The sequence below is a fragment of the Microcaecilia unicolor genome, chromosome 4 (assembly GCF_901765095.1).
Source record: "Microcaecilia unicolor chromosome 4, aMicUni1.1, whole genome shotgun sequence".
In the NCBI taxonomy this organism is placed as follows: Eukaryota; Metazoa; Chordata; class Amphibia; order Gymnophiona; family Siphonopidae; genus Microcaecilia; species Microcaecilia unicolor.
The window spans coordinates 297,626,753-297,685,317 of NC_044034.1; the positions used below are offsets into that span (position 1 = coordinate 297,626,753).

The following is a 58,565-nucleotide window of genomic DNA, read 5'->3' on the forward strand; positions in this document are numbered from 1 at the left end:
TTAGTTTCTTTTAACATATCATCTGCATAAAACTTACAAAGTGTTTTGCAGAAAACAAGAATATTTGTAATGTAATGCATTCCAGTGAGCGAATGACATCACTGGAATTGAGGTATGTTACCGGTGATGTCAGAATCGGTCTGAAAAGGTGTATGAAATTAAGACTATACAACTAGAAAAAATAAGAACAATGAAAACGAATTTAAAAATATGAAGCAGCATGTGCCTCTTCATAGAAAATATGTCCCTATCAGTGTGTAAAAGTGTTGCAAGAACATAAACAAATGAGTACTTTAAAAAACATACTGTAATCATTTAATTTCTGGGTATGTATCCTTAAAAGATTCCTATAGTGGGACAAGAAGGCAGATATATGAATTGTGCATCAGAATTAAATTGCAACTATGTAAAATATGTACATGAAATGAGATATGCAAAAAAGGTTTGAGATCTAATCCTAGATTCAAACCATGTGGCTCAACTGTGACAAAATTAAAGATAAAAGGTTGTTCCTCTCTCAGTAACATCAAGTTGGTTACACCATCGCGTTGTCCCATGCATATTGTCTTAATGATAAAGAACTTCAGATCAGCTGTAGTATAGTTTAATTAGTTCCAATGTGCACCTCAGGGGGCAGAAGTGACATTTTTGGAAATACAACTTCAATGTTCAATAACCCTGGTCTTTATCATTCGTGTGGTTTTACCAGTGAAAAGCAAATCACACGGGCAAACAATTATATATAGTACTTGACTAGAATTGCAGGTGGTAGTATCCTGAAACTTGATCAATTTTTTGGTAATGGGTGTTAATTGTATGGATTTTTTAGCTCTAATTTTATTTATAGAGTTACGTGTGCAATATATAGTATTTTCATATATGTGTTTGTAACATTTTTAACATTAGTTTTATATTTAACATTTTTTTATGTGTGTCATGTTTGTTATTCTTTTGCTCTTTATGTTCTTATTATATTCATTTGTTCTCAGATGTAGCCGAAACACAGCCTGTGTCGAGTCCGCCAAGTGGATTGCATTTGTTTATGATACTGATGTGAGCAGATGCCAATAAAAGAACCGTTTCTTTGAAGATATCCTTGGTTGCATTCTGGTTGTTTTTGGTTATTTTCACTGTTTTCTTGCTGGACAACCATGCTTGGTCAGATGGGATGGAGGAGAGGGTTGAAAATAAGGAAAAACCAAGGGAGGAATGAAGACTTTAGGGCACCCAATCAAAGACTAGTTTCAACTGAGCTGGAAGCCCAAAAGAGTAGAATTAAACATACCTGCAAAAAATGTTCAGAACAGTGGTCTTGAAGAGCATCATCAGAAGGGTTAATAGCAATACATTACAATAACAAACAACAACAACAACAAAACAACAAACCTGATAAAAACACATTCATGCTAGTTTGCACCACTGGTGTGCTAGTGAAATAGAACACTGCTAGTTTTGGAAGATGCCACAGCTTTACAAAAATGTTTCTCAACCAATATGCAAAGTACTCACTCTGGGGAGGCAAAACCTGGCAAAATGTTTGCATCTTTTAGGCCATCAACAACTGAAACTAAGCACACTGTATAAGGAAACCAGTAGCATAATTATGAACAAATCATGAAGGAGTGTTCAATACCACAGTGTATAGTCATAATCTCCAGATACAGGAAAATTATAATAACTAAAAAATAAAAACAGCTCCCTTGGCAACAGGGGGATTGTGGTGTACAGTAGAAAGCTCAAAGGAAATTGAGAGTGTTTGAAAGGACTAGTTTCAATCATACATCAGAGATTTAAAAGGCAGAGCTACAGAACTTCTTATCCTGCTTGCTTTTCTCATGGTTTGTTCTCCTGTACAAACCAGCCTTTGTGGCCATTGTTTAGGTCTGGTTTTAGGCTGAATGCGCCCATTAACTTGGTTCTCTGGCTCACCATGTGCAAATCTTCTTCATGTATGTTTGTTGTGGATAGCCTGAATACCAAATCTGTTAGAGAACCACAAGGACCAGTGATATAAACTGCTTCTTGTATCATCATTAAAGGGCCGTGCTCTCGAGAAGTTTGAAATGCTAGAGTTTTAAATACTCCATACGCATGAATTGAAACAGCCGAATTGTTCTTGAACCAGTACGTTAAGCTCCCTAACATAGGCAGCCGAGACACCTCGGCCTAAAAGTTTTCATAGTACATCAATAATACAATAATAACATGACACACGGTATTTGAATATGGCATAACTCGGCCGCAGCTTTATTTATATACAACACATCTTAACCATGGGTATACCCAAGCCTATCCAGCCTCTGGCTCATTGTCTAACCCAGTCCGCCATCATAGCAAGACTGACCAATCGTACACAGAGCTCCCCGCTGCCCAGCAAGGGAGCTCAACCATAAGCGCAGCTGCCCCAGCTGCCTAGCTTACACCATCAGGCTTGGGTACCCTGCCAAAGCTGCGACAGGATATATACAGGTACAGTACACACAAAATTTGGGGAGGGAGGCTGGGTGCGCTTGGTGCCCGGACGCCAGAAAAGGTCGTCCGGGCTCCGCCCAGGGGTTTTTAAACCCCTTTCCTCACATCTCCCTTACCAGCGGGTGCCCTCGAGCGGCAGGAACCTACTTACCTCGCCTCGCCTACACCCCGCTGGTAACCCCGCGCATGCCCCCTCAGTGCACAGCGCCATGTTATCTGCGGCTCCGTGCACCTATGGGGCACTGCGCCTATCTTATCTTCAAATATTGTTTAAATGCCCACCTTTTTGATGCTGCTTTTAACTCCTAACCCCTATTCACTTGTTCAGTACCAATGTCTGCTTTATCACCTTAGTGATTCCCTTATCCCTTATTTGTCCTGATTAGATTGTAAGCTCTGTCAAGCAGGGACTGTCTCTTCATGTTCAAGTGTACAGTGCTGCGTATGTGTAGTAGCGCTATAGAAATGATAAGTAGTAGTATAGTAGTAGTACTGTTGATGAAATGTGTTTCTTCTGCCTGTTCAGTATAGCAACCATCACTCCCCTGAAGGAGGAAACATGTTGGATGGTAGCATCACCAATGTTTAGTGTTTCTTTTCTCCCTCTGTGGCTTATAATGGTCTCTTGGAGAATTAAAAACATGCACCTCACATTTAAGAAGCAAAATTTACACACTAAAGAACATAAGATATGCATTGCTGAGTTAGACCAAAGGTCTATCAAGCTCAGCACCCCATCTCTGATACTGAGCTGGTCAGGTCCAGAGTACCTGGCAGGATCCCAAGGGCTACATCTATTTGTTATTGCTCACACCCAGGGAAAATTGGTGGTTTGCTAAGCCAACATGGTTAATAAAGATTTATGGACTTTTCCACCAGGAACTTTTTTAAACTATTTATAAACCCAGCTATGCTCATTCTCGTGCAACAAATTTTACTACCTGTACTTCAGGAAGCAGGTTTATGTTTATAGTTGTTCATTTTACTATTGTTATGTTGTTAACAAAATTGTAAATTTTATGTTAAACTGGACCTACTGTACAGTGCCTTGGGTGAATCTGTTCCCAATAAATAAATAAACTAGATTATTCACTAAGTGAAAAAATATTTGCTCCAATTTATGTTAAATCTGTTAATTAATTTCATGGAGTATGCCCTACTCTTAGTACTATTTCGAAAGAGTAATAAGCATTGCCTAGTCACCTGCTCCAGGCCATGCATGATTTTATAGACCTTTAGAAAAAGACATTTATAGTCATGGAGGTGAGACGTTGGTAAAAGAGGTAAAAAGGTCAGACGCTGTCTCTCAACCCTTGCAAGTTTCTGTTATCCTTTCAGATAGTTGCAATTTTGTGGCCAGGCCCAGGGAGTTCTGAAGTAACATGAGCTATCTTGGATTAGGGCTTCGTTGATCAACATTATGACTAATAACGTATCAAGTGTGCAACACACTAAACAGAGTTCATGATGTAAATACCATCACTGTATCAACAGGTACCAGCATATACCTGGACTTCGCAGGTGAAACAAACACATTCTAGACTTTGAGGCTTATTTTCGAAACAGAAAAATGTCCAAACAATGGCATAACAGGAAGATATACGTATTTCTCGCAGAAAAACTTCTAAAGCATTTAATCAAACAGAAAAAAAAAAGGCCAAGTCCACTAGTTGCTGAAAAGAAGACATTCCCAGAGGGGGTGTTTCATGGGTATGACATGGGCTGTATTATGTGATAAACATTTATTGCCAATAAGGAATAGCAAACAACTTTTTTGGGGCAGAAAGAAAAACGTCCGGAATTAGACCTGCTTTAAGTGTCTAGGGTAAGGCTAAACCTGTCTTTAGACCCATGTGTGATTTTGCCGAGTTGAAGAGTGTAGAGGTGGAAGTGGTCGTTTGTGAGAAATAGTGGAGAATTTCTGAGTGCTTTGTTACTAGAGAATAACACGGGGACAGATATGAGGACAGAGCTCAGGGGGATGGGGACATGCGGTTAATCGCGGGGACAGAAATGAGGACATAGCTCACGGGGACAGAACCTGTAGGCTTTGTCCCCGTCCCCACTTCACCATGCCCCCTCTCTTAATTGGATCTCTCTCTTCCCTACCTGACCTCCCTGTCCAGCACCTCTCTCCCTCCTTGCCCCCACTACTGATGCAGCATCTCTCTCCCTCCTTGCCCCCCCCCCAAATGCAGCACCTCTCTCCCTCCTTGCTGCCTCCCCAAATGCAGCACCTTTCTCTCTTGTTGCCTGCTCCCCCCCCCTCCATGATTCAGCACCTCACTCCCTTTCTCCCGCAATCCGGTACCTCTTCTTTTATCTTCTTGCCATGATTAATCTATTGGTGTGGTGCCAGCACCCTCAGCAATAGTAGGCTTCTTCAGCCAATCCCGGGGGGGGGGGGGGCTTCCTTCAGCCATGCCCTATCCTGTATGTGACCCTTTCTATGTATGATGCTTGTACATGACTGGTGCTGTGATCCTGGGGGGAGGCAATGCTTCACACTCACCTTGCTAGGGGTGCCTATGATGGATCTCCATGCCCTCATGGAGACATTGTGGGGGGGGGCAGGTGCTGGTGCTGTTTAAACATTTCTCTCCTGTGCCCGAGGCACAGGAGCTCTGTATCTGGCACACTGAAATTTGGTTCCTTATACAGAGACATGACTATGTGCACTGATGAACATTCCTCCACGTGCAGAGGTATATATGCATGTTTTGCACATGGAGGGAATGTCCTGCCATTGCTGTGGATGTTTTCTCTTGATGCAGGGACCAGTACTGCTGTTGCACATTTTGCACAGTGTATTTTTGATTGGTGTCCCCTTTCTAAATTTTTTTTTTATTTTTTGTATTTTCAAATGTCAAAAAATGTTTAGTTCTTTCTTCTAATATGGACTTGCATTTTTAGACCTTTATTTCAGCATTTGAACATCATATCAAAAATGCCCTTCTTTATCTGTTTCCTGAATAAATGACTGCAATGCTTGTGGTTACTGTTTCTCAAGCTGGGACTCAGAAGCCTTATGTAGCACTTCTGGCCCCTCCATCTGACTTTCTTACAACAGAGAATTTTTAGAACAGACTCAAACGTTGTCTTTGAAGAGTTGGCAGGTAGCTATTAATTTCACACAAAGATGGGTCAAAATTCCCTTCTATTTTATTATTACTTCACAAGAATATTAATAAATAAATGGAGAAAAATCCAAGAAGATTAGAAATGGTGATTTCATACCGCAAAATTATAAAATCATGTCTAAGTAGTTTACAGAAGCTAATATCAAGGGGGTCAGTAGCATGAGAGGAGCAAAATGAGGAGGCCGTATAAGTTACAATGGGCTCCTTTTACAAAGCTGATAAAAGGGATGGGAAAATGATAAAGGGGATGGGCAACTACCCTATGAGGAGAGGTGAAGACGGCTAGGACTCTTTAGCCTGTAGAAAAGGCGGTTGAGGGGCGATATGATAGAGGTCTACAAAATAATGAGTGGGGTAGAGCGGACAGATGTGAAGCATTTGTTTACACTTTCTAACAATAATAGAACCAGGGGACACAAGATGAAATTAGAGTGTGGTAGGTTTAAAACAAATCGGAAAAAGTTTTTCTTTACTCAGCGCGTGGTTAGACTCTGGAACTCTTTGCCGGAGAAGGTAGTGACGGCAGCTGGCCTTGCTGAGTTTAAAGGGGGTCTGGACAGATTCCTGAAGGAAAAGTCCATTGATCATTATTAAATTTGGGGGTTTTGCCAGGTTCCTGGGGCCTGGATTGGCCGCTGTCGGAGACAGAGTGCTGGACTTGATGGACCTTTGGTCTTTTCCCAGCGTGGCAGTGCTTATGTACTTATGTAGCGATTCCCACTAGTGAAGCCCATTGAATGGACTTCATCGCATTTGCTGCTCTAGAATTGCTAGTGCAGCTTTGTAAAACTTTATATCCCATTCTCTAAGGAATTACTTGACATAACTCACATGATTAATCTAGGGATAAAACTTATGGAATCATGGGCTTCTAATTTCAAATAAAAAACTATGTTTCTAATTATAACTAACCCTCACCATCCTATGAATCTTAGTAACTTTACTATTAAGAACAAAACCTATTCCCTTGAGTCATCAATGAAAATCTTGGGAGTCACAATAGATCATTTCCTCACCCTTGAAAACCAAGTCTCTAAGTTGACCTCGAGTGTCTTTCACTCAATTTGGAAGCTAAAGAGATTGAGGCCATTTTTCTCTAAATCTGTCTTTTGGTTCAATCCCTTGTCCTCACCAAATTTGACTACTGCAATTCCATCTATGCTGGACTTAAAAGTGGTCTTCTCAAAAAAATTACAAACAGTTCAAAATACTTCTGTTCATCTTATATGTAGATTTCCTTGTTTCACCAAAGCCATTCCTCTTTTATATGAGCTAAAGTGGTTACCAATAAGAAATAGAATATCTTTCAAATTATGCATTTTCATTAACCAAATTCTGTTTGGTCAAGCCCCATCATATATAAATAATCTTATTGAATTACCCCCTTGTAAAGTCATTTCATCATCTAGAGAATATCTTTATTTATTTATTTATTTATTTATTTATTTATTTATTTATTTTATTTAGATTTTGCTCACACCTTTTTCAGTCGTAGCTCAAGGTGAGTTACATTTAGGTACACTGGTTATTTTTCTGTCCCAGAAGGGCTCATAATCTAAGTTTGTACCTGAGGCAATGGAGGGTTAAGTGACTTGCCCAAGATCACAAGGAGCAGCAGCAGGATTTGAGCCAGCACCTCTGGATTGCAAGACCGGTGCATCTTGTTTTTCATTACCCCATCTGTAAGAATGTAATATATAAAAAACAATTCACTCTGCTAATTTCTCCTATCAAGGCACCAAAATTTGGAATTCTCTTCTTAAATCAATCACGTTTACAGATGATTACCTAACTTTTAGAAGTCTTCTAAAAACACATTTCTTCAGTTTGGCTTTTCTGAATACAAAGAACTCTATTTGAATTTTACCCACACCCTTTTCTTAATCTCATTTCCCATTTCCCTAAGTGCAAAGGCATAAAATACAAAGTACTGCACAGATCGACCTTCGCATACATGAGCACACAATTCTGGAATACACTACCACGCAACTTGAAAACGATCTACGAACTGACCGACTTCCGCAAACTACTGAAGACTTATCTCTTTGAGAAAATCTAGGGCAAGGATCAAAACACATGAAGCCCATTACACTCTCTCCTGAAGTCTCCTCTCCTGCATTCTTACCACTCTTAAAATCCTACCCATAGATAAAATCGTTAGACCTATATGTTCTCTCGATACTGTTTTGCCCCCCTCTCTACTCACCACTGTTACATTCTGTTGTTCTATTCCAAAATGATATCCCGAATTTACTCTGTCTTTTATAACTCTTCATAATGTAACCCAGGGTTTTCCACACATTTATAGACAAACCAAACCTCATTAACTTTACTCCTCAGTCATACACAGGCAGTCTTGCAGGCTGATACTCCAACATAGTACACCTGTTCATACCCATTTCAACCAATCAGGATGACTTTTATTCTCTGCAATAATTGTGCTGCTTTAGTTTCAAGGCAAATCATCTGGAAACTTAAAGCTTGTCCTATCTGTCTTCAGCTATCTACTTTAAAACAAGAGCTCTATAAAGTAATGCAAGAATTAGATACAATTAAACCAACTTATAGGACTGTGCAGAATCATAACTTCTCACCACTGCCTCAGAGAATAAAACCACAAAGGAACAGATGGCTCACAGTAGGCTCAGGCAGAATTCGTCATGTGACACAGAAGCATCCACCCGCACAAGTGTTGCCACTACAAAATTCTTTTGCTCCACTACAGCACTGTGATGTTCCTGAAACTAAAATTGAAGCAGAAAAAAAAAAGAAAAAGCAAGGAAGAGGGAACAAAAAGAGGAGAAGGTACCCAAAGACAAAAGACACTCACAAATCACTAAACCCAAAACACATACTAGGAAATGTAGTTGGAAAGCAATGACCACAAATGCTCACAGTCTAAGCAATAAAATTCATGACCTTCAAGCCCTGATGTTGGAGACTGACTTGGACATAGTTGCAGTCACAGAGACATGGCTCCATGGTTCCCATGAATGGGATGTAAACATACCAGGCTATAATCTTTTTAGGAAGGATAGAGAGGGACGTAAAGGTGGAGGAGTAGCTCTGTATGTGAGAGATGATATCGCAGCAACTGAAATGACAGGGAAGTGGGGAAAGGAAGAAGCAATATGGATCACCTTAAAAAGAGAGGATAGAACCTTGGTCCACGTGGGTGTTGTCTATAGACCCCCGACACAATTGGAAGAACTAGATAAAGATCTGATCGCTGATATTCAAAAGTTGGGGAAGAAAAGAGAGGTGCTGCTGTTGGGAGATTTTAATCTGCCGGATGTAGATTGGAAGGTTCCGTCTGCAAAATCGGAAAGAAGTAGAGAGATTGTGGATGCTTTCCAAAGTGCTCTGCTCAGACAAATGGTGAACGAACCCACGAGGGAGGGAGCCACGTTGGATCTGGTGCTCACGAATGGGGATAGTGTGTCAAATGTCCGAGTGGCTGCACACCTGGGAAACAGTGACCATCAAATGGTTTGTTTTGATGTAACGGCTCATGTGGATGGCAGCCACTCTAAACTCAAAGTCCTGGATTTCAAGCGAGCTGACTTTAACAAAATGGAAGAATACCTGAGGAAGGAGCTGATGGGCTGGGAGGACATACGAGAAGTGGAAGGACAGTGGTCCAGGCTAAAAGAAGTAATAAACAGGGCCACAGACCTTTATGTAAGGAGGGTAAATAAAAGCAAGAGAAAAAGGAAACCGATATGGTTTTCAAAGCAAGTGGCTGAGAAAATAAAGGCTAAAGAGTTAGCGTTCCAGAAATACAAAAAATCTCAAGTAGAGGAACACGGGGAGGAATACCGGATGAAACTGAAAGAAGCCAAGAGAGAGGTACGTCTGGCGAAGGCGCAAGCGGAAGAACAAATGGCTAGAAATGCACGGAGGGGAGACAAAAACTTCTTCAGGTATATTAGTGAAAGGAGAAAGACTAAAAAGGGGATTGTGAGACTAAAAGATACAGCAAAACACTATGTAGAAAATGATGAAGAAAAAGCCAATTTGCTAAATAGATACTTTTGTTCTGTTTTTACTGAAGAAAATCCTGGGGAAGGACCGAGAGGGACTGGCAAAAGTACACCTGAAAACGAAGTGGATAGAGCACCGTTCACGGAAGAGAGTGTATATGAACAACTTGGAAAGCTAAAGGTGGACAAAGCCATGGGGCCGGACGGGATCCACCCCAGAATACTGAGGGAACTCAGAGAGGTTCTGGCAGGTCCTCTTAAAGATTTGTTTAATAAATCCTTGGAGACAGGAGAGGTTCCGAGGGATTGGAGAATGGCGGAGGTGGTCCCTCTTCACAAAAGTGGGGATAGGGAAGAAGCTGGAAACTATAGGCCGGTAAGCCTCACTTCGGTTATTGGAAAAGTAATGGAAGCCATGCTGAAGGAAAGGATAGTGAATTTCCTGGAAGCAAATAAGTTGCAAGATCCGAGACAACATGGTTTCACCAAAGGGAAGTCGTGCCAAACGAATCTCATTGAATTCTTTGACTGGGTGACGGGAGAATTAAATCAAGGACATGCTATGGACGTCATCTACTTAAATTTCAGCAAGGCTTTTGACACGGTTCCCCACAGGAGGCTCTTGAATAAACTAGAAGGGCTGAAGATAGGACCCGAAGTGGTGAACTGGATTAGGAACTGGTTGACGGGCAGACGCCAGAGGGTGGTAGTGAATGGAGTTTGCTCGGAGGAGGGAAAGGTGAGTAGTGGAGTGCCTCAGGGATCGGTGCTGGGGCCCATTCTGTTCAATATATTTGTGAGTGACATTGCCGAAGGGTTACGAGGTAAAGTTTGCCTTTTTGCGGATGACACCAAGATTTGCAACAGAGTGGACACCCCGGAGGGAGTGGAAAACATGAAAAAAGATCTGAAGAAGCTGGAAAAATGGTCTAACGTTTGGCAATTAAAATTCAATGCGAAGAAATGCAAAGTGATGCACTTAGGGAGTAGAAATCCAAGGGAGGCGTATGTGTTAGGTGGGGAGAGCCTGATAGACACGGATGGGGAGAGGGATCTTGGGGTGATAGTATCTGAGGACCTAAAAGCGATAAAACAGTGCGACAAGGCGGTGGCCGTAGCGAGAAGGTTGCTAGGCTGTATAGAGAGAGGTGTGACCAGCAGAAAAAAGGAGGTTTTAATGCCCCTGTATAAGATGTTGGTGAGGCCCCACCTGGAGTATTGTGTTCAGTTTTGGAGGCTGTACCTTGCGAAGGATGTTAAAAAAATGGAAGCGGTACAAAGAAAAGCTACGAGGATGGTATGGGAGTTGCGTTCCAAGACGTATGAAGAGAGACTTGCTGACCTGAACATGTATACTCTGGAGGAAAGGAGAAACAGGGGTGATATGATACAGACGTTCAAATATTTGAAAGGTATTAATCCGCAAACGAATCTTTTCCGGAGATGGGAAGGCGGTAGAACGAGAGGACATGAAATGAGATTGAAGGGGGGCAGACTCAGGAAAGATGTCAGGAAGTATTTCTTCACGGAGAGGGTGGTGAACGCTTGGAATGCCCTCCCGCGGGAGGTGGTGGAGATGAAAACAGTAACGGAATTCAAGCATGCGTGGGACAGGCATAAAGGAATCCTGTGCAGAAGGAATGGATCCACAGAAGCTTAGCTGAAATTGGGTGGCGGGGGGAAGAGGGGTTGGTGGTTGAGAGGCTGGGATGGGGGAGGGCAGACTTATACGGGGTCTGTGCCAGAGCCGGTGATGGGAGGCGGGACTGGTGGTTGGGAGGCGGGAAATACTGCTGCACAGACTTATACGGTCTGTGCCCTGAAAAAGACAGGTACAAATCAAGGTAAGGTATACACATATGAGTTTATCATGGGCAGACTAGATGGACCGTGCAGGTCTTTTTCTGCCGTCATCTACTATGTTACTATGTTACTATGTAAGCGTATTGCAACCAATTGTACCTCCATATATTCCGCAGTTCTATTCCTAAATGATATCCTGAATCTACTCTGTCTTCTATAACTCTTCATAATGTAACCCACAATCGGACTGCAACCAATTGTACTTCCATCATTCACAATGTATTGTAAGCCACACTGAGCCCGCAAATAGGTGGGAAAATGTGGGATACAAATGCAAATAAATAAATTAAATAAATCTAGTCCTGCCTAATTATGCTCTCACCTATCCACCCTTAATTATTTGTTTGTCCATGAGATAGTCTAAATCCCTGGTTACTTACTGCACATGTATTAATTTGCTTCTTGAACTTATTATAATTTGTGTTATATTCTGTACATTGTTTGTTTGTAAGCCACATTGAACTTGAGTCTATTTCAGGCTAATGTGGGGTATAAATGTCATGAATGAATGAATAAATAAATGAATGAGCCCAATATATGGATTAAAACAATTATAATTCAAAATAAAATAAACTCTAAGATTAATTACTGCTAAGGAACATAAGGAGGGCAGGAAGAATATGGGAAGCTGACTAAAACGATGGACAGAATGGGAAGATGGATTGCAACAGGAAGCAGTAAGTCAGAGAGGATGATGGCCTGATGTCTCTTCAAATGCATTGTTTTTTTTTTTTTCTTTCACTGAGGTATTTGATTTCCTCATAGATTCACTTAATACTAGCAATGAGAATGAGAACATGGTGAAATGTGTCTATGTCATACCACATGTGGTAGGTGTGAGCCCAGGAGCATAGCTTAGGTTCACGGAGAAACTATGGTGTTGCTTCCTATCAGTACTGTTAAAGGCAGAAAATGACACACCTTGGGAATGTACTGTTTGTCTCAGAATTATCTTAGATATATTTCATTACTTCTATATTATTAAGCCTCAAACCTTGCATAACTACTCTACAAAGGTCAGTTGCATAACACACCCTTGTCTAATTAATCAGATAATATTTTAAACACAAAACAAGACGTCACCTTTATACCAATTGTGACTAGGTGACAACAGTCCCTGGATCATTGTCCTCAGGCTTGCAGAAATTAAACCTAGTTTAATCCCTGGTGTGCTATATACCCATGGAGATGCAAATTGTCCTTACAGTAGCTTACAATTGAGAACAACTTCTGTACAGGGTTACAGAATCATTTCATGGAGGGCAAACTAAGCTAGAATCGGACTGCAGAATGTGAGGAGGGAACCAAGAAGATCGAAGACAGAGAGATGAGGGACAGCACCTATGCGTGGAGAACAGAAACATCACTAGATATTTAAATGAATCAAAGCTTCAAACAAAATCATGGCTTGAATTATAGATACTGTGGCCCTAAGCTGTAACATTTAACAGCCCCTCCCCCCCAAGATTAAATAGGAAGTAAATTAGGTTTAATAAATTAAAAAAATAAAACAACCAACAATAGTCGACAATAAGAACAATAATGGTTATTTTATATTATAATTTTCATTACTTACAAATGCATTTCATTTTTTTTAGTGAAGCATGAGATGCAACGCTGGAGCTGGAGTATCTTATATGTAAATCCGGCCCGGACCTGATTTGACCTTCACCCAAGATTTTGACTACTAACATGCTAGTCATGACTCTCCCCCAGGAATGATCCCATAAAAACCCAGAGTTGAACTTCATTCTCTTGAATATTAAACTTTATTTGGAATCACTTCAGTCACTGCAGCACAATTTCCCTTCACTGCCAAGCACATTATAAAGAAATGCAAAACTTTGAAGCGCTTGAACAATGCTAAACCTGCTATACCACAACAGCAATAATATGACTCAAAATCATACAAAACTTAATGCTATATTTTGTTTTGAACAAAATAGGGATTGTTTGAAGGCTGTTAGGACTTTGTTAGGGATCATTACAACAGCCATTTTGTGCAAGGGTTGTTTAGGGATTGCAAGAACTTTATTTGAGGTGGGGGGAGGTGGGGGCAGGCAAAGAAAGACTACAGAAGTCATTTTGAAAAGATTATTGGAAAGCTACTAGAATTATGTGGAGGAAAACAGTACCACTTATTTTGAATGAAAGCTGCTGGGACTTCTTGAGGGAAAGTGAAAATTCACCTCTCTTTTGAGAGATATTCACATTCAAACTTCTGAAAGAGACCCAAAAGAAGCAGAAAGGGATAGGGGGGACTATGTCTCTGAATCTTGATCCCACCAGAGCAAATCTCCTCTAAGCAGCTGGAAAGAATTGCAGCATTGCTTGCGTTTAGGGCTTAGAAGGGAGGTGATGTCTGTGAGCCTTTAGATAGCAGGGAAAGCTTTGTTTTGGTAAGGCTGCCAACTGGATCCAGATTGCAGGACAGGGCTTACCCCATTGCATGCAGGGGCTTGTAGTTCTGATTTCCCCATTGCATTCCCTAAGAAAAACAAGACTACAAGTCCCAGCATGCTCTCGGGTAAACCTGGGACTGGATCCAGTTGGCAGCCTTATGTTTTGGGAGGGAGGACACTCAAAAACAAGTTATTTTAACACGTTTCAGATGTGGGCTCTGATTATATTTAGTGTCACCTGGCAAAGAGAAAAAATGCCATTTCCTTTAATGGTACAGGGAACAGCCCACAGTGTGTCAAGTAAGCTGCACTGACTCTAACCACAGTGGGCTGGTGGAGGAATGCAGAAACCCAGAGGAAAAGGTCTATGTGGCGAAAATGTCAAAAAAGGCAGGAGGGCTTTTGGGGATTTGTCATGGGCAGTGCGCCATTAGAACATAAAACCATAAGAATAGCCAAACTGGGTCAGACCTGTTTCCAACAGTGGCCATTCCAGGTCATAAGTACCTGGCAGAAACCCAAATAGTAGCAACATTCCATGCTACCAATTCCAGGGCAAGCAGTGGCTTCCCCATGTCTGTCTCATAGACGTTTCCTCCAGGAACTTGTCCAAACCATTTTTAAACCCAGAAACCTAACCTCTGTTATCATATCCTCTGGCAATACTCAAGGTGAGGTTGCACCATGGAGTGATACAGAGGCAATATAGTATTCTTGGTCTTATTTGCTATCCCTTTCCTAATAATTCCTAGCATCCGCTATGCTTTTTTGACCACCGCGACACACTGGGTAGACGATTTCAGCCTACAATACCACCTATATCTTTTTCTTGCATGCTGACTCCTAAGATGGAGCATCAGGTAACTATTATTTGAATTATTCTTCCCAATGTGCATCGCTTTGCATTTGTCCACATTAAATTTCATCTGCCATTTGGATGCCTAGTTCCAATTTCCTAAAGTCTTCCTGCAATTTTTCATAGTCCACATGTGTTTTAACAACTTTGAAGAGTTTTGTGAAATCTGCAAATTTAATCACCTCACTTGTCGTTCCGATTTCCAGATAATTTATACATATGTTAAATAGCACTGGTCCCAGTACAGATCCCTTAGGCACTCCACTACTCACCCTCCTTCCAATGTGTATCAGTGATTCCAAACAACATGTTAATGTGCAGGGAACATAAGAAAAATATTGGAACTTACACCACTTATAAATCATGAATAAGTGCCACCGCAGCTTGTCTTGTGACTGCTTGCCTTGATGCTGACTGGAGCAGAGCTGATAAAAGACTGTGAGCCTGCCCGCCGTCTCTTTCCACCCAGGTCTGTCCATGTTTTACCCCTATTAGTTTCACCTCTGGAGTCCATCTTTCACCCCTCTGCAGTGCCTACCTCTTTGAATCCCTCCCCTGCAAACCATCCCTACCCACGTGTCAACCCCCTCAACTTCCATCCCTAACCCAGGCCCAAATGAGTGTCTCTCTCTCTGTCTGTGTCTGCCATGCCTGCCTCTCAGTCCTTAGCCCCATGTGTTGTCTGTGTATACGCCCTCCATGTGTGTAAGTGAAATGGTGTCTGTATGTGTCTGTACTGCTGCACTCGGTGTGATTCTGGGTATTAGTGTTGGTGAGCACTCTGTGTGTTGGTGGTGGGAGTTGTTGGCCTTCAGCTGCCAGAATGTGTGGGCTATGGAGGCCATGATGCATGAGGCATACCGGGAAGAGAGAAAGTCCAACAGGTCATATCCTTATCACAGGATATTTAGGCCTAGGACACAGTTCCTTAACTTCATTGAGGAGCCATGTATAGGGTGCTTCCACTTCAACAAGGCAAACATTCTGCATCTCTGCAAACAGTTTGAGCCCTTCCTCTGTTCCACCACTCACAATCCATGCCCATATACCTCAAAATCACATCTGTACTTGCCTCTCTGGCCTCTGGCAGTTTCCAGACTGTCCTTGTTGCTGCCACTGCAGGCCTCAGCCCAGGGGCGTAGCCAGATGGCCAATTTTGGATGGGCCTGAGCCCAAGGTGGGTGGGCATGGAATTCACACACACACCCCCCCCCATCCCCCTCCAGTTTGCTCCTCTCTCCACACCTCCCTGCCCACAACCCCCAAATATTAAATACTTGAGCAGGCGAGGATCCCCAAACCCTACCAGCTGAAGATTTCCTCCTCCTCCTCGAGGAGCCATCACTCTTCCAAACGGCAGCCAGCAGCACTTGCCTCAAACTGATGCTGCTGCCGGCAGGCCATGCATGCTCAGTGCTTTTGCATGTGCGAAAACTGAGCATGTGCAGAAGGGCCAGTCTCAGCCTCAGCTCAAGGCAAGTGCTGCTGGCTCACATTTGGAAGAGCGAGGGCTGCCCAAGGAGAGAAAGGTTTGGGAATCCCCACCAGCCACAGCAAGAGTGTCACAATTTTGGGTGGGCCTGAGTCCAAAGTGTCCACCCAGGCCCACCTGTGGCTACGTTACTGCCTCAGCCAGTTAGCCATCTACCAGTGCATCACAGTTCCTCTCAGACCTTCTCACACATGTTGCTGATTATATTGCCTTCGCAGACCCAGCTGCAAATATAACACACAATGACACAATTGTGTCATGATGCCCTCTTCCTCTCTGTCTGACTGCACCTATATGGACCTCATATCTTCAAAATGGAGAGAGCCCACCTACTGCAACAGAAAGGCCTTCCATTCCCTCAATATAAAAGTAGTGTGCAATGCATAGGGGGAGTTCACTAATGCATTCCCCATGCTTCTCTGGATCCTGCCATGACTCATATATCCTTGCACACTCGAGGATACGTGACCATTTAGAGATCACTGGCAACTAGCTCATAGGTAAAAAGCACACACTAGAACAGCATATATCTGTGTGCCAGAGCCTAGCTCGCAGTATCTCACATCCTTCCTTGGTCTCCCTCTCACCAATCTTTCAATCTCCCCACCTCACCCATGTGGTCAGGGCTACCCACAGAGGATGTGGCTAATGACCCCCATCATCAGGCCCACAATGACACAGAGGAGTGCTACAACAGGGCACACTGTCAAACAGGACTGCTCAAGACACGATTCAGGTGGATGGATAGATTGGGGAGGAACTGTTCTACAAACCTGAAAAGGACTGCCAGATATAGATATTTGTATCATGCTGTATCCTGCACAAACTGACACTAAATTTATTTATTTATTTACCACCTTTTTAGCACAGAGTATCACTCCCTGAGGGACTGGAGCCACAGTATGGGGACATAGTGGAGGAAGAACAGGCACACACAACCACACCAGCAGGAAATTGTAGCAAGGAATGAACCTATTCACCATTCATTTCTGTGAAGGTATATTTGCCATATCAGAGGGATTTGTACACTATCAGGCTTATTTTCAAAAGAGAAGGGCGCCCATCTTTTGATACAAATCGGGAGATGGGCGTCCTTCTCCCAGGGTCGCCCAAATCAGCATAATCGAAAGCCGATTTTGAGCGTCCCCAACTGCTTTCCGTCGCGGGGATGACCAAAGTTCCCGGGGGTGTGTCAGAAGTGTAGCGAAGGCAGGACTTGGGCGTGCCTAACACATGGGCGTCCTTGATCCATAATGGAAAAAAAAGGGTGTCCCTGACGAGCATTTGGACGACTTTACCTGGTCCAGTTTTTCTTACGACCAAGGCAGAAAAAGGTGCCCGAAATGACCAGATGACCTCCCCTTACTCCCCGAATGGTCACTAACCCCCTCCCACCCTCAAAAAACAACTTAAAAAATATTTTGTGCCAGCCTCAAATGTCATACTCAGGTACATCGCAGCAGTATGCAGGTCCCTGGAGCAGTTTTAGTGGGTGCAGTGCACTTCAGGCAAGCGTACCCAGGCCCATCCCCCCTACCTGTTACACTTGTGGTGGTAAATGTGAGCCCTCCAAAACCCACCAGAAACCCACTGTACCCACATCTAGGTTCCCCCCTTCACCCGTAAGGGCTATGGTAGTGGTGTACAGTTGTGGGTAGTGGGTCTTGGGGAGCTCAGCACACAAGGTAAGGGAGTTATGCACTTGGGAGCAATTTGTGACGTCCACTGCAGTGCACCCTAGGGTGCCCGGTTGATGTCCTGGCATGTCAGGTGGACCAGTGCACTATGAATGCTGGCTCCTCCCACGACCAAATGGCTTAGGATTTGGTCGTTTCTGAGATGGGGGTCCTCGGTTTCCATTATCGCCGAAAATCAGAAGGTCCACCTAAATTTCAGGATTTGGGCGTCCCCGACCATATTATCGAAACGAAAGATGGAAGCCCATCTTGTTTCCATAATACGGATTTCCCCACCCCTTCACAGGGCCATCCTGCGAGGACGTCCCCAGGAAAACATGGGCGTCCCTTTCGATTATGCCCCTCCACGTCACCCTCACACCCAAACAGTGCCCATTCTACATCCCACCAGTGAGGTCCCCCACCACTACTCATGCATCTCACCTATAACCATTCCTCCTCTATCTACACAGGTGCCTCCACCCCCCCCCCCCCGACTCCCCCAAACACTATCCCCCCATCCCAAAAGCCAACCCCCTCCCCTCCCCTCCCCATCCCACACAACCACTATCTTCCTCCCCCCACATCCTGCTGCCCATCTGCTTTATTCACTTACCCCTCCCTCTACCCCTTCCCTTCTGAGATAAACCTTCCTCCCCTTTAGACACACCCTGGCTGCCAGGTGGTTCAGAACTCTTGGAGGACATCACTACTTTCTGAGCTGGATGATGATTCCTCGGCATCCATTCCAGCCTGCCATGCTGCTGCAGCAAAAGCTGGGGAGACCGATTGTGATTGTGGGACATGATGCTTTGTAGTGGGTGAGAGGTCATGTCTACCCCCTGTGACCTACTGGGTGTGTCACAAGATGCTGTATGGGGGAGCCCCAGAATCGCAATTGCTATTTACACTATACAAGTTATCACAATCGTGCTTTGAAAGATAATTTGCCTTTCTGTCAATTTTTGAGACTCAAACGTGTATGCGCTAATACAGAAGATTTTTTGCAACAATCAAAATCTCTTTCAGATAGGTTTATCAAGAGAGGATATCCTAAAACATGTATTAAAAAAGGATTCCATAAAGCATGCGATATAACAAGAGAAGAACTTCTACAAACTGGGGGCAAATCGAAGATAGCCCCCGATATTGTATGTAATTTTCGGTTCTCTTCATATAGTCACCAATTTAAAAATATCATCAAAAGACATTGGAATATTATACAGACACTTCCTTGTTTCAAAAATATCATACCCACATTTGCCGTTTCTAGAAATCCAAATTTAAAAGATCATTTAGTTCCATCGGCACTTCCTACACTTGATAGATCTACAGTAGTGAAGGATGGCCACAAACCCTGCAACACGTGCTCAGTGTGTATCCATTCATTAACCCTTCGAGAATTTATACATCCTAAGACTCAAAAACGTTACAAATTAAATTTCAATAGTGACTGTAAAACACAAAATGTGGTATATATAGTTCTATGCCCATGTGGTTTAATATATATTGGCAAGACTAGTAGAATGATTAAAGTCAGAATTATAGAGCATCGTAGTTGTATCAAGAGACAAATTAGGACGGCACCCTTGGTGGACCACTGGACAGAGGCTGGACACAATTTAGATGACATTAAATTTTTTGTCTTTAAGACACTTAGAAAGGGTTGGCGAGGTGGTGACTTAGATAGCATGCTGTTAAGAGCAGAACAGCGTGCTATTTATGAACTAGATACAGTAACCCCTAATGGTTTAAATAAGGAGTTAGAATTAATACATTTTCTGTAACGTATAATTTTTTATCCACATATCTCTTATACTACTGGATTCTGTTTCTCCATTTTTACCTTTTGACAATTAGGTTTTCATTTTCTGTTCACATTTATATCATATATGATGTATAACCAGTGTGGTGCTTGGTGCAGCCTTATTTACAACATCATTTGACAAATTCATTAAGACGCATCGAATGTAGGTAATCATTTAAGTGGATAATTGTGGTTCAGCGTATAGTCTATACACTTCATTGATTGCTTTTGACAGTTCGTTCTGTTACCCTGTTTTCTTTCAAACATACTTGATCTTCACTCTCATTGGCTTTCATCAACGTCATACGTCATTTTACGGTGCGGACATCGTTTTGAGCTTTAAATTGCAGCGCCTTCTTCACATTGGTTTTTACCTTGATTACATGGTTTAGGCATCAGCTCGGACAGCACCAGCAGGCAAGCTTTTCATAATATGTATTAGATATAAGTACAGATTTCTATCAACGCCATACGTCATTCAACTGTGTGGACGTTGTTTTGAACTTTAAACTGTAGTGTTTCTTTATATTGATTCTTATTTTGATTACATTGTTTATGCATCAGCTCGGATAGCATCAGCAGGCAAGCTTTTCATAATATGTTTTAGATATAAGTATAGATTTTCATCAGTTCTCACTATCAAACTCAACTGAACCTTGTGTATTGTAAGCTTTTTATATATAAGTGTACAGAGAGTCACGTGATGCACTGAGAGAGGAAGGACGCACGTCTTTTGCTCTCCGAGGCCCTCCGCTCCAAACTGCCTAATTTACACAAACAGTGACCTACCTACGCTGTTAAATCCTCCTGAGAAACATGGATAAATACGTGGAGTCGGCGTCCAAAGTTCTGCCAGCACGGAGCGCGAAAAAAGAAAAAGAAAAAGAAAAACTACGGGCAACGGAAGTGACCGTAGCGAGGGCCCCGCCATCAGACGGGCAGGGGTTCTCAGCGGAGCAGATAGTGCAGATTACAACGGCGGTTGCCCAAGCGCTGGAGCCGCGCTTCGAGAAATTGCTAGCCCAGGCTCTGGAACCGCGATTCGAAAAACTCTCCGCCCAGCTGTCCGGATTTGAAAATACACTAGCAGAGACAACGCAGAGAACGGGAGAACTGGAACGGAGAGTATCCGAGTTGGAAGACGCACACCAGCCTATACCAGCTCAGATAGACAAATTACAAAAGGCAGTGGGCGCTCTAACGGACAAAGTTGATGAATTGGAGAATAGAGCACGTCGCAGCAACCTCAGACTCATAGGAATACCAGAGTCTGTGGGGGATTCAGTGCTGGCCACAGTGGTTGAGAAGTGGCTGATCTCGGAGTTCGCGCTGTCGGATCACGCTGGGGCCCTTTGTCTAGAACGGGTGCACCGGCTGGGCCGTGTCCAAGATGGCCGACAGACCCCGCGGCCTGTGATCATAAAGATCCACAACTACATACATAAGATGGAAATTTTGCGGGGCTACCGGCTCAAGAGAGACAGCACAACTTACGACGGAAAGCTAATCCGCATCTTCCAGGACTTCTCAGTCTCACTTCAGGAACGCAGGAAGAAATTCACCCCGCTGTGCCGCCGACTTCACGACATGCAAACGCAGTTCATGCTTATTTACCCAGCAGTTCTAAAAATACGCTGCAACGGTAAATGGCAGAATTACGACTCTGTCGCCACAGCACAAGACTTCGTAACTAAACTGGAGCAGCAACAGCAGAAGCAGAGCGAAGATCACGCAGCGGAGTGAAAGCAGCTGGACACGGACACATGTATCAGGCAATGAGGACTAACAGTATACAATCAGGAGCAACAAAAGCAACTAACACTGGAAAGAGACGGGGTGGAGGGCCTCGAGCATGGCAGAGGCTCCCATAGATTCATCCAGGTGTGTTTATTGGGGTAAGGGTTTAGTGAAGAGTTTGGGGATGAGACAGGGGGGTGGGGAGGGTAGGGAAGGGCCATTTAAAAGGAAAAGGGGAAGATGCAAAAATTTGCCTGAAGCGGGGAGAAGAGTCAATAGGTATACATTAGACAAGAACGTGGAAGAAGTAAGTAAAAGGTGGAGATGGGGGAGAGAGGGACATTTCTTGAGCCCCTGGGGTGTGGCTGGGAGCCCCGGGAGCAACTCTAAAAGAAGGAATCGGGATGGACTTCATATAGGGCTTAATCATGAGTAACAAGACGCGCCTGGTCTCCTGGAATGTTTGTGGCATTACTTCCCCAGTTAAAAGAACAAAGATATTGGCCGCCCTTAAACGCCATCGAGTGGGAATTGCATGCCTACAGGAGACCAGACTGTCTGGGGAAGAACATGAGAAGCTAAAGCGAGGTTGGGTGGGAGAGGTGTTCCACTCACCAGCTACTGGCAGACGCAGTGGGACAGCAATTCTCATACATAAAGCATTAATGAGCACAGCCAAGCTAGCATTTAAGGATAATGAGGGCAGGTTTGTGGGAATTAAAATTAACCTGCAAGGAACAGAAATCTTATTGGTGTCAGTATATGCCCCTCACACAGAAGCAAGCAGATTCTATGCCCAACTTTTAGTACATTGTCAAGCACATGCACACCTGCCCATGGCGATAGCGGGAGACATGAACCAAGTAATGGACCCGTTGCTGGACAGATCCACACAGGTGCCCAGAAACATACATAGCACCCCCTCACTTTTAGACTCGTTTTGCCAGAGATTGGGATTGCTCGACCCCTGGAGACTACTCCACGAAGAGGAAAGAGACTACACGCACACATCCAGAGCACATCGCTCTCAGTCCCGGCTAGACTATATATTTACATCCCGAGAGTTATTCCAGAGAGTACTCGGGGCCACAATTGGACCAGAGGAGATCTCTGATCATTCGATGGTGTGGCTGGAGCTGGAACCCACGGCTTACTTTAGCGGACCGCACAGTTGGAGGTTCCCATCATATTTATTTCACTCAAAAGAGTTCCGGGAATACTTACAGAAAAACTGGGAGGAGTTTTACATTCACAATCAGGAACACCTAGAAGACCCAATTTTATTTTGGTCCACGGCAAAGGCAGTACTGAGGGGCGGGGTGATAGCGTTTGTCAGCAACCGCAATCGGAAAATAGCAACAGGGATCACAGATCTAGAAAAGAAACTTAGATCCGATAGACACCAGTACAGCAGACAGCCTACAACCGCGCATTATGAAACCCTTATGGCCACGAAAACAGCGCTTAACAGTTTAATCCATGAGCGCACGACCCGCTCCCTCATATACAGGAAATACAGACTATACAAATATGGGGATAAGGCTGGAGGGATGTTAGCGAGATTAATAAAAGGAACGCGTAAGAAAAATTTCATAGCGGCTATACGACACCATACAAAGGGCATTGTTACCAAACCAGAGGAGATAGCCCAGGTATTCCACAAACACTTTGCGGACTTATATAAGGGATCTCAGGAGCCAACTGACACAAGAGGTCACATCCAGAGGTATCTTGATAGGGTCCAAATGGGAAAACTCACAGAGGAACAGTTAGCACAACTACAGAAACCGATTGACACCAAAGAGTTACACAAGGCTATTGCTACATTGAAATTACACTCCGCGCCAGGGCCAGACGGGCTATCAGGAGAATTTTATAAAATGCTTAAGCTCCAGGTGACGGGACCACTATTAGATTACTTCTGCTCAGTGGTGGAGGCGGGACGGTTTCCAATACATACAAATATGGCCCTCATAAGCTTGATACCCAAAAAAGACAGGGATCCCCTTCAGCCTGGCTCATATCGGCCCATCTCACTTATCAATGTAGAGGCCAAGTTGTTAGCAAAGATCCTTGCGGACAGGCTTGCCCCAATATTGCCACAACTGGTGCAGGAGGAACAGACCGGATTTGTTAGGGGGCGTCAGTCGGTTATTAATGTACGTAAAGTGCTGTTAGCTACCTTCGCAGAGGCCGACACACCGCCGCCAGGGCTGATAGTGAGCCTAGATGCGGAACGTGCATTCGATCGCGTGCTATGGCCCTTCCTTTTTGAAACCTTAAAATGGGTTGGCTTAGACGGATGGTTTCTACAGGCGATATCGACTCTCTATACCGGGGTACGGGCCATGGTAATAGTTAATGGGGTCCGAACAGAGAGCTTCGACGTTCAGAAAGGTACACGACAGGGATGCCCCCTGTCCCCACTATTATTTTTGCTGACCTTAGAACCGCTACTGTGCGAGCTGCGTGCACATAAACAAATACAAGGGATTCGTATACATGGAAATGAGCTAAAGGTTCTGGCATACGCGGATGACCTGATGCTCTTGCTGGGTCGGCCTGAGTCTTCTTTGGGCCAGCTCCTTCACACCATCGAAACTTACGGCACACTATCTGGATTCCAATTAAATTTAACAAAATCACTGGCGATGCCGCTAGACCCAGAGCTGCAGCGGAACTGGGAGGGTCCATTCCCGTTACGGTGGGCGGAGGGGCAGGTTCAATATCTTGGGGTAGTGATTCCCTTAGATAAGGGGCAACTTTATGACAGGAACGTCCTCCCACTGCTGGCAAAGACAAAACGCACATTACAACTCTGGGGGGCATTCCCTATGTCATTATCAGGCCGCATTGGACTTTTCAACATGATGATAGTGCCTAAGTGGCTTTACATGTTTCAGATGTTACCATTATACATGAGGCGGAGGGAGGAGAGGGCGCTGAATAGTGCTACACAAGCCTTTTTGTGGCAGGGGAAAAAACCCAGACTCCCACTATACATCATACAGAAGCCAAAAGCCCATGGTGGGATGGGATTGCCAAACATTAGATATCTCACAGTGGCGTGCTCAATGAGGCACATAAGAGATTGGTTAACGGGGCAGAACGATTTCTCTAATACACAACTGGAGAAGTCCCTGTTTCCAAATGCACACTTAAGCTGGTTGTTGCATGCACCTGGGAGGGAGATAACTGCTAGAGTAAGGAATAACCCATTAGTTACATCAGCACGGGCGGCGTGGAGATGGCTCTGCAGGAGACATCATTTTGACTGGAAGGCGACCCCTCTCTTGCCATTATACCACAACCCGGATTTTCCGGAGGGTTCCTCCTCGATGACCTTTAAACGATGGAGGAATAAAGGAATACTATATGTACACCAACTCCTGACTGAGGGGGGGAAAATACGCCCCTTTGCAGAGCTGAAGCGGGAACACCATTTGGCTGAAACAGACCATTTCGCTTATCTTCAAGCACAACATTACCTGAAAGCCCTGGGCTGGATTAACCTCAGCGAAGATGTGCAAGATACCCTGAACACAGCTATGACTCTTGGAGCCCAAGGCCCAGTGCCCCTCCGACATCACCACAGATACCTCCAGGACTCCACAGAGGATATCGATTATATCGGTAGGGCACAGGTCTGGGCCAAAGACTTGGAGACTGAAATAACACCGGAGATATTTAGAGATTCCCTCCGCTTGGCTCGGAGGGGTGCAGTCTACTCACGTCATTGGGAATTACAGTACAAATTTGCAATGAGGTTATATATTTCCCCATCAAGAGCGCGGAAGGCGGGGTTCGGTGATTCTGGGGAATGCCCCAGATGTGGACACTCTAACGCAACACTTGGACATATGTTCTGGCATTGCCCCAACATTGTGGATTTTTGGTCCCGAGTGCTGGGCGAGGTTCAAGTATACTGGGGGCATATTGTTCAGAGACACCCGCTACTGCTCTTTGGAGTTCATAGAGAGTCAATTTCAAAGGTTTCGGGACTTACCGCCTTTTTAGGGCGCGCAATGCTGATTGGGAAAAAGACTATACTTCTGAATTGGCGAGAAACAACAACCCCGTCGGTAAGCGTTTGGAGGACACAGATGATTGAACTGCTCAAACTGGAAAGATGCGGAGTCACGGACTTCGCCTCTAAAGAGGGTAGAAACCTGGAGAAAACCTGGGCAAACTTCTGGGATACACTCCAACCCGCGGCGAGAAGTAGAATACTGAACTAAACACACTGTTGAACAGGGTCCTGACGACTCAGACTCCTTGCACTCAGAGACTATCTCATGGGGGGGGGGGGAGGGGGGGGGAGGGGGGGGGAGGGAGGATTCTGGGAAGGGATTAGAGGGGTTGGGATGGTAGGAGGTTCCGTTGTACCTGTTCAGATGTTTTGACAGATTTTTCAGGACATGTTTTGTTATATTTGAAACTTAATAAAAATGATTTAAACATATATAAGTGTACACCGTTCAACATAATTGTTTAACTAGAAAGTCATCTTCAGAGAACGCACACTTTTCAGTTTTCAACATTCCTTTTTATTTCTATTTTCATTTACCTCTCCATTTATCAGCACTCTCTGACTATCACCTTTTGTCGGACAGGCAATTCTGAAATGACCCGAACGTTAATTCTTCCGGATGTTAATTTCTTTTAGCAGTTTTATTTAGTAAATTCTGCATAAACGTTTGTTGCGACAATTTACTCTGTTTTCCTTCAAGAATATAATATACATTATTTTTGAGTTGTTCCGTGTTCACGTACCTGTAGGACATACGCCATTTACCATTCCATATGCAAACGTGGTGGTAAATATATTTTCACATATTGATTTTTCACATATTTGCATACTCATTTTTATATATATATTTTTGTCTAGATCTGTCCGAATTTGAATGCATCTTTGGATGAATATATGAATATTGTATAAGCCAATTTATAGGTATGTTAAAACTTTTTTAAATTACACCGTTGTAAGCCTATTATGTTTGCCACATACATCTTTTGATCGCATCATTGTGTTATATATGTCTTTTGGTTGCATTATTGTTTTCCTTTTAATCTTCATTTTTATAAGATAATATTATATGTCTATGGCTCATACTTCCACCATTGTAATTACATACTGCGGTTTACTTGTTGATTTATTATTTTAAATATATATGTATTTATTAAGTTTTATGATATTTGTGTTGTATGTTTTGTTTTTTAGACCCCTGAGGAAGGCCATTTTGGCCGAAACACGGACCGTGTAGGGTCTTGTGCAATAAATTTGGCTTTTTATATCTTTGAGTCTGGTCTTTTTGATTTCTTCCGTTCTTTTGTTTTTTCTGTTGTTTTTACGGGAGAATTGGACTCTTTTTGTTGTTTTCGGAGCCCCAGAATCCCCAGCCAAAGCCAAGGATTAAGGCAGGAGTTGTGGGAGGTAGAAAAGGGGAATTCAGAAACTAGAGAGCTAAGGATCCTTATTTCAAACCCACTAGTTGGAGCTTAGGTATGAATGCTTACGAAAATCTCTTTTAACCACTGGGAAAGGGGAAGGGGGAATAGCATGAGATAGATACTCAGGGGGAAACCCATGAGCCAGAATTCTAGGAGCTGCTGGTGGGGGATATAACTAAACATACCCCTGAAGAAGACAAACTCAACCCGATTGGTGCAGCCTTAATTCAGAGGGATGGTTGCTAGGGAGGAGAGGGGAAGAACCCAACCAGAGAGGTCAGGAGAGCTGAGTGATTGGCACATTTAAGAACAGCAACTGTGACAACCATCAGCACCATTTTAAATGGGCGTACAGCCAGGAAATGCCGTACTGTGAAATCTATAAGTTTGAAAAGCTAAGGGCCTCTTTTACCAAACTGTGCTAGCAATTCCTGGCACGGCAGTGCCAACAAAGCCCATTCACCTTGAATGGGCTTCATCGGCATTGCCACGCAAGAATCACTAGCGTGGTTTAGTAAAAGAGGCCCTAAGTTATTAAGCATGTATGTGAACGTGCACATTATTGATCGTATGGGTTTGATTTTTAGACTGAAATACAGCAATTAAGATTTTGTCCTCTGAAGAAGTCAAAAGCGAAACAGTTGGTCTCCTTTGGGACTTCTGTTTAGATTCATGAGATAAGTGCTAGTTTTATCATTCACCATAGAGTTTGAAAAAGTTTATGTGCATCATATCAGTGGTGTAGCTACAGGAGCCATGGGGGCCTGGGCCCCCCCCAAATTGACTCTGGGGCCCCTGGTTTGGCTGGCAGGGGTTCCCCAAACCCCACCAGCTGAAGCATTTGTCCTGCACTGGTCTCACCATATTGCCTACCCTGCTCTTCTCAGTTGCACCGTACATACTTGTTTTAGTGAAACTGAGCATGTGTGACACTTTGCACATGCTGTTTCATTAAAACGAGTGTGCATGGCGCAACTGAGAACAGAGCAGGGCAAGCAATGAGAGACCAGCACGGGACAAGCACTTCAGCTGGCAGGGGTTGGGGACCCCTTCCAGCCAAGGTACCATCATGTGGCAGAGGGAGGTGGGCCAAAATGTGCACCCCCCACTTTGGGCTCTGCCCCCCTCCCGTCAAGGCCTGGCTATGCTCCTGATATATATTTAAAAATAGGAGATTTTGAAGACCAATGAAAGAGATGAGAGTTGTGTAAGGCAGCAAATTAACAAGTCACCGTGAGTTTTGTGACAGTACTGTTTGCATGCCACTGACTGCTGAGGTCTTTTCCTCCTAGTTAAATGACTTAGCTCAACACATATCTGGGCTATTTTTGCATTTTATTGTTAAAACTATTAGAGCCTTGAGTTAATTTCTCTTGTTTGAAACTAGTAGATTATTTCACAGGAAGGGCTAGTGGAACTGTGGGGAAGGGCAGGACAGGTTTACATAGCCATGCAGGTAAGCCCAGCCTTGGGGGGAAGATACTATGGGCAGACTGGAAACTGTAGTTCTCCATGGATGAGTAGGATGCTTGTACCATGACTAGCGTGTATTACTATAACTTGGTATTTTGTTCCATACTGATTGTCTTATGCTGTACTAAATTCTGTGTTTGAAGGTTAGAAATCAATTGCTTGTTTGTTTTTTCTGTCCTTTCCTTGTTGATAATGTTTCTTTTCTTGCCATATTGGTAATTATTTCTGTGCTTTCCGTGTTGGTAATGTATCCACTCTGTGGATATTAATAAAGTTCCTGAAGTTCCAACACATATCAAGTTGTGAAAGTTTAATGCCTCCTGTCCCTGTCATCCTACTTCAACTCAATAGCAGGCTGGAAAAGGAGCCCCTCCTACAGACGAGATCTTTACTCTTTTGCCCCTTTACATCACTCAGCTGGGGAGTCACCAGTGTGTGTTTGACTCATCCTGCTTGTCCATGGAGAAAAATAGGTTACTTACCTGTAATTGGGGGGGTCCACCATGTGGAAAGCACGATAATTAAGCCACTCAAACCCTGCCTCCTCCCCTTCAGGTGGCTCTATAGTATCTACCTGGGGAACCTCTGAAACAGGGAAGGGGCTATCCACACATGCTCAGAGAGAGCTTTCCAAAGGTTTTCCTCTGAACTCTAGGAGAGCAAATCCACTTTGGACTCCTCAGATGACATCACCAGTGTGTGGCTGATTTATTTTGCTGTACAGATAAGTAACTTCAATTTATGACCCCACCCCCAATAGTTGCAGAGTTCAGCTCTGAGGAAAAGGGTTGGGTTCAGAAGTCCAAGCTCCAGGGCAGCTAGAAATGGCTTTCACTAGAAGAGCAAGGGAGGAAGGCTAAAGTCTTAGTGTTGCTGAGAGTTTACCAGCTAAGATTTAATGCAAATCAAATTCGAGGGAGCAGTGCACGATAGGCAGCAAGGTACTGACATTTCCCTAACAAGAGAAGAAACGGGGTCGATTATATCTGTATTTGGCATCCTCAGCCCTCTGCTCAGTTCCCATCTTTCCAGCAGCAAGAAAAGACAACAGGACAGGAGACTCACAAATATAGATTCAACACCATCTTCTTTATTTTCCTTTGACAATAGTCATGAAGGTATTGCAGACAGCATAGAGAAAACTATATAAAAATATAAATAAAACTTTAATATTAAATTATATATTACAATTTTCCTTATTACAACAAGACACACTGTCATTTTAGTAGCCACCCAAGTAAAATGATTCAGAAGACATTAGCCAAATCCTCCGTGCATGTTTTCTGTAATCTGGTAACAGAGTAAAGCATTCTGCAGACTGGTAGCATCCTCTGACATTAGGTTTGGACTGTAGTTACATCTGAAGCTCATACAAATCATCATTATCTCTGGAAAATTCTTACCTTAGAGTCTGCATCATAATACTGTGACAACACTACATGGATAACCCTGCTGGATTTTTTTTTTAATTCCAAGCTATCAATAGTTATGTAGGTTTTAGGAAACACAATAGACTGGCAAATCTGTCCCTAGAAGGGAAGGGAGCCTTCTGAGATCTGTTTCATCTTTCATGAAGATTGTGACAGGAGCAGGTTGCACTGACTGGCCTCACACAGGAAAGAGGACTGTGAGAATGAAAAGGCCCAGGGCTTGAAGTTGAGGGGCAGCAATGTCCGGAGGCTGAGCTGGCTGACTGCCACAGAGACACATGTGATAAGAATATGAAGAACTAGGTTTACACAAAAGAGCCAGATGATATAAGGAGAACTCCCATAGTGTAGACCCACTGGGACTCAAGGCCTATACTTAACTGCTCTGTTTGCCTTTGCTATTCTAATTCATTGGCAAACAGCTCCCATAAGAAACCAAACACAAAGACATAGAATTGTTCCATGGCAGTCACACATTGCTCTGCCTTTGTTGGTTTCTCTTTCACGGTAGAATTGAGCAGAGGGAGTCAAGTGAATGTACAGATTCAAGTCTAAGGTGTATCCAACTGGCTTTGCTTGATCTTGGGTAATCTACTTGACTTCCCTGCGTCTCAGTTTAACAAGCTACAAATACAGAAGCATTAAGGATGATCTACTGTTTTATCATTTTCAGAGCTGCCAAGTTACCCAGTTCCAGGAGGGAAACCTTTTGTCCAGCCTTGGTTTTAAACTTGTATCCCAAAGCAGTGTGGTATTTGTAGTCCTTGATTCTAGCCTCTGAAATCAGTGCTGTAGATCCCATAATGCACCAGGATGAGATTGGCAAATCCAGAACCGGCCTACAATTTCTTTCCTGGAAATGGGCAACTTGGCAGCTCTGAATTTGGTCTAGAGTTGACTAGGATGGATTTTTGTCCAGGTTTTTGAAGATCTGGTTAACATAATTCTATTTTAAAAATACCGAATGCACTTGTGGTCTCCCCAAATTTGTCATCTTAGTGTGATTCACATTTTTCTCAATTTCTGGCTATTCAAGCAGGGTTGTTTGGATCTTCCAGGTTAGATAGTCAGCTCAGCTTTACTTGGTTATGATAGCTGCAGGAGGTGGTGATGACCCAGAAGATTTCTCATGAATTATTCATTAATCCTGCCAGACCTGTGTACCAGAAATTCTCTGGTTCACAGTCACCCTTAAGAATCTAGACATGGCAGGGTAGAATCACCCTGATTTAGAAAACTTGAAGTAGATTAGAATGCAGATTCACTGAACGTCTCTAGACCTCATATTACTTGATATTCTGGCATAAATAAGATCTGTGTATGGTAACAGGCTGTGAATCATCTATTCCAGAAGTGCTCACTCTATAATAACAAATACTCAATAAACTTTACTCTGGGTACCCACAATGATAGGTGTTTTCTAAACTAGTGGCTCCCAAACTCATGAACAAACTAAATTTCAGGATATCTTCAATAAATATATGTTACAAATTCTAGAACAACCGTTGCAATGTCAATTTTCAATCTTTATTAAATACTTTTCTTTACCACTACTAATTCTTTTTCACAATATTGCAAATGACAGTGATTGGGGAGTTTCAAACAATATTGTGAAAAAGAATTAGTAGTGGTAAAGAAAAGTATTTAATAAAGATTGAAAATTGACATTGCAAGGTTGTTCTAGAATTTGTAATTTATAGTGATCACAACCATTTAATGAGAGTGAACCTAATATAGAATTGTGGTTGGCAATAAATATATATGAGAGAAATTTGTGTGCTGTGGAAGCAGTGCATCCAAATCTTTTGAATATTTATTGTGAATGTCCTGAAAACCTGACTGGCTAAGGGTCACCCAGGACAAGTTTGGGAACTACAGGTTTAGAATACACCTGCCATTACTTTGCACATTAACCTACTGGTGAGACTGATTTAGAGAACAAGAAATTCAAGCATGTTAACCCAGCATCGACTACCCTTGGTAACATTTGTGGCTTAGTCCAAGGACAGCTCCATATCAGCAATCTTAGCACTGTGTTTTCTTGTAACTTTGGCAGAGAAACTGCAAAAACACAGCCTTTCAATTTTGTCATTGTGGCCAGTGCACAACCTAGTTGCAAGAGGTGGTTGAGAAGTGTGAGCACTCTGAATGCAAAACTAGGGCAGAGCGAAGCTGCTCTATTGAATCAATCTGGGGCCGCGTGGGCCAAAATAGGTCTTGAGTACCATTTTGCTCAGCAGTTCTCCTACTGCTGCACTAGGGTCTAGTGCTTGTTTGGAATTTTGGTATTTGTTCTCATTTTATTTCTCCTAACTATCCTCTTCCTACAACATGGCATTTATAAATAATAGCAATTGAACTTGGCTCCCACCTCTGGCTCCAAGCAGTGGTGTTGTCTTTAAAAATGTGATCCTGATACAGACAGAATGCTGGATTCAGTACGTTTTGGGGTCCAACAGTTTCTTCTTCAATGCATGTCACACCCATGAGTGTCCAATTAAACTAGCTGGAGTAGAATTCTTCAGCAGGGGTACCAATTATCAACTATTTAACATCCCAGTACTTCAAAATATATTAAACACGGTTCTAACTTACTTATCCACTTGAGTGTGGCATGCAGTTTTCTTAAGGCAGATGTAAATATGAATACCTGTAGAACCTTTGTCCTTCTAAGGATTCACAGATACTCCACAGCACATTCTCTCATTTTTTTTCCAGCTGTGCCTTTCTCGAAAAGGAGTATCCTAATGATTAGTGCAGTGGCCAGAGAACCTAAAGAACTAGGTTCAGTCCCCACTGCAGTTCTTTGTGACCCTGGGCAAGTCACTTAATGTTCCACTGCCCCAGATACAAAAACATAGATTGTGAGTCTACTAAGGACAGAGACAGTACCTGCAAACAATAAATGTAAACCACATTGGTTGTACCACAGAATGAGGGGTACATCAAATCCATGACTCTAATCACAGGACAGCTCTGGAAGTGACATTGAAGATGTGTCCATCAGCTTGCCTGTTGCTCTCCGTCCTGCACTCGGAAAAAGGATAAAAGACTCGTGTCATGTTGGTGATAAAGCAGGGCATTTCCTTCATGCCCTTGTGCTGTCCACGTGCTTGGAACTCATATGCCACTCTGTGGTTAATGCGGGTCAGTAGACGTGTCAGTTCCAGGTGCCGTTCTTCTGCTTCTAGCAGGTTACACAGTGTCTGCAGGAATATGGAGCCCGCTAAGTTTAGGAAAGCAGCATAACCTGAGAGAGGAAGCCAAGGAAAAGCTATGAGTTCTGTTTCCACTAATTTGAACCAAGAAAAAAATTAAAGCAGATTAAAGCAATCAACCCACAGAGGAATGACATGCACAACTGGAAAACTGTAATTTGGCCTTTCACTGGGGCAGGTTTTGAAGGAGAGAGGGCTGGGAAGAGGTGGGAGGGGGTTTTGGCTTTTGGGATTTGTTAATATAGGACCAGGTTCAATAAATAATAATCAATAATAGGAATTCCAACACATCACCAATTACTTGATAATCTGTTTGCCTTCTGATTTATTGAATTGAATATATCCATTATGTTTCACTTGCTCTTTATGTAACCAATTGTTTATCTTCTCTTGATTGGCACATGTTATGATATATTATTGTAAGCCACATTGAGTCTGCAAATAGGTGGAAAAATGTGGGATACAAATGCAACAAATAAAATAAATAAATGGCACTAAAATCTAGGCACTAGGAAAAATCGACACTCAGTGCTCTTTTATAAAGCGTGCTCTGGAATAGGGGATGGGACGGGGACAAAGCCAGTAGGGACAGGGACAAACTTTGGCCCCCATGTCATTTTCTGCTTTGAAGGCTATCCTACTATTATATTTTGACATTTTCTCTGAAGGGGGAACCCAGACTGTTTCTCCTGCAACTGCAATAGGAGGGGGCATTTAGCAGCCTGTTACACATATAGAGTTCTTATAACAGACCACTTATATTAACAGCAAAGAAAAACTTGTAGAGATATTGCCACTGAAATGCAAAAAAGAATCACTTGTGTTGGCTTGCATTTCACTGATAGATGTTGGAAGGCAGGCAAATAAAATCATAAATTATATGACGCTGGCTGCTCTAGTGAAGATAATATGTCTTTCTTGCCTATTTTACTGTGGTTTTCCCCCCTTATTTAATAATTATATAATTTTTAAATTCAACTGTGAGTTTCAGCAAGGAAATTTAATTGCTTACAAATACTAAAGATTCTAAGGGAGGGGAAGGGAAATGGGACAATATACTGCCTTTCTGAGGTTTTTGCAACTACATTCAAAGCGGTTTACATATATTCAGGTACTTATTTTGTACCAGGGGCAATGGAGGGTTAAGTGACTTGCCCAGAGTCACAAGGAGCTGCAGTGGGAATTGAACTCAGTTCCGCAGGATCAAAGTCCACTGCACTAACCACTAGGCTACATCCAGTGATGAGTATGTTGGTTGACACTCAAAACATTCATCGCATTCAATACTCCAGTTTAAATAAGGGAATCTATATAACACAGATGTAGAAATATTCTCACATGCAACAGCCACAAAGTATGTAGACAGTCTACATGGAGTCAAAATTCTGAATTTGTCCAGGGAGAAAAGTTTTCCCCAGGATGTATGTCAAGTTTAATGTCTCTATGGGATGCACAGGTTTCTCAGTGTTTCTGTGGCTGTTCTGCTTATATATATATATATATATATATATATATATATATATATATATATATATATATATATATATATATATATATAAGCAGAACAGCCACAGAAACACTGAGAAACCTGTGCACCCCTACTCTTTTTGCCTCCATATCCACCTACTCCATATATATATACTAGTAAAAAAGGCCCGTTTCTGTTAGAAATGAAACGGGCGCTAGCAAGGTTTTCCTTGGAGTGTATGTTTCAGAAAGAGCGTGTGTGAGAGATGGAGCATGTGTGTCAGAGAGAGAATGTGAGAGAGAGAGAGAGACAGTGTATGTGTTTGTGCGAGAGAGAGAGAGTGTGTGAGAGACAGTGTTTGTGTTTCTGTGTGACACTGTGTGAGAGAGAGGGACAAAGACAGTGAGTGTGTGAGTGAGAGTGTATGTGGCAAACAGAGAATGAGTGACTGCGTGTGTGGTGTGAGGAACCCCCTCACCCCCTCCCTCTCCCCTGCCCCCTTGCAGCCAGGCATGTGCAGCGACCCTCCTCTCCCCCCCCCCCCCATGTCCAGCATCCCCCTGCAGCCACCCATGCCCATCAACCCTCCTCTCCCCCTGCTGCGTCCTTCCTGTCTCCCCTGCTCCCCCTGCAGCCACCCATGTGGTCTCAGGCCCCCCCCCCCTCAGCATCCCTCCTGTCCCCCTGCAGGCAGCGTCCCTCCTCTCTCCCCTGTCCCCCCTGCAGCCAGCCATGTCCAGCGACCCTTCTGTCCCCCTGCCCCCCCTGCAGCTACCCATGTCCAGCGATCCTCCTCTCCTGTGCAGCCACCCGTGTCTGAGGACACTCCTCTCCTTTTTCCCTGTACCTCCCCTGCGGCCAGCCATGTCCATCGACCCACCTGTCCCCCCTGATGACCACCAACCCTTCTGTCCCCCTGCTCGCCCTGCAGTGTCCGTCCTGTATCCCCTGTCCCCCTTGCAGGCACCCATGTGGTGTGTGGAGCCCCATCCCTATCTCCATGTTCCCTGCCCCCCCAGCAGCCACCCATGTGCAGCGACCCTCCCCTCCCCCTGCTTCCTTCCAGCCACCCATGTCCAGCGAGACCCCCCCCTCCCCCCCAGCCGGCACAGCACCCAAAGAAAGCTCCTTGTTCCCCCCTTCGCACATCACCCGACCCCCCCTCCCCCACCGTGGCACATCACCAAGCCCCTCCCCCCTCATCAACCCCCTCGCCACCCGCAACCGCTAATACAAACTGTGTCCGGCGGCTGCTGCTTCTGCTATTTAGCAGCAGCAGCCCGTACATAAAGAAACCCCCCCCCAATAAAATCCTCCTAAAACGCACCTCCGTTGAGAAGCATCTCACATTGGCTGAAGTCTCAGCATGCGCTCCTCCTCTCCCCTCTGACGTCTCGGCATTTCTCCGGGGTCTTCCGGCAGGGGCACTGACGTTGAGGGGAGAGGAGGAGCGGCTGCAGAGACGTCAGCCAATGTGAGATGGTTCTCCACGGAGGTGCGTTTTAGGAGGTTGTTTTTTTTGTTTGTTTGTTTTCTTTATGTACGGGCTGCTGCTGCTGAATAGAAGCAGCAGCAGCCGCCGGACAGAGTTTGTATTAGCGGTTGCGGGTGGCGAGGCAGTCGATGTGGGGGGGAGGGGCTTGGTGAAGCGGCGGGGGAGGGGTTGGGTGATGCGGCGAGAAGGGAAGGGGGGTAGGGGCTTTCTGATGCCCCGTTGCACGGGTTGTTGCGGCGGGGGGAGCACTTAGAGGTGCACCGTCAAGGCTGTTTGTGTGTGTGTGTTTATGTGTTTGTATGTGTGTGTGTGTGTTTGTATGTGTGTGTGTGTTTGTGTGTGTGTGTGTGTGTTTGTGTTTCTGTGTGTGTGTTTGTGTTTCTGTGTGTGTGTGTTTGTGTGTGTGTGTGTGTGTTTGTGTGTGTGTTTGTGTGTTTGTGTGTGTGCATTCGTGTGTGTGCGTTTGCATGTGTGTTTATGTGTGTGTGTGTGTTTGCGTGTGTGTGTTTGTGTATGTGCATTTTGTGTGTGTGCGTTTGCGTGTGTGTTTATGTGTGTGTGTGTTTGCATGTGTGTGTGTGTGTGTTTGCGTGTGTGTGTTTGCATTTGTGTGTTTGTGTGTGTTTGCGTTTGTTTGTGTGTTTGTGTGTGTGTTTATGTGTGTGTGTGCGTTTGTGTGTGTGTGTGTTTGTGTGTGTGTTTGCGTTTGTGTGTGTGTTTGCGTTTGTGTGTGTGTGTTTGTGTTTGTTTGTGTGTGCGTTTATGTGTGTGTGTGCGCATTTGTGTGTGTGTGTGTGTTTGCGTTTGTGTGTGTGTTTATGTGTGTGTGTTTGCGTTTGTGTGTTTGTGTTTGTTTATGTGTTTGTATGTGTGTTTATGTGTGTGTGTGTGTTTGCGTGTGTGTGTTTGTGTGTGTTTATGTGTGTGTGTGTATGTGTTTGTGTGTGTGTGTTTCTGTGTGTGTGTGTGTGTGTATGTGTGTGTGTTTATATGTGTGTATGTGCTTGTGTTTGTGTGTGTTTGTGTGTGTGGGGAGGTGGGGGTTGCGGGTGGCTTTTGTGGTCGTGTGGTTGGGGAGTTTGCCAGCAGTCTGTAGCGATTCCTAGGCAGGGGGAGGAGTACGGAAACACTCCCCCTGCCTGGGTTGTTGTTTGTTGGAGGGGGTTGCCAGTTGGTAGGGGTGCCTTTATGGATCCCTTTACTCTCTGTGTTCCGCCCTCGAGGGCTGGGCAGAGAGACATGGTGAGTTGGATGGCTTCACCACCATGAACTTACGAACTGTTTAGGGATTTTGCAGATGGCTTCAGCAGGTTGTCTTCAGAATGTTGAGGTAGCGTTTTATGTACAGACTAGTAAAAAAGCCCCGTTTCTGATGCAAATGAAATGGGGGCTAGCAAGGTTTTCTTCAGAGTGTGCATGTGGGAGTGTGTGTCCCTGCCCTCTGCCCTCTCTCTCTCCCCCTCCCCCCTTGGAGTCCAGTCCTTCAGTGTTAAGTTTCCTGCTGTTCTGTGTTACAGAGAGAGTGAGGGCATCTCTCTCCCCTCCCCCTCTGAGTCCTTCACTGTTACAGAGAGAGGGATTTCGTGCTGTGCTGTTTTCCTTCACTCATGGGGAAACCGGATATCTCTGGCGCTTCACACTTCCGGCTGGAGGCTTCAGAACGTTGGTCTTGCCTTTTATATATATAGATGGGGCGTGGCTGAGGGCGGGTCTATGAGTGAGGGTGACTGGTCCTAGCCTATGAAGACTACAGGATTTTTGTGCTTCTCTGCCTTGGAGTGAGCTTCAGAATGTTCAAGGTGGGATTTATTAATATAGATGTGTGTGTGTGTGTGTGTGTGTGTGTGTGTGTGTGTGTGTGTGTGTGTGTGTGTGTGTGTGTGTGTGTGTGTGTGTGTGTGTGTTTCTTGTCACTTCACTCAATAAAGCCTCTCCGCCCTTGGATAACCCAACCTACAGGCCTCCTAGTTTAAGCCTTCCTACTCCTTTACAATTGTTTTTCTCAGTCAAAGGCATTGTTAAAAAGTCATTTATAATCCAAATCTGATCTAGGGATCATTCAGTTATTCGTGATAACTGGGGCAAGCCAGATTGAGGTAGAAATATATAGGACTTATGCGATGGGCAGCAGGTGCTGACTTAAGTCTTTTTGTGTGACATTTCCTGCTGAAATACCAAACCTTTGGTCTCATAAGTCACACTAAGGTTAAAGCTATGCATTTTAGAAGAGGAGGGGCAAGCGGCATTCTGAGGGTAATGTATAGAGTTATATGGAGAGTGGCAGAACTCACCTGATTTCCTATGTTAAGCTGGCCAAACAGCAGGCATAAATTTAAATATAGATGACGAATTCTAAAAGTTATGCATGGCAATCAGAGAAAATCTACCATTATGCCTTTTTACGTTAAGTGGCCTGCTTTCCAGGGGCGTAGCCAGACAGCAGATTTTGGGTGGGCCTAGTCAAGAAGTGGGTGGGCACCAAGTGTTCTCCCCCCCCCCCCCCCCCCCCCCCCCATGTGATGAGGCCAGTATCAGCAGCTTAGGAAGCTTAGACTGCTGAAGTGGAGAGCAGTGTTTTCAGCACCATCAGGAGGAGGTCTTCAGCTGGTGGAGCTTGGGATCCCCACTAGCTAGCACTAAATATGTGCTGCTGTTGGGTGGGCCTGAGCCCTAAGTGTATGGGTCCCGGCCCACCCAGGCCCACCTGTGGCTATGCCACCACTGCTTTCTAACCTGCAATAAGGTGTTGCCACTAATGCATGTTAAAAGCCAAATGTACCAAGATGATGGCATGAATAGATGCCCATATAGAAGCTCTGCTCTGAATGGGATTACCTTCTCTTTGGGACATCCCTCCCCGTTGTGAAATGGGGAAGAGGAGAGGCAAGGTCCGGCAGCTTCCTCCAGCATCGGGCGGGTCCCAAGTCCTGAGACAGGCAACTCTGGAAGAGATTCAGGCTCCTGTCCATACAAACCAAGGAGCCGATTCAGTTTCACCAGAGTATCAGTCTCCTGGCAGCAGTGTCACGGAGTTTCCCTTAGCCCTGCCCTAAGGTCGGCTCCACCACAACCCAGAAGGGATAGCGCAGCAGGACTGAATGGTAGCCTGGAGAAATTCCAGCACCTGGAGATCTCCCAGCTATTGCGTCTACCCCCGAGGTTATCTCCATTCAGCACTCACTAAGCCAGCATTTTTTACCTTCTGTGAGTACTGCCATTGATGTGGGGGAAGAGGCTCATTCGGGCATGGTGACATTGCTGGTTAAACCGGCAAAAGTAACTTTAGAGACTCTGTGGGAAGCCATGGATACAGTCAGTTCTTCTCTAAACAAAGTTGTGTCTATATTTTCCTCAGTCTTGAATCTTCCAACCGGAATTCTAAATGTTCAGGCTCAAGCAGCGGAACAACAATCTGCCAAGGTAGTTAACTTGGAAACTAAGGTCTCTTGTGTTACAGGAACTCTGTGGGACTTTGGTTAAGGACAAGAATGATGCTTCAAGAAAAATGAAATATACGGAGAACGTTGAAGGAAAAATACTTTGCGATTCTTGAACTTTCTGCTCCTTTAAAATTGCCCCAGTTGATATGGCCAAGAAGTACTTCATGGAAGTGCTTACATTCTATCTGAGACATTACCACCTATATAGTAAGAGCTCAATACCTGGCTTTGCCAGGTGGTAAGAGTGGGTCGGGCCTTCAGGAGGCAAATTTGACAGAATTCTTGGAGTCATTGTCTCTGGACCTAGTTATTCAAAGAACTACACTCTTGGTGACTTTTGCGTTAGATCCAGACAGGGATACGGTTCTCAAACTGTATTTTCATTATATGGATTGTGAATTTATGGGTTCTAAGTTAAGGGTTTTTCCTGATCTTTTGAGAAATACCCAGAGAAGGCGCCAGGAATTTTTGGCTTTACACCCTCAGGCGCAGGCTCTGGGTATGAATTTTTTGCTTCATTCTCCTTGTTCGTGTTATATATCTTATCAAAATAATTCTTCTATCTTTAATGAACCCAAACAATTTTTGGAATTCATGGTTTCAAAGGAAGAATTGAAAGTAAATACATGATAACCAGTGGAGGGATTGGGGGCCACTAGCTGCGGTCTTTGTTTGTATAAAGTGTTTTCTCTCAATATAGTTATTTTTCCTTTTATTTATTTATTTTTTCTATATAATTTGACCTTATTTTCCTAATCTAGTGGACGCAAGTTTAAGGAATATTTTCTTGTTGTTAATTTTCTTTTTATATATAATTATCTGGTTAAATTTCTTTATTTACATTCTTTGTAGTGTGATAATTTGACATACAGAAAATAAAAAAAGCAAAATGTAATTTATGTTAGCAGCAGAACAACCTGGGCTTTTGGGGGTTTTGTTTGTGTTCTTGTGATAGGGATGCACCTAGCATGTAGGGATACATAGCCACCATATTAAGGTGCATTTCCACATGTTAACTGTTTTCACAGTAACAGCCACTACATTAAATATGCTCTTAGAGGTGCCTCAAGTGTAACAGCTTGTCTTGCAGGACACAGGTTGTTACTGTAACATGCAGTAGCCTCTGTGCCAAACTTCCTGTTTCTTGCCCACATCCTTCCCCACATTTAAATACAACTCTACGTTAGATGTTTAAGGTGGGATTTAGCACATGGTAATTTTTGCTAGGTATTTAATATGCTTAGCACGCATTAAAACTTGCGCTAAACACATAGATGCTCCTTTACAAAGCTGCAGGAAGCATTAATGTGTGCTTCTTACAGCAAAAAAAATGGCTTACCAGTGGGTGGGGTGGGGTGTGCTAAGGCATCCCGCTGTAATTTTAGAATGTGTGTGCACTACCCCCATGCTAAAAAATAAATTTTATTTTATAGCATTGGGGATGGCTTTGGGGTGAGAGTGGATGTGTTCTGTGCTAATTGGTTAGCACAGCTACACGCTAACCAATTAGTGTGTGCTTAGCATGGGAGCCTTTACTGTGTACATAATAGGTGACGGTAGGGACTCACTAATGACCATATACTAATGGCAAAATTTGCGCGTGGCTATTAATAAGAAAAATAGAAAACTCAGCCATTTTATCCCAGTGGAAAAAATGGCCTTAGCACATGGGAATGACTCACATAAGGCTGCGCTAAGGCCACTTTTTACCGCTGTTTGGTAAAAAGTCCCCCTAATGCTACTTAGTAAATAGGCCCCTAAATATGACTAGGTTGATTGTGCCACCTCCCTTAACCAGTTCTCTAATGTATATTTAAGGCTAACCCTACCACTTGGCAGATTAGACGTCTGCCTAAAGTGGCAGTTTTGGGGGTTGGGGGTGCGGCAGTGCAGCTCCAGCACACAAGAGAGCCTTTCCCTGCCACCCCTCCTTCTATCCTTGCCCATAACTTAAAGACTGAGCTCTGCATAGGCCATGTAAACACAGGTCCACACTGTAGCACTGCCACGTCCTGTCCCTGTCTGAGGCCGACTTCCTGTTGGAGGGGAGAGACATGGCAGTGCTCGAATGCAAGCCTGTGCTTAAATGGCCCATGAAGCACTCACACTTCTTTAAGCTTCAGGATGGGTTGAACCAGGAAATGATGGAGTGGAGTTGACAGTGGCTCAGAAGCAGAGAGGGAAGGAGGGGTGTAGATGCTGGAAGTAGGGTGGGGATAGGGAAGAAGATATGAGATGCTGAACTATGAGCAATGGATAGGGGACCTGAGCTGCCCCTGAGGGAAGGTGCAAGTCTGAAGGTTCAGCTAAGACATCATATACAGAGCTGGACCAAGGGTATCTATTGTAGCCCCAACATTACTTCTGATGGTATGCTATCAAAATTGTTTCATCTAATCACTACCTACCTTAAACCTCACTTGTGATCTTGTTCTCTTAGCTCAAACTTTCTATTTCATTCTTTCTACATAGTAACAAAGTAAATGAAGGCAGATAAAGACCTGCACAGTTCATCCTGTCTACCCAACAGTCACATTCAGTATCAAATTTATGATTAAACCAACAATCCTTTACCTTTTAAATTCAACTTTAAGATATCTTCCCCTCCCCCACTAAGATACACACCTGTATTCATAGATTCTGATATGAATGTGGTATAGAATATACATACTTGATTCTGATCTGTCTTTGCCATTTTTGGGAAACAGACCATACTAGTCTTCCCAGCACTTGGCCTACTTCCCAACTACTGGGAAATATTTGTTTTTTCTTTGTCCTATTTGTCTCTCTTGATTAGATAGGAAGCGCCAAGGAGTCTCTATATAATACCGCATCTATTTGTTCCATGCTGTACAAATCATGATCATAAAAAAGAAACAATGACCTTATGCTGAGCCCTGAAAGACTGTGCTGGTTTCTTAGCTGGTGAGCATGGTCACTTGCGGTAGAATGGTTGAACATAAACTGAAGAACCATGCTGTGATAATCCTAGGCCGCCACCTCATTTAGTTGAGTTTGGTTGACCATTGTCTGGCTATGCTACTTGTGGCCACTATGATGGCATTCAAGATATGGTCATCTCACTCTTTTGGGTCATAATTTGCAGCTAGCATTCCTTTCAAAGCATATTAGTCTTGCTTATTTCCCTTGCTGCGCTGGCCCAGTAAAAGGATGGATCTTTTGACTCTTTGCTTGCTTACCTGGACTGCTTGCAAACATAACAGTTGTGTCATCAGGAATGGTTAAGTAATGGGCAAAGTTGTCTTCCTGTAATACCATGCTGTCTGCTTCTATCTGAATGCCTTCATCTAACATTTCTCCCCGGCATGCCTGCAGAAGATGAAAAACAAATAGGTTCTTTATTTTCTCTTTATATCCACTACAAACTGTGTTCTCCCTATGTTAAGAAATGCCTCAAAGTGCCGTGTATTTTGTGTATAACCCAGTAGTCAGACACACTTTCCACAAAATACACGGCACTTTGAGGCATTTTTAACACTAACAAAATCGTGTTATGATTATACGTTTGGACAAATTAGAAGATCCTTGAATCTGCAATTGTCCTCTGAAAACATATGAGCACATCCCAATACATTTTTATATATAGGGGATATGCATTGTTTAAATGGATTGAATGAAAAACATTAGTAACATTGAAAGATTTTTGTTTTAGATGGGAATTAATATCTAATGGAATTATCTATCTTTCTCATCTAATTTCTTGAGTCACAATTTCCCCATTTGTTTTAGTGGTTTTTGCTCATATTTATTACAGATCACCTGAAAACCCAAGATAAATTCCATGGCCAAAGTAGCTCTGAATGACCTAGGGGCTGACATCAAGCAAGGTCTATTCCTCAAGAAATGCAGACCCTATAGATTCCAACTTGTTCTCTTTCATAGTAAGTGACTTTTCCATTGAAAAACTGATTTGATTGCTACAGGAACGAGGCCATCTTTTTTTTTTTTAGGGTGGGTTATTACTGTTTCCAAGTCCTTGCAAAATTAATATACTGATATTTTATTGCTGGTATTACTAAAGCTACCTGTGTGAACATTGTCGACTGGATGCACCATGTGCTTCTCACATAGATATAGGAGACAGACACTACACTTCCTATATCACCACTCTTTTTTCCAGGATACCACTATGTTCAGGGCTCATCTAACAAAGTGACATCTTCCTAATCCACTGAGGAATACAATGTAAATATTTCTCACTCATTCTGCCTTATGAAGTCACAGGTGCATTTGAGGTCAGGAGGAGGAGGAGCTGCTTGTTTCATCAGGCGATTCCAGTCAGCTTCCTAACCACGTCATTATACTATGATTGCCTAATTAATCCAGCTCATAAGGGATAGGCTAAACACAGTTTTGGTTTTGCAGATTACATGTTGGGCTTGTCATTCTAATTTCCTCCTGATAAAAGAGCAGTACATTTCCTGCTTGTGTATTCAAAGAGGAAGAACCAGTACTGGCTAACTGAAGAGCACTTTCCCAAAACTCACAGTATTTTTTGTCAGTTTTGAGCTATGCGATTACATTTTGTTTATCAAGGCAAGATTTATTTACTGTAGCTTATTCCTATGCCAAAACTCACTAAGTCCTTGAGTTTTGGCACAGGAATGAGCTACAGTAAATTAATCTTGCCTTGATAGAACAAAATTAATCATTTAGCTTAAAACTGACAAAAAAATGGACTGAGTGAGTTTTGGAAAAACACTCTTTAATTTTATTCTCCTGTAACTTGCAGTCTTATGGCTGAAGTCCCATATATCATTCATCTTAAAGTAAAACTGTATACACCCTACCATTAGCAAGGAGAGTCACCCACCCCTTATAGAAAATGTGCACTTGCCATCATTGAATTTCTTCACCTATTCATGTGCCAGCAAGTTGGAGCCATGTTCCCAAGAGTGTCAAAATCACCTCACAGATTTCCCCCTTTGAATATAATGTGATGTTTCCATTGATAAATAGAACATAAGTCCTATAAGTCTGCCTTCTAATGAAAGGCAGCAGTATGAAATGGGTTTTCCTATTAAGATCGGTAGGGTACTTCCAAATGAACCAAACTCTGAACCATAAGTAGGCATTAGCGCTTGAGGTTCACAATCTCTCTACCCCTAGTCCCGCCTCAGGCCTCATCCTGCTCCCTGCTCCTCCTTCCCTCCATTTTGAGCCTCTCCCCACAAATAACTTGGATGGTTTCATCTGTTGTGGCAGTCATTTTTCTGCATCCATGAAGTTTTGTATGCAGAGTGGCTGCCTCTCTCACCCATCCCTGGTTCTGGCCCTGCCTGAAATAGTTTGAAAGACCATGGGTAAGACCCAGCACAACACATCCCATGCTCTTTATCTATCTGTGTAAATGCTGTTATTTAGGACATTATAAACAGTCTGGATCAATCAAATCAGTTGGAAATATCCTTAGGCGTATGGACAAACCAGATGGGTTCCCTTAGTCTTTTTCTGCCCTCATCTACTGTTACTGTTTATATCCACAGAAAGAGAGAAAGCCAATTGGCCAGCACTCTGTTGCTTTCAGTTCCCTGCTTCATTTTCAATGTGACTTTCTCCTACCTGGATGAAGAAGAGTTTAGGTTTTCCGGCAAGTGCCCGGCACTTGTCTGGTGACAGCATGCAGAAAATCTGATTTAGCTTTATTGGACGTCCATAGAAGTCAAATATTGCCCCTTCCTCGCCATGGCTGGAAAGAATGCTCAGAAAGCAATCACCCTGCTCCTCCTGACTCTCTGCAAAGAAAAGAATAGAGACACATGTCTTAGAAAAATGTATCCGACGCATTTGGAGCAGCCCTGCAGGCTTAAAAGAGCTAAATAAAGTGAATATTGCAGCATCGGTGCTAGAAGGGTAATGTACAATCGCCAAATTGATGGTCCAGTGGCAGTATCTTAAGCAGGAGCTGTGTTTGACTCCTCAAGCTGGCTTGAGATATTGTAGAGGCAGCATTCAGAAACATTTTGCACGATTGTAGCTATCAGAATGCTTTTGTGAGGTGACAGATCATCAACCGAAAGCAACTCATTCTGACATTGTTTACCTCCACTTGGCTAGATAATCAACATTTAGGGGCAGATTTAAAGTTTTATGTGGAAATGTGCCAAAAATCTGCAGATTGGAATACAGAGCTGGCAAGTTACCCAGTTCCAGGAGGGAGATTTTTTGGCAAGTCCTGGTTTTGAACTTATATCTCAACAGCAGTGTGTCATAATCCTTGTTTCTATCCATTGATATCAGTGCTGTAGGTCCCATAATGCATCAGGATAGGGTTGCCTACACCTAGGTCAAGTCTAAAATCTCTCTTGGAACTTGGCAGCTCTGGAAAAGAACACAACTTTTGACTAAGGATTTTACAATTCTCCACAACATCAGAAAAATTCCTCCAAGTCAGAAAGCTTGCAAGCTATTGGCCCTTAATGGCTAACTTTCAGGATCAGGAACACGATTTTGCCTGCATGACATTTCCCTTTTCAGAATTGCAGTCATCAAGAAATGGATTGCTAGTCCAATAAAAAGCATCTATCTATATTTTTGTATCTTAACCTTTTCTGGGGGATCATAGAAATTGAAGATCCTGTGCAAAAGATGCACCATTTCAAACTCATACCAGCTTTCTGGAATTGAGGATTTGATTTATACAGTCAATTCCAGAGCAATATTTAATGGAATTTTATGGAAACATATTTAGGGGCCTGTTACCAAACTGCAGTGTAAAGTGGCCTTAGTGCGCTTTTGAGCGTGTCTTTCCTGTATGCTGTGGCCATTTTTACTACAGCAGTAAAATGGCTGAATTTCTTATATTTTATTTCCATCTTGCTCACACCTTTTTCAGTAGTAGGTCAAGGTGAATTTTACATTCAGAAACACTGGATATTTCTCTGTCCCAGGAGGGCTCACAATCTGTTTGTACCTGAGGCATTGGAGGGTTAAGTGACTTGCCCAAGATCACAAGGAGCAGCAGTGGGATTTGAACCAGCCACCTCTGGATTATAAACCTGTTACTCTAGCCACTAGGCCACTCCTCCACACACTAATTTCACCACTGACACAGCCATTAATAAACATTAGCACGCAAGCCCTTACTGCCTCCTATTTGTAGGTGATAAGGGTCATGTGCTAATCTGTTAGCATGTTGCAATGTCAATTAGTGCAGAAACGTCCACTCTCCGCCCCCCACATATGCCCCGTCAGCCAAAAATATTTTCTAGTATATGGGTAGTGCACGTACAAGTCAAAATTACCACAGGATGCCTCAGTGTGCCCCATGGTACACCCTTTTAAGATGCAGCAAGCATGCAGTGCTTACCACAGCTTGGTAGAAAAGCCCCTTAATGTTTGTAAAAAAAAAACCTGTACCTTCGACAGCAGAAGATTTAGGGTAAAGATTAAGATCCCTGTTTACAACTCACACTAGCGTTTTTAGTGCGCACTAAAATTAGCAAATGCTAGCCTTGTAGATGCCTATAATATTCCTATGGGTGTCTACGCAGTTAGTGTGTGCTAATTTTTAGCACGCGCTAAAAACGCTAGTGCACCTTTGTAAACAGGGACCTTATTATTTCTATATCTGTTGAATATATTGTTAACTTGGAGGGCAAAATACTTTTTTTTTAACACAGAACATTAAAAATAATTCTTTCTGAAAAACTGCTTGTGTCCCTCTCAAGCAGCCCTTGGGTTTTGAGAATGTGAGGCTCGGTAAATGTTTAAAGCTGTTGGGTTCTCACTGTCGTATAAGATCTTTTGCCCTCAGTTCTTGATTCAATTTCATGTCTTGGGGAACTGTTTTATTAATTAACAGATAACTAAGGGCTTCTTTTACAAAGCCCCGTTACTGATTCATAAGCATTGCCATACTGGGAAAGACCAAAGGTCCATCGAGCCCAGCCTCCTGTTTCCAACAGTGGCCAATCCAGGTCACAAATACCCGGCAAGATCCCAAAAATGTACAAAACATTATATACTGCTTATCCCAGAAATAGTGGATTTTCCCCTAGTCCATTTAATAATGGTCTATGGACTTTTCCTTTAGGAAGCCGTCCAAACCTTTTAAAAACTCCGCTAAGCTAACCGCCTTTACCACATTCTCTGGCAACGAATTCCAGAGTTTAATTCCAGAGTTTAATTAATTCCTGTGATGCAAATGAGAGGAAGCCCATTCAATTCCTATGGGCTTCCTCTCATTTGTCACACGGTAATTGCTAGTGTGGCTTTGTAAGAAAAACCCTAAGTGGTAGAAGGGAGGGGACTGTCTAATTGCTAAATATTATCCTGTTGCACTGAGGCCCCCTTTTACCACAGCAGGTAAAAGGCTAACCATTTTGGGGGAGCACATTGAGGTGGCGGTAACCAGGTAAGCACCATCATTACAAAAATAGAATGTATTTTTGTAGCACCAGAAATGTCGCGTGTTGGGGGTGGGAACTCCCGCCGGGCTCCTGCGGTAGCCCGGTAGTGGTTCCAGACTGGCAGAGCCAACCCTTTAGTAAAAGAGCCCTTAAGTGCTATGTGGCCCATAAGTATAAAAGAGGATGCGTAACATTTAGTGCACACTAAGCTTTAGTAAAAAGGCCTCATGATTATTTAGCCCAAACAGTCTAAGATTAACTATAAATATCAGTAGCTTCTAGAATTCTGTTCCATTTACACCCTATATGGAAAAAGTCACAAAATGGCCAAATTTTCAAAAATACCTTCTTCATAAATCTGTTTAATTTCTTCTGCCGTTTTATCAGTATGCAGTTTGACTTCATAGTTCAGCCTGGAAAGGATTTTGAAGAGTCTGGAAGCATCCCTAAGTGCTCCTTTCCGCCTGGAGAGATTGCTCCGAGGATGGAAGTCACTCATGACAATAATGAGGGCCCGGCTCTTTATTACAGGGCTGGAATTCTGCAGGTTGAATTAAACACATATTAGCCAAGTCATTCAAGCACTGAAGATGTCAAGGAGCCAGCAGGGCAGTGGAGGACTGCTGTGTACTCACCATGTTCCCGGAGAGGGGTCAGGATGGGTCTCGATCTCTCTCTCTCTTAACACTCATTTCCTCCCTTCCTTTTTATACAGTGTCTGACTCAAAGTGCAGCTCCAAACTGGGTGTGGACTGACAACACTATACTGAATAAAGGGGCTGGTCCAGGAAATCCTGCTTAATCTTTTTCTGTCATCACCTCACCTAAGTCTTCCAGGTGAAAGATGATTAAAGGTGCAGGCTCGGAACTGTGTCCAGAATGTATACATTTAAGGTCATACAATCAATACAATAATTTGTACTCTTTACTATGGATCTGATCCCAGATTCAGGCACTGGAAATCTGCACTGCCAATTACTCTAAGACAGTACTAAGAAGCTTTTTTTTTTGGCAAGCACTAACAGTTACATAGAGGCTGTCTCCTTTCTGTATCTCATAACTAGTCTTTCTTTTATATAAAAATCTAGTGTCTTATTGCGCTTTGCAACTGCTTTCCTATTAAACAGTCCTCTACTTAAGATGGAAGATACCACATACAGCCGCATGAAAAAGCAAATGAACAAACTTTTGGAAAAAGAAACAAAAGTTAACAGTCATCTTTACTTTCTGACAATCTGCAAGAAGAATGACATCATTCCCAAAGGACTGAGGATCAAAAATCCTTTGGCTACTACTTACAATTCTGACAATGCAGAGAAACTCTGCAAACGCACTAGTCAGAAACTAAGAAATGAACTTATACATCAACTCTACAAGAAAAAAAGAATAATACAAACCCAAAGGGATGTAATCATGAGGAACATGGAGGAATTACATCCACACCTTGTGAACCAACTTAAAGAGGACCTACATAACATCCAAGGAGAAAAACAATACATTGCTATCCGCAAAAAGGAAATAAAGCTATATTCTCTTCTTCAAAATCAAAGAGAGAGAAACTGCTTATCCTTGAATAGCTACAGCTCTGCAGAACCAACATCCCCAGACACCTTGGAGACACTTGGATAGGGTATGGAGTCCAGGTGTGCGGATGTTATAATGCCGTTGTATCGCTCCATGGTGCGACCGCACCTGGAGTATTGTGTTCAGTACTGGTCTCCGTATCTCAAAAAAGATATAGTAGAATTGGAAAAGGTACAGCGAAGGGCGACGAAAATGATAGTGGGGATGGGACGACTTTCCTACGAAGAGAGGCTGAGAAGGCTAGGGCTTTTCAGCTTGGAGAAGAGACGGCTGAGGGGAGATATGATAGAAGTGTATAAAATAATGAGTGGAATGGATCGGGTGGATGTGAAGCGACTGTTCACGCTATCCAAAAATACTAGGACTAGAGGGCATGAGTTGAAGCTACAGTGTGGTAAATTTAAAACGAATCGGAGAAAATTTTTCTTCACCCAACGTGTAATTAGACTCTGGAATTCGTTGCCGGAGAACGTGGTACGGGCGGTTAGCTTGACGGAGTTTAAAAAGGGGTTAGATAGATTCCTAAAGGACAAGTCCATAGACCGCTATTAAATGGACTTGGAAAAATTCCGCATTTTTAGGTATAACTTGTCTGGAATGTTTTTACGTTTGGGGAGCGTGCCAGGTGCCCTTGACCTGGATTGGCCACTGTCGGTGACAGGATGCTGGGCTAGATGGACCTTTGGTCTTTCCCAGTATGGCACTACTTATGTACTTATGTACTTATCTGAGGCATATGAAAATCAGAGCCCAAACAAACCAGGGAATACTGATCACACCTTTACAGATGCAAACCAAATGGGGATAATAAACCTCTCAAACCATCAATTATCACAGCATGAGGTCTCAGTGGTCTCCAAAGGGCTCTCATTCTGCCCATTGAGGAAACTAGATGAAATCCAACTTTACTCAGACCTAGAAGAATTCTTTAGAAAAATGCGCCTTAAAACACATTTCTATAATAAAGGGACACCAAACAGACCGGAATACAGTCTTAAACAAAAGAACACTTAGGGCTAGATGCATCAACCAAACGTTAAAAAATCTAAATCGTAAAAGTGCTTAACGAATTTGAAACAATGAAGAATGCACAAAAAAAAAACAGCTCAGAAATGTTCGGTGCGGTATTGAAAAGTACAATGTATCAAGCGTACCTTATCCCCGTCGTTAATTTGCTACTTAAGTATGCGCAGAGCAGCCACAAACGTATTAAACCTACGTAGGTTGCTTACGTCAGACTGGGGCGTGCGAGGGGGGGATCCCGACCTGCAAGCCTTTTAGCTGTCTGATCTAGCAGAAGAGTGCAGTTGAAGATAACTCTAAAAAGAACCACCGACCCTCGTAAATCCCCTTTTGTAACAAAAGACCTCTTTGCAGTTTGTTTACAGTACTGGGAAAATTGGCTTTAGGGATAGAGTGTTAATTTTCAAAGCTGTTGAAGAAAGAAGGGGAGAGACAGGATTTTTAAGCTGCAGGGAGAAGCAGTATGTTTTGTTTTGTAATGATGCAGGGGAAAGCGGAGAACCACGTGTTTGTGTTTGTATCTCACTTTTCTTTTTAAACATGCTGGCTTGGATTTTTATGGTGCAGGGGGCCTTAACGACAGGGCTGAGCACACGTAAAATTTCTGACGGTAAATGATTCGTTGCAATCATCGGTATGGTTAGTGCATTCCGAATTGTCCACATTTCAATGGTAGTTTCTCCTTTGCATTCCGTTTTCGTTAGCTGCTTGCTTAGTAGGAAAAAGGCCTTTAATGCATGCAACAGTTAGGAATTTCCTTCGTTAAAGGGTTGTTAGAGGGTCGTTAAGGTTTAGTGCATCTAGCCCTTATTTCACCCCACAGGAGGGACAAAACTACAAGCTGGATAATTACATAGAAAGTTTCACACATAGGGTGAAATCCCAACTTTCCAACAAACAAAAGAGAATCCTGTACAATCTTACCCCACCAGAAAGAGCGGCCATAAGAACCCTACAAACTAACGAACGCATTATCATCAAACCCGCAGACAAAGGAGGCGCAGTGGTAATTATGGACATACAAAAATATATTGAAGAGGGGCACAGACAGCTCTCAGACAATAAATACTACAGGAAACTAACTGAGGACCCCACACAGGATTACACAAAACAGCTGAAAGACCTTATCAAAACATTTCCTACACAAGCGCAACCTCACCTGAAGAAACTCATACCAAACCAGCCTGCTGTGGGCACATTCTACATGCTACCCATGATCCACAAACCGGGAAACCCTGGCAGACCAATCATATCAGGTATTGGCACACTCACAGAAAAAATATCTGGATTCATAGTGGGAATTCTGAAACCTCTCGTACACAAAACTAACAGCTTCATACAAGACACCACAGACTTTCTGAATAAATTGAAAAATATCAAGCAACTACCACCTAACACCCTTCTGGTCACGATGGATGTAGAATCACTATACAGCAACATTCCACATGCGGATGGCATAGCTGCATGTGGAAGACTCCTAAAAAAATCCACACTGGACCATCAATACTCACCAGAAACTATTACAAAATTAATTAAATTCATTTTAACTCACAACTACTTCCGCTTTAACAATGATATCTATCTACAAATAATGGGCACTGAGATGGGCACCAGGACAGCACCCCAATATGCCAACCTTTTTATGGCTGAGCTGGAAGAGACATTTCTGAATACACACCAGACCAAACCTCTAAAATAATACCGGTACATCGATAACATTTTTATGATTTGGACGGAGGGTGAAGAAACTCTGTAACAATTTTATTCTGCCTTCAATACATACCATCCTACAATCAGATTCAAATTGACTACTCCCCAGAAAAAGTCAATTTTTTGGACACCATGGTCTCAATCAGTGATGACTGTATACAAACACCTATATACAAGAAACCCACAGACAGATGCAGCTACCTCCACAACTCCAGCTTCCATCCTTCACATACAAAAAGATCCATCATTTACAGCCAAGCCACAAGATACCACCGTATCTGCTCTGACCCAGGGGACAGAGACAGACACCTTAAAAGCCTGACTGCATCCTTCAAACAGAAAGGCTACAACCCCAAAATAATCTCCAAGAATATTGCCAACTCCCTCAAAACACCCAGGGAGAATCTGCTACAGTACAAGGAGAAAAAAGCCACAGACAGAATCCCCCTTGTAGTGACATACAATCCAGAGCTGGAAAAACTGAGGAAAATCATAAGAGATCTACAACCTATACTCCAGGAGGATGAATTACTGAAAGAGATATTCCCATCCCCACCAGTACTGGCCTTCCGACAGCCACCCAACTTAAAACACAAGCTAATCAGAAGTAAACGTCCATCACAGACTGAAAAGGAACAGAAGGGCACACTTCCCTGTAATTTATCCAGTTGCAAACTATGCCAAAATATTTCACAGGACCCCAAAGTCATCTACAAAGGAAAGATATTCAACATAAAGGGATCTTTCACTTGCTCATCTTCCAATGTGGTATATATCATTCAGTGTAAAAAATGTAACGAAGGATGCTATATTGGAGAAACAGGCCAGATGCTTAAGACAAGATTCAATTTACATAGACATCACATGAACAATACTGGTGCCAGTAGGGTTCCCACACCTGTTGGTCAGCATTTTACAGGACCAGGACACTGTACCAGTGACTTCACAGTGAGAATCCTGAAAGGTAACTTTAAAACCATACAAGAACGTAAGACCTTTGAAGTCAGAATGATTGAATATTTTAACACCCAACAGAAAGGACTTAACAAGGATCTGGGGTTCCTAGCCCATTAGAAACCATAAAGCTGTATTTCTCTGTTGATCACCCCACCCCTCACCTATCCACACCCATCCTGTTAGAATATCAATAATATGCTTTGATGTCCCCATGCATACCTCCTACCCACCCCCATCCTCCCACCCTGTCAGACTGTCATAGTAATGCTTGAATGTTTTCACTTATATACACTGTCAGCTAGCACATTTGCTTATTTCCGATCTGACGAAGAAGGGCAACCTTCGAAAGCTAATCAAGAAATGTATTAAGTTATGTCCAATAAAAAAGGTATCATCTTATTTTCTTTTCCATGTTTTATTTTGTTTGATTTCTATTGATAACCTTAAGAGTGGACTAACACGGCTACCACACTCCTCTACTATTAAACAGAGAAATTAATGGCATATAAGGACAAAGCCTGTCAAGTTTGCATTTTCTTGAAACAACACTGAAACAACACTTGAAACAACACTGCCTGTTCTGTCTCTGACTTTTTCCCATATCTTGCATTGAAGGATGCTTTGTTTCTCCCATGATTTATTGAATTCTGTCTCTGTTTTTGCCTCCACTAACAGGGTTGTTAACTGGGTAAACTGATCGGATCCTGGTTTTGTCCCACTGCATGCAGGGACTTCCAGTCTTGTGGGTTGTTTTTTTTTTGGTTGGTTGGTTTTGGTTTTTGATTTCTTAAGGAATGCAATAAGGAAATTAGAAATACAGGTTCCTAAATGCCATAGAATAAACTTGAACTGCAGTTCTTAAAACCTGGAGTCACTTGACAATCCTAGAGGTGGTTTTCCTAAGCAGCAGTAAGGTCTGAGGTGTGCTTACCACAACTTAAAAGGGCTGACCCCGGGACACACTCAGGCATCTTGCAGTAATGCATGAGACTAAAACATTAAAGGAAAGGATAATGGATGATACTAGGAAGTGACATAGTAACATAGTAACATAGTAGATGACGGCAGAAAAAGACCTGCACGGTCCATCCAGTCTGCCCAACAAGATAACTCATATTTGTTGCTTTTTGTGTATACCCTACTTTGATTTGTACCTGTGCTCTTCAGGGCACAGACCGTATAAGTCTGCCCAGCACTATCCTCACCTCCCAACCACCAGCCCTGCCTCCCAACCACCGGCTCTGGCACAGACTGTACAAGTCTGTTCAGCACTATCCTCACCTCCCAACCACCGGCTCTGGCACAGACCATACAAGTCTGTCCAGCACTATCCCCGCCTCCCAACCACCAGTCCCGCTGCCCACCACCGGCTCTGGCACAGACCGTATAAGTCTGCCCAGCACTATCCCTGCCTCCCAACCACCAGCCTATTTTTTATTTTATCACAGAGAGGGCGTGTTTAGGGGATAGGCCATATGATCTTTATTTATTTATTTATTCATTCATTCATATATCCCACAATTATCCAACATTTCGGTTCAATGTGGCTTACACTTAACATTTTTCTGTTCCTAATATATGACTTTCCAAACCTGTCTTGGTGACTCCACAGCCAATTGGATTTACTAGATACCTGCAATGAATATGTATTATATAGATTTACATGCATTGGAGACTCAGTTTATGCAAATGTGTCTTGTGTCTATTCAATATGGACATCAGATGTGGGGAGCCAATGGGGCAAGTTATCCATGTAGGTCACTGTTAAGCCAGGTTATTTTACCACAAGTTGGGTCTCAGTTTATGCATAACCTGACTTATGATAAAATAACCTGACTTAACACTAGCCCACTGATAACTGTTCAAACCCCCCTCCCAAATGTGTGAAACATTCATTGTCTGGAATTTTTTTCAAATGTGGGTAAAACAAAAGTTTGCAAAGCAAATCTGTGGCTGGGTTGTTTCTTCTCTCCTTTACAGCAATGTTCTCAATCCAGCCTTTAGAGACCTACTTTTATGTTATCCACAATGAATATACATATGATATGGTTGCATGTACTGCCTCTATTGTATGCAAATATAAAGGACCCCTCTTGGACCTTTTCTATCCCAGTGTGCTCCTGGCAGCAGGATCACACTGTTTTAGATCAGGGCTGCCTTTCCCAGTAGGCAAAAGGGCAGTTGCCCTGGGCACTGCTTAACAAGGGGTCCATAAATAAAAGCAGCCCTGAGCCACTCCTGTCTAGCATTCTCCTTCCCGTCCTCTAATGCAGCTGCTATCCAGGGATAAAAAGCAACATAGAGACATGAAGATGCTGTCCTTCCACACTGCCCATGGCTTTGATGGTTCTACCCTTTTTGATAAGAGCATAAGCATTGCAATACTGGGACAGACTGAAGGTCCATCAAGCCCAGTATCCTGTTTCCAACAGTGGCCAATCCAAGTCACAAGTACCTGGCAAGATTCCAGAACAGCAAAATAGATGTTATACTGCTTATCCTAGAATATACAGTAGATTTTCCCCAAGTCCATCTTAGTAATGGCTTATGGACTTTTCTTTTAGGAAATTATCCAAATCTTTTTTAAACCCTGCTAAGCTAACTGCTTTTACCACAGAGTTTAATTACTTGTTGAGTGAAGAAATATCTTCTCTGATTTGTTTTAAATTTATTTAGGTTTTGCTCACACCTTTTTCAGTAGTAGCTCAAGGTGAGTTACATTCAGGTACAGTGGGTATTTCCCTGTCCCTGAGGGGCTCACAATCTAAGGTCCAAGAGGAGTGGCCTAGTGGTTAGGGTGGTGGACTTTGGTCCTGAGGAACTGAGTTCAATTCCCAGCACAGGTAGCTCCTTGTGATTCTGGGCAAGTCACCTAACCCTCCATTGCCTGCCACATTGAGCCTGCCATGAGTGGGAAAGCGTGGGGTACAAATGTAACAAAAATAAATAAGTTTGTACCTGAGGCAATGGAGGGTTAAATGACTTGCCCAAGATCACAAGCAGCAGCAGTAGTAATTGAACCAGGCACCTCTGGATGTCAAGACTTGTGCACTAGGCCACTCCTCCAGTCCACTACTTAGTAGCTTCTTTATGTGCCCCCTAGTCCTAGTATTTTTGGAAACAGTAAACAAGTGATTCACATCTACCTGTTCCATTCCACTCAGTATTTTATAGACCTCTATCATATCTCCCCTCAGTCTTCTCTTCTCCAAGCTGAAGAGCCCTAGTCACTTTAGCCTTTCCTCATGGTGAAGTTGTCCCATCTCCTTTATCATTTTTGTTGCCCTTCTTTATACCTTTTGTAATTTCAATATATCTTTTTTGAGATGCGGTGACTAGAACTGAACATATTATTCTAGGTGCGGTTGCACCATGGAGTGATATAAGGGCATTATAGCATTCTCAGTTTTGTTTTTCATTCCTTTCCTAATAATTCCTAACATTCTATTTGCTTTCTTAACCGCCGCTACACATTGAGCAGAGGGTTTCAACGTATCATCAACGATGACACCTAGATCCTTTTCCTGTGCGGTGACTCCTAATGTGAAACTTTGCATCACATAACTATGGTTAGGGTTTCAATATATCATCAACGATGACACCTAGATCCTTTTCCTATGCGGTGACTCCTAATGTGGAACTTTGCATCACATAACTATGGTTAGGGTTCCTCGTTCCCACATGCATCACTTTGCACTTGCTCACATCTGCCATTTGGATACCCAGTCTCCCAGTCTCGTAAGGTCCTCTTGCAATTTTTCACAATCCTCTTGTGATTTAACAACTTTGAATAACTTTGTGTCATCAGCAAATGTAATTATCGCACTAGTTATTCCCATTTCTAGATCATTTATAAATATGTAAAAAGCAACGGTCCCAGCACAGACCCCTAGGGAATCCCAGGATCTACCCTTCTCCATTGAGAATACTGACCATTTAACCCTACTCTCTGTTTTCTAGCTTTTAACCAGTTTTTAATCCACAATAGGACATTACTCTTATCCCATGACTCTCTGATTTCCTCAGAAGTCTTTCCTGTTTCTGAAGGACTTGACCGGCAGAGCCAACAGCCATTTAGACATGCATGAAAGCCTAAATCCTGATTTTATAAAGCTGGAATATGAACATCTAAAACTGAAGAACATCCATATGGTAAGGGGTGTGGTCTGGGTGTGGTTTGAGTGGGACTAGATCTGGCCCAATATATAGACATATTTTAGAAAGGAGAATGAACATCTATGTCTAAAATGATGGATTTTGGGATCTAGACCTACTACCCAGGACATTTCAGTGTCAGAAAAGTGCTTCTATGGAGCTGTGCTCTACTTGAGGAATTAGGGAAAGTCACCTCCTTAATCCCCTAGTGATTGATGTTCCTCCTGAAAGGAAAACTGGCAGTTCTGTGACAGCTTTAGGAAAAAAATAAACATTTATGTTGCAATTTCATAACATGAACTTTCATGTACTGCTACAGAGATGTTTATGTTCCTGTATTGCTCCATTCATATTTTAGACATTCATTTTTCTAAAATGGATGTTCCTGCTGCAAGTAACTGATGCCTAATTTCCATTTTTCCATATGTTTTAGAACAGACTCTATATCAGCAGATCTTGTTCTAAGATACAAGTGGAACTTGATCCTTCCTGACCTAGACATCTCAAGTCCCATGTCTTGAATGCTGCTCTCTATGTACACGTGCTGCCAATATTAATGGAGGGTTTTGTTGGATCACCCATGTTTGGCTGCTGGGCACTTCAGTGATTCCAGCTGATAAAATTTTCTGCATTCCAATCCGTTCCACTCAGAAGGAGTTCTCATATTTCTGTAAAACAATATGGCAGTTTGGGTGGTTCAGTAGCTATTACTAAACTCAATCCAATACCACCCTGTGTATCTGCTATATGCCTTATTTTGGTACTTGATTCCATTATGCTCCTCGTCACTTTCCCTCAGCAGAGTAATAAGTCAGCAAGCAGGGAGAATTGAAGGTTGGACTTTGCTCACACCTTTTTCAGTAGTAGTTCAAGGTGAGTTACATTCAGGAACACTAGGGGGGGCACTGTGGTAAGCAACTGTGGGCTTATCCACAGGGCTACTGTGGGCTGAACACTGGTTGTACGCACCGAGCGATGCACAGAGGAATTGTATGCAGGTTTTAGCTCACACAGGAATACACAGTGCAGGTTGTATTAAAATGTATGCTAAAAAGCTAATTAAGGTATTCTGTGCAATGCAGAGAGTGTAACGCCCACTTCTGACGTGTGCACAATGCAAGAAATTTTCTGCGCGGGTCTGAGGTACCATAGAAGGTTTTGTGGAAAGGATTTCTTGTCAGTCTTTCACATTTAAGTGCTGGTTTTGTCTGGTACAAATTTTAAAGGCAGATGGTAAGTAACAAAAACTGGAAGAGAAAGCACACATTGGTACCTGTTCTTCTATGCCTAAATACGAGCCGCTCTAAACTTTCAAGGTCAAACAATTTTTGCAAGGCTCATATTTAGGCTCAGGAGAACAA

The 58,565-nt window shown here is 43.1% G+C and overlaps 1 protein-coding gene across 1 annotated transcript; it reads right to left on the bottom strand.

Annotated features, from left to right (window-relative positions):
• Positions 1-29,524: 29,524 nt before the first annotated feature.
• On the bottom strand, positions 29,525-48,504 carry LOC115469281 (caspase-3-like). Its single transcript, XM_030201776.1, has 5 exons — positions 48,411-48,504; positions 48,121-48,316; positions 44,987-45,159; positions 42,604-42,733; positions 29,525-33,032 (listed from the first exon to the last, which is right to left on the bottom strand). Exons 1-5 carry the CDS (start codon positions 48,411-48,413, stop codon positions 32,746-32,748), a joined length of 789 nt encoding a protein of 262 aa, XP_030057636.1. The 5' UTR covers positions 48,414-48,504; the 3' UTR covers positions 29,525-32,745.
• Between the last annotated feature and the right edge of the window lie 10,061 nt (positions 48,505-58,565).

What these genes read in the sequence shown, in the direction of transcription:
- LOC115469281 (XM_030201776.1), bottom strand. An exon ending in TAAACAGATTTATGAAGAAG is followed by an intron (nt 45,160 to 48,120) that starts GTATTTTTGAAA and finishes TTTTCTTTGCAG; the next exon opens with AGAGTCAGGAGGAGCAGGGT. An exon ending in TATGTTTGCAAGCAGTCCAG is followed by an intron (nt 33,033 to 42,603) that starts GTAAGCAAGCAA and finishes TTCCTCTCTCAG; the next exon opens with GTTATGCTGCTTTCCTAAAC.